Source organism: Nuphar pumila, chromosome 4 (genome assembly GCF_984573655.1).
Source record: "Nuphar pumila chromosome 4, dmNupPumi1.hap1.1, whole genome shotgun sequence".
Classification (NCBI taxonomy): Eukaryota; Viridiplantae; Streptophyta; class Magnoliopsida; order Nymphaeales; family Nymphaeaceae; genus Nuphar; species Nuphar pumila.
The window spans coordinates 137,866,193-137,938,281 of record NC_143252.1 but is presented as its reverse complement, the minus strand read 5'-3'; the positions used below and the strand labels follow the sequence as shown (position 1 = coordinate 137,938,281).

General features: G+C 36.1%; 2 protein-coding genes and 1 pseudogene across 3 annotated transcripts; 2 read left to right on the top strand and 1 right to left on the bottom strand.

Annotated features, from left to right (window-relative positions):
* The first annotated feature begins 6,558 nt into the window (after window positions 1-6,558).
* Window positions 6,559-11,062, top strand: LOC149841240 (transcription factor bHLH94 pseudogene; annotated as a pseudogene).
* A 19,284-nt stretch (window positions 11,063-30,346) lies between these two features.
* LOC149841239 (putative glucan 1,3-beta-glucosidase A) lies at window positions 30,347-66,040 on the top strand. Its single transcript, XM_090003711.1, has 12 exons — window positions 30,347-30,680; window positions 30,811-31,025; window positions 31,156-31,271; window positions 31,367-31,486; window positions 39,803-39,985; window positions 40,101-40,259; window positions 40,917-41,086; window positions 41,255-41,410; window positions 53,732-54,084; window positions 54,849-55,028; window positions 55,567-55,739; window positions 65,884-66,040. The coding sequence occupies exons 2-11, from the start codon at window positions 30,950-30,952 to the stop codon at window positions 55,680-55,682; spliced, it is 1,629 nt and encodes a 542-aa protein (XP_089859837.1). The 5' UTR covers window positions 30,347-30,680; window positions 30,811-30,949; the 3' UTR covers window positions 55,683-55,739; window positions 65,884-66,040.
* On the bottom strand, window positions 55,795-70,241 carry LOC149841238 (uncharacterized). 2 transcript variants are annotated; one of them, XM_090004722.1, is made up of 9 exons: window positions 70,014-70,241; window positions 69,433-69,549; window positions 68,474-68,700; window positions 68,144-68,355; window positions 67,954-68,056; window positions 67,456-67,826; window positions 66,234-66,747; window positions 56,289-57,044; window positions 55,912-55,960 (listed from the first exon to the last, which is right to left on the bottom strand). In XM_090004722.1, the coding sequence occupies exons 1-9, from the start codon at window positions 70,162-70,164 to the stop codon at window positions 55,952-55,954; spliced, it is 2,460 nt and encodes an 819-aa protein (XP_089860848.1). In that variant the 5' UTR covers window positions 70,165-70,241; the 3' UTR covers window positions 55,912-55,951. The 2 variants fall into 2 exon arrangements, with proteins under 2 accessions (XP_089860847.1, XP_089860848.1); XM_090004721.1 differs by having other exon boundaries at window positions 55,795-57,044.
* Window positions 70,242-72,089: the final 1,848 nt, after the last annotated feature.

Genomic DNA, 72,089 nt, shown 5'->3' with positions numbered 1-72,089 from the left:
GTGAGAAGCCTTAAGATTGTGTGAAATTAAAAGTATGGCTCTCGATTGTCAATCCTAGCTCTTAGGAGGGCATCTGTGGGTGGTTTCTTCTCAAAAAATCACCAAAATTTATGGCACACTTGATTTATTTAGATCTAATATCTTAGAGCAAAAACTGACCTAATTTGGATTATGTCTAACATATTCTATTTACTATTTTTATATGCTAATGTTGACTCTGGCATGTTGTTCTAGGCTATATTTTAAATCATCCCTATCTTTATTCACCATCTTAAAAATTAAATCTCAGTATGTTAGATATAATAATACATCTCAATATAGTAAATAGACCATGTTAAACACTTTTATACGTGGTTAAATGCTACTTGTAATCCACACAAATAATAAAGTGTACCACAATATGATATGTTGTTAAAAAACTTTAATACTTCTTCTTATACACACACACACACACACACACACACACACACACACACATATATATATATATATATATATATATATATATATATATATATATATATATATATATATATATATATATATATATATATATATATGGGTTTATCTACAATTAAACTAATTATATTAAAATTAGATGCATTCAATTGATTGAAATGACAAAGGTGCCCTAAAAAAATGGCATTTTTTTAAATGTATAATTTTTTTTAGGCAAGATGAGTTGTTTTAATTTAAAGATGAACAAAAAGTCAAACACTTTGTTGAAAAAGAATAAAAAATTATACTTTGCAAGTTTGTGTTTGAAAAGTATCAACTACTTTTGACCTAAAAAAGTGAGCATGTATTTTAAAAAACACCATTACTTTTAAGAGTGTTTTAATCATAACGATGTAATTAAATGTTGTTAATATTAAATAAAATATATATATAGGATAACTATTGGCTACTAATGATGATAAGGAAATAACGAGTAGAAATTACTTTTTTCTTCAAAAATTACTAATTTTGTGTAGATCAATGGTTACGGATGTGATCTACATGTTTTGTTTAGTAAGAAAATTGTTTCAAATCATGTGATTATGACAAGTAATAAGGTTTTTTAAATGGTTCAAAAATCAATGGCCTACAATGTGTCAAAATTTCATAACTCAAAATATCACATTTTTACATTTAAAATGCATGATCCAACGCTTGATCCTTAGCAAACAAACCATGTTGAACACATCTATGTGGTTAGATTGAGTTGTTATCTTGCACCTATGATTTCTAATTCATTAGTTTCTTACCTTCATTAGTAGCAAATATTTTAACATATATACATAATCACTAGAATATGAGAACTAATGTGTGAACCACTATTTTCATGGACTTTGTTCTTTTCTCTTGAATCTAACCATACATATATGATCTACATACTTGGATTTATAAGAACCATGACTTGAATCATTTGATTTTGATGCATAAATGTGTTTTTTTAAGGTTTTAAAATCAATGGCTCATAATCATCATAAACATTCAAGCATTAAAAAATCACATTTTTTCATCAAAAATACATGATCCAATGGTTGATTCCTAGCAAATTCACCGTGCCAAGCACATCCACATGGTTGGATTTCCAAAAAAAAGTGATGAAAATACCTACATTTCTAATTCTCATATACTAGTTCTTATATTCTAGTTAATATATATATATATATATGTGTGTGTGTGTGTGTGTGTGTGTGTGTGTGTGTGTGTGTGTGGAAGGGGGACCTTCCAACCAAAAGAAGGTCCAAAATCTATAATTGTTGATAATCGATGATGTTCTTTTTCTAACGATCGAGTTTTTCATTGATCGAATTTTACATATTAGCTTGTTATCATTCATTTATTATGCGACATATAAAAAAAATCAAATTTTTATATATTAAATATTACAGATGTGACTTACATGGTTTGTTTAGAAGTAAATTTGTTTTGAATCATGTGATTATTAAGTGATTAGGTATTTAAAGGGATCAAAATCAAAGGCCGACAATGTGCTAAAATGTCATAACTCAAAAGATCATATTTTGACATTGGAAAAGCACAATTCAAGGCTTGATCCCTAGCAAATAAACCATGTTGAACACATTTATGTGGTTAGATTGAGTTGATACAACTTCCATTTATGATTTTTAGCTCACTAGTATTATTCCTTCATTAATAGCCAATATTTACCCTATATATGGGTTAATCTAACATTAAACTAGTTGTGTTTAACATTAGATAAATTTAATTTTATTAAAATAACTAAAATATACTTAAAAAAAGATATTTTTTAAAATGCATGATTATTTTTTTATGTTAAAAAGATAATTATTTGATATATTCATAAAGTTACTTTCTTGTAAAAGGTGGTTAACTTTTCAAATCTTTTCAAATTCAAAAGACCTGTAATGCTTAAAAAAGTAACCATATATTTTCAAAAAACTCCATCTTTTAAGGTTATTTTAGATATTTTATTAAAGTTGAATCCATCTAATATATGTTTAATTAACCATGTATATAGAGAAAGTGAGTGGTAGCTGGATCCATAGGTGCTCAAACCAAAAGCACACAATGCATGTTCATCCTGCGCGAGCGCATGATAGGCAGTCAGCGCGCAAAAAAAAGCTTTTAAAGTGCCTAAAAACAATCTTCATAATACCGGGTGCATCTCTCGCTCAGCATTTATCAGTGCTTCAAAAGTGCCGCTAAAAGCATTTTTTGAGCTGTTCAGAAAATCAGAATCTACCTAACAGGTTAGTAATTGATTCGGACTCTATCCTCGTGAGTTAAAATTGCAGCTAGGGTTCCTCACCCATCCACTTGAACTAAAACAGTGCTGAAGCAAAGCATGAAATGCGCATGGTTCGTACGGTCGAAGGGTAGAGTTCTTACCTCACGTAAACACACTAATCACCACCACCATCATCATCATCATCATCATCATCATCATCATCATGGGTGCAGACTCTGCACAACGTTACATCGTTACTTTTACTTCCTTATTTTTTATTTGAGAGCCGGGTGAATATATTTATATGACGTGAGCTGTCCAACTAAATTGCATGTCGCTACGTTCTGCATGTTTGACCGAAGAATGAAAGCTCCCGTACTTCTTTTAAAATAAAAAACAGAAAAAAAAAGAAGAAAGCTTCTGTACGAGAGCCCCACTCAGAATTAATAAAAACTGAGTGAAAGAGAGATGACCATCCTTGTACATGCATGGAGAGAAGGATGTCCATCATCATCATATATCCATAACATACAAGAGAGAGTTGTACTACCATCATACATGTTTTTTGAGAGATGATGGTCATCATATTTACCATGGGGAGAGAGAGAGGGGGGGGAGAGAGATTTTGATGATGAATATTTAAATCATGTCCAAGGGCCAAGCTAGATCTAAAGGGAATATCTTGGGACTTTTCTTGCATGGGTGGGAGTGGGGCAGATTAAATCTCTTCTTCCCCCACCACACTGTGACTGTCCCCTCCCTTCCTCACTCCACAATCTTCATATAATTCCCCCGATTCTGAGTCCAGTGTCCCCTTCTGCTGAGGTGGGCCCCGTTGCCCCCCCCCTTCCCTCCCAACCCCATGTGACCACCACCAACCTTTACCAACAGCCCGGTTTCTTCTCTCAGTGGTTTTCGGCGCAGCGGTTTTGGTCATTGGGGGCCACAGAATCTGACACGTGGAAACCCTTAATGGGTCCCACCGCAGGTGCCATTCCAAGAAGAAAAAGACAAAGACCTACATCACAGAAGTTGGGGGCACCAGACATGCAAATTGTTGGTTTATTTTGTTTTTTCCCCACAAAAAAAAAAAACTAAAAACTAGGAAAATAAGGAAATCGTTTGTCAGCTTCTGTGACTCGGAATCTCGACCCCGCACAAACAACGTACATCGAGCATTTTCTAGATCTACGATGAGTGTTATGAAAGATTTTGGAACACAGAAGATTTTGAATAATGGTTTGTATTTTTCTTTCAAAAAAATATGTTGGTTACTTGGTTTTGTTTATTGAGATTTTTATTTTTTATTGAAATAGAATGAAAACGAAAATAGTTTGCGTTTTTTCTTTCAAACAGAAAACAATGGTTCTTGTTCACTAACATTTTTATTGAATATAGATTGAAAAAATGAACACAGAGTGACCATTTTTATTGACCATCAGCCTTTTTTTATCAGGTATGAATTTGTTGCAATTCGACCTTCTTTGCCAAGAATGTGAACAAAAAGGGTAAAGATGTTGGGTGCTTTGTTCTATAAATAAAGAATATGCTAAAAGTGGTTTAGTTCCATATGAGAGAGAGAGAGAGTTGAGATCTTTTTGTTGGACTGATTGATCACATGATCAGATGATGAATTTCAACCTCCATTTTTTCAGAAATTCAACCCTTTTGGGGCTCTCCATGGATCACCATCTTCAATTATTGGAATGCCAATCACGTTAAAAGGCTCATTATGCACTTCTGTGAACTCTTTTTGACACGTACATTAGGCTTCCGAAGGCTGCAGCACAGCTCGGCATCCCAAGCACCACGGCCTAAAAGCCTGTGGTGTCAATTCCACTACGCTATTCGTCACCTAGAAATGTGGGTTCCATGTTAGCCTATTGGGCGCTGCTCATCGATCGACGTCCCACTGTTACTGTTTATTAATTTATTTCTGCTGATGCTTTTCTTTTCATTAAAGGGAAAACCAAACCCATTTAGACTTCATCCAGTGAAGAGAAAAAAATTACTCATGAAACCACCGTAGATTTGCTACGAAACCAGTGCACCTTGAGTCACTTTCACCAGATATATTGTGATAACGTTAAGACAGAAAATCTCAATCAAGCCTTAGATTTGCTCACCTCACAATTATATTGTGGTTCAGCTTTATGATTTCTGTATGAGAAATTATGGTGGGAAGAGACAACTTGGTGACTGAAGGAGACCCACCCCCTCTGCTTCTCTGCTAAAAATGTACCAACACTTTCTTTTATATATATGTGTGTGTGTGCGTGTGCGCTAAATGGGGTTGTCTGTTCTTGGGGTGTTTTTTTTCAGTTTCGACCCCATAAATGTGTTATGTGTTGAGCATGGTGGAATCCATACCTGGATCATGTGTTTTCAATGAAAAAATGATATTTAGAGCCTAAAAATTTTACAAAGATTTTGGACCGTTAATTTTTAGAACATTATTAAAACCCACCCCTGTGTCGGTTTAATAGCAGATCCCTTTAAAATCAAGTACATAGATTGCATCTGTAAGGTTAGAATTTAAAAATAAAATAAAAGACTTTAAAAACTCATTTAGCATATTTTATTTAACACGTACCCATTACTATATATATATGTGTGTGTGTGTGTGTGTGTGTGTGTGACATGGATACGGTTGTTGATAGAAAAACACATTTTTTATAAATTTCAATATAACTATTGTATAAGAAGAGCCAAAATAGATTATCTATGTGAAATAGTATATAGTTCCACCTTAACATCTTGTACCATGAAAAACGACAGGTCACGCCCATGTTCGATGGCAGGAATAAGGCATGATTCATGCAGAAACCAGAAAACCTCATCTTGAGACTGTTCATCTGACTTTTTTTTTTTAAACATCGTTTATTATTATGATTTGAGCCCAAATCAATTAATTGATCCCCAATTGTTGGGGGTGATTTCAAATCAGGCAATAGGGAAGACTACACTAGATATCCTGGCCAATAGGCTTAGATCCTTTGTCTCAACATTTTCCTTAGGCCAACTATCACATAACCTACAAAGAATTAGCCCAACAACCTTTTTCCCTTGTTTGTTTTGTTTACATGCAATGTGCAATGACTCGAAAAAATTCTAAGAATGTCTGTAGCTATATAATATACCTTTCATGCATAGTCCATGCACATGAAATGATGCAATATAAAAAAATTGTTAAGGTGGGGAAGTCTGAAGAAAGGTGGAAGGGGAGAGAAGTCTAAATGGAGAGGGCCATTAAATGTTTATGATTGCAGGGCACAGATTGTGCAAAAGAAGGGTCACATGGATTCCCCTGTTAATCTGGGTCTACATTGGGAAGGCAGGGTGTCAGCCTTTAGGGTCCTTTCTGCATTGGGCCTTACGTTCTTTTTACACTAGTCGGTCCTTGTCATCTAATGGTGTGATGCAGAGGGAAGACCTCATCTTCCTCTTTCCTTGTGCGTCCTTTTTCCCTCTCCCCCACGTCAACCAGAAAAACATGGCCTTTCGTTTTCTCTCTGCCTTCCCACGTGCAGCTCTCTCTCTAGTTTAATCACTTGTTCTAATCTCTCTATAGTTTAACCACTTCCCCTGTTATAATCTCTCTCTCTTCTTTTATATGTTGGGGGGAGACACCATTCTTTGGAGAAAGAAGATGGAGTTCTGATATACAGAGGGCAACCCTTAAAAAAAAGTGGTTTTCAAGAGGCGGGGTGTGGTGTTTCTGTAAAAGAAACGTTGACATTTTCACTTTGGTGGACTCGGTTTAGATAGTGAATGGATTGAAAAAAGTTGGAAGGAAAGAGGGGATTGTAGGTTGTTGCTAAGCTCAGTCTGTGGGGGGTTGAAGGAGAGAAAAGAGGATGGCACTTGAGGCGGTTGGCTTCCCCCATGACATTTTCAACTACGGGTGCAAGGATCTGTACTCACTAGCAGCGTCTTTTAACGCCGATTTTGGTGCAGCCGAGGATGGAGGGTTCGGCTCCCTCTTCTTCAATAGGAAAGAAGAAGAGGTGCTCATGAATAATGCCCATGTTGGTCTTCATAATTGGGACCCCTCCCCTTCTTCTGTTGTCTGCTGTGAGAATCAATCTCCCTCGGAGAATTGTGTTGTTGGGGTGGCTTCTGCTGCAGCTGGGCAGCAGGAGGCTGCAGGAAATGTGGGGAGGAGGAAAAGGAGGAGGTCTAAGGGTTGCAAGAACAAGGAGGAGGTGGAGAACCAGAGGATGACTCACATTGCTGTGGAACGGAACCGCCGCAAGCAGATGAATGAGTATCTTGCTGTCTTACGCTCTCTGATGCCCCCGTCTTACGTTCAAAGGGTCTGTTATTTACTGTTCTTATGATTCCATTTTTTTTTTGAAAGAAACTGTTATGATTCACTAATGTATATAGCTTTATAATATATGTAGCTAAGTTTGTGTTGGTTGTTTTGAGTAATATATATACACCATTATTATGAGATTATGTATATACACCATGTTTATATATCTTAGTAAAACCAGAATTTGTTGGGTTTTTTAAGACACTAAATTGCAGTTGCTTTAATAGAAGTATTGGAAGGTGAGAATACTTGTTCCGAATCAAGGGGGGCCACCCAAGTTGAGTTTAGCAAAGAAAAGCAACTTCTGAATGTGACTTGTGAACAGAACTTGAAAACTCTACCCTTTGAATGGTAATGAACATTGGTAGACTGGGGTTTCACTGGCGTATGTAGTACCAGTGAAGTCTCTTGATGTACAAGATTCGTGATTACTATTATCGTGAATGAATGTACTAGTGGAGTCGAAGTCTTAGCCAAGCTCCAGTATTCAAGAAAAGTATATAAAAAAAAAAGAGTTGGTCTAAAGCTCACTTAATTACCAAAAATTGTAATGACCAAAATTTCATTCTAAATAGTCTTAGTTTTCAATATAGAATGTGTTTATTCATTGAAAAATCTCCTTTCTAGTTCTTGATGATTGATGATTATTTTCTATTTTTATGTGTGTTTGATAGGGGGACCAGGCATCCATAGTTGGGGGAGCAATTAATTTTGTGAAGGAATTGGAGCAACTCTTGCAGACTTTGGAAGCTCAAAGGAGGATCAAGCAGCATGTGGGGAGTGGGGTTTCACCTCCCTTTGGTGATTTCCCTCAATACGACTCCCCCACTATGCCTGGTTCTATCCTAGCCAATGAGACAAGCGAGCAGGTGGATGAGAATAGGTCGGCAGTTGCAGATGTGGAGGTGACTCTGGTAGAGAGCCATGCCAATTTGAAGATACTGTCTAGAAGGCGACCTCGTCAACTGCTTAAGTTGGTTGCTGGTTTTCAAAGTCTGCAGCTCACTATCCTTCACCTCAATGTGACCACCATTGATGAGATGGTCCTCTACTCTGTTAGTGCCAAAGTAAGAGCCCCCTTACCCTCTGCATCTTTTATCTCTGTGTGCCTTGAAAAAAAAAATCCCTTTATGTGTGTTTAGGGCAGGGAAACAAGATGAGCCACTCGTTGCTCGATCAGCTCCTAAACAGCTCATTCAAATTCGTGAAATAGGCTTGACAAGCTTGAGCATGAACAACCAATGTGCATCTAGGCTCGGCTCGTATAGGCTCCTTTATTAGTAAATATATTTTACATGATAGAATAAGGTTGGTTGAAGTGTTTGGCCTGAAAGCAACAAGTTTAGAGTTTAAATCCTCTGGCTTACAAGTTTGAACCAATTATTCATTTTGTAAATGAGCTCGTTTGAGCTTGACTTCAAAGGGTTTTAGGGTCCAAATTTTATTGTTTTCAACTTTTAAAAAATGTTTTTCTTGTAAATGATATTGCTGGTGCTCGTCTCATTTAGCTTGTTGAGCTTTTTATGAGATCAAGCTGGGCTCGGCTAGACACAAGAAATGAGCCGAGCTTGAATACCCTCTGTTCGGTTCTTTGGGCTCTTTCACCATCTCTAGTGCGTGCGTGTATTACAGATATGGGTTTGGTGCAGTGGGATGGGGGCCTAGACTATTTGACAGGTAGTTTAGGTTCAAATCCTATGAGCGTCGCCCTGTGTAAGTCGCTTGACTACTCCCTGGGGTTGACGGGTAAGCCCTCCGAGTTTAACTCCGACATGGACAGCGACTGACACAACGCGGCTAGGTCTCTGCCCCTGGGGCGGTTTCCCCAAGTAAAAAAACTATGGTTCTCTTCAGTACGGGTCTCCTCCTGTAAAAGCGTTTCTTATGATGCTTCTTATATTCTAAAAGAGTCATATGGTCTTTGAAAGTTCATGGCAGGCTATCGTCATTGCATTTTTATTGAGCTTCGAGATCCAAAAAATAAAAAAAATAAAAAAAGGTATATAACACACCAACTGGCCGAGTTGGATGTCTTTTACTTTTTAAAATATATATCAAGAGGGCTTATCAAAAAATATATATCATGAGTCTCTTCTGTTTTTTATGTCAGATCCCTTAAATCGAGGTAGGGTCTCTATTACGTACTTTGGATACTACAGCTTGAAAACAATGGTTTAACCCATCACCGACTGAACGTTGCCTGACTTTCAGTTGGTAAAACCCTTGAGGTTCTTCCTGATCACCGAGAATTACACCCAGCTTCCACAATGCAGTAACCTGTGGGTTTCGAACTTGTGGCATCCTGTCAACTTGGTGACATTCATAGAATCATGTGTTTGTGACATGTAAGCAAGTTTTTCAACTGCTCACTAAGTACTAATTTTTGTTTTTTAAGGAAACAAAGTACTAAGAAGTTGCATAAAGTACTAAAATTTCAAAACTCAAAAAATTATACTTTTACATAGAAAAAACCATGATTCAAGGTTCACTCCTTAGCAATCAAACCGTGTCGAGTGCATCTATGTGGTCTGAGAAGATACAACTTGACCTATCATTTCCAATTTAATAGTTCTTTGCCTTTATTTATATATATATATATATAGAGAGAGAGAGAGAGAGAGAGAGAGTTAAATTCTGAGTGGACACGTGATCTATGTACTTGATTTTATAGGGATCAGCTCTTGAAGTGTTGGATTCCAACACATGGGTAGGTTTTTATAAGGTTCAAAAAATAAAAGGTCCAAAATCTTTGTAAAATTTTTGAGGCTCCAAAAATCATTTTTGTCATGGAAAACACATGATCCCGGTTTGGATTCTTCGTGAATCGATCATACCCAACAAATTTATAGGGTCAGAACCGCGAACAAAACATCAGAAAGGCGGAAAAACCTATTTAGCACGTATCAATTTCGCACCTACCCATCTCTCTCTCTCTCTCTCTCTCTCTCTCTCTATCTATATATATATATATATATATATATATATATATATATATATATATATATATAGTCACCTTGTCTGAGTTTTTTTTCTACCCTCTTGTTTGGGTAACTAGAAAGGTCATTAGTCTTTTCTTTCCCCAGTTGACGAGCTCACATCTTACCTATGCCACAAACACAAACACGAATCAGATGCAAATTGGGATTTTTGTTTTTGCAAAATGGGGCATGAGGAAGCAAATGTTTTAATATTTAAATTAATTAAAGATACTGTTTGATATTTTAATATAGAAAAAGGGATTTGTATCATTGAAAATATGATTGCAAACTATTAAAACATTATTAAAAATACACATACATGGCATAATCTGTTACGTGCTGTGCTCACGTGTCATGTTGCATCCAGTGGACATGAGACCCTAAATTGTGTGTCCCCGTGACATAACATATTGTTGATATTAGTGAGGTGGATATAAGATGTAAGACAAAATTATCCATGGTTTTTGTGTACCCTAGTTGGTGATCGAGTGTTAAAAAGTAGAATGAAGCATGATTCAAAATTCATTTTTGTAAGCGATTGTAAAAGAGAGCGAGAACCGGGAAACAAACGTGAAGAAAACAAGGGAGAAACAAAGGGTAACCAGTGGAAAGTGAAGGGAGAAATAAATGAAAAGCGAAAAAATAAATAATAACGTGAAAAACACAAAAATAAGGGAGAAGCGAGAAAGAAACAAGAGGGAAGTGAGTTAAAATCTAAAGGAAAATAAGTGAAAAATGAAAAGGATGCAAAAGGGAAGCGTGCTTCCCCCAAATGAAAAGTGAGTTTTTCTCTTACGGGAAAGCATGCTTTGAAAGCACCCTTCTCATCTTAGGGAGGCTCTTTGGGTAAGTATGCATCAAAAGCAGCATGATTGTGTGTGTGTGTGAGAGAGAGAGAGAGAAAGAGAGAGAGATCTTGGTTGTATTGATAATTTATCTTTTTTTTTTCTTGATTGATGATATGTAAAGGTGGAAGAAGAGTGCCAGGTTGCATCCGTCGATGAAATAGCCACAGCCGTGCACCAAATCATGGGGAGGATCTATGCAGAGTCGGGTCTAGCATAAAGTGAAGCTGTTTCTCTTTTCTTTTTCTTTTTTTGCACAAAAAGAATCTAAAGTGGGCCCTTTATTCTTCAGCTAGATGGCCATCTCCTTTCACTCTTTTTAGACTCCTAGAATAACCAGCCATTTTGTGGTTTCCTTGTAAAACGCTTTGTACAATACATTAATACCATAATATTCCACTGTTGTACTGCACACTCACTTCCACTGGTACTACTGTTCATGAGCCACAGGTATGATGAATGTGAAGAATGGAAATCATGGCGTTTTTTGAATTATTCAAATACATGAAAGTATGTTTGTACCACAGGTTGGTGCCATTATTGTGTAAAGAGATGAACAGTTGGAATGGGTACAAAAATTTTGTCGCCAGGAATCCAAAGTACAGACAACATGATATTTTATTTGTTGCTTTCTTCTGGCATTTATATAGAAATGATCTTGAACCAAAAGAAGGAAAGGTATAACACTTTAGTAGGTGACAGTGGTCACTAGAATACAAATGATAGTTCCTTGATAGGCGCCTCTAGTCACGTTTGATGACAATTTGAGATAACTGGTTTTAGAGTAACCTTGGAATAAATTAAGATTTGATCATCTTAATCAATGGATTGTGGGGCCCTTTCTAAAGCTCCCCCCACTCAGCTGCTGGGAAGCCTGCCTACCCATCCCCTCTCTAACATCTGGAGAAAGGGTGTTTGGGGGCATTTCTGTGCTCCAATCGGCTAGTATGAACAAGAATAACCTGGACGATCTTGCAGCTGCCTTAAATCGGTAGACAGTTTTGCATATTTCTAACCAGCAGAAGGCCCTCTCCAAACTCCCATTTTGGTTCTCATGGGACTTTTTTCCCCTCTCTAATGTCTTTTTCTGATTGTATCTCGGATGGGGCTCTAACCATTCCTATGATAGCTACCTTCATCAGATCTAAAGAAAAGGAAAGTAAGAAAAGAAAAGAATACGCACAAGTTAATGTGGTTCGGTTTCAAACTCAGAACTTACGTCCACAGTTTCTCAATCTTTTTCACTCAACTTTCATTTAGCATGTAAGGTGCTTTTATACAAGGCCTTTGGACCATATGTTGATCCTTGGAAGGATTTGTTTGAACAACCTTCTTCATTATTGTTTATTCTTTCCTTTACAATTTTGTTAAGATAATATCCAGATTTTTCATTATTCCTTATTATTTCCTTTACAACTTTGTTAAGACAATCTTTAGTAGAATTATAGCATTTCAGCTCATGATGATTATTGTTGATATCATTTGGAGTCGGTTTCTCATTTCCTTCATACGACTCTACCTCTTTACGCTCCCTTAAACCGAGTCGAGTGCATAGTGGTGTGAGTTTTGAAAAACGCTTTTTAAAATAATATTTTTAATCAAAATCACTTTTAAAGGGATAGACATATGATAGATCCTAGAATTAAGTGGTGGGCACTGAAAGAAGCTAAACAAGGAATGTTTGTAGAGCGGATAGTTAAGGAAGTTGATTGATGTCTCGAGGAGGATTCATAATCTATGTGGAATAAGATAACGGGTGGCATGAGAAAGGTGGCTAAGGAGGTATTGCGTGAGTCTAAAGGCAGTGCATCGCTAGGTAAGGATACATCGTGGTGGAACGAGGATGTCAAATTAGCTATTAAGGTTAAAAGAGAGTGTTATAGAAATCTAAGTAAAAATCGTGATAATGAGAATTTAGAGAAGTATATGATAGCAAAGAAGGAAGCTAAAAAAGTAGTTCAGAACGCGAGGGATAAGGTATATAAGGAGGTTTATGACAAGTTGGATACCAAAGAGGGTGAGAAAGATATTTATAGGCTTGCAAAGATGAGAGATAGGAAATTGAGGGATCTGGGTATGGTTAGATGTATCAAAGATGAAACACAAAGGGTTTTAGTCAAAGATGAGGAGATTAAGGAGAGATGGAAAGATTATTTTGATAAGCTATTTAATGAAAGTCATGCTCAGGATCTTGGAGACTTTTCAATTCCTTTTCATGAGATGAATTGTGAATTCATGCGCAAGATTCAAAAGAAAGAAATTGCAGAGGCTTTGAAGAAAATGAAATAAAAAAGGGCAGTTGGCCCAGATGGTATACCTATCGAGGCTTGGAAATGCTTGGGAGAGAAAGGTTTAGAATGGTTGACAAATCTTTTAACAAGATTTGGCGGACAAATAAGATGCCTAACGAGTGGAGGAAGAGTACTTTGGTGCCTTTATATAAGAATAAGAGTGATATACAAGATTGCACAAACTATCGTGGTATAAAACTCATGAGTCATACTATGAAACTTTGGGAGAAGGTGATTGAGTCTAGGTTGAGAAAGATTGTCATGATATCGGAGAATCAATTTGGTTTTATTCCTGGAAGATCAACTATGGAAGCTATACATCTTCTTAGATAACTTATTGAGAGAAATAGAGAGAGGAACAAAGCTTTGCATATGGTTTTTATTGATTTGGAGAAGGCTTACGATAGAGTACCTAGGGACGTTCTCTGGTGGACAATGATGAAGAAAGGTGTTTCTCTCAAGTACATTAGTATAATTAAAGATATGTATGAAGGAGTAGTAACCAATGTCCGCACTTGTGGAGGGGTGACAACCAATTTTCCTATAACGGTTGGGTTACATCAAGGATCTGCTTTAAGCCCTTTCCTATTTGCTATAGTGATGGATGAGCTTACGAGATCAATTCAAGAAAATGTGTCGTGGTGTATGTTGTTTGCTGATGATATTGTTTTGATTGATGAGTCTAGAGCTGGGGTTAATGCTAAGTTAGAATTATGGAGACAGACATTGGAAGTAAGAGGTTTTAAGTTGAGTAAGAGTAAGACAGAATACATGGAATGTTGATTTAGTAAGCAACGAAGTAGTGATGGGAGTGTAGTGAAGCTTGGTGAGCACGAAATACCGGTGGATGATTGTTTCAAATATTTGGGATCTATCATTCAAAAGTATGGAGAAATTGTTAGAGATATAAATCATAGGATAAAGGTTGGGTGGATGAAATGGAAGAGTGCAACTGGAGTGTTGTGCAATCGTAGAATGTCATTGCGGTTGAAGGAAAAGTTTTATAGGATGACTATTAGGCCCGCTTTACTATATAGTACGGAATGTTGGGCTGCCAAGAGACATCATATTCAAAAAATGAGTGTAGCTGAGATGCGTATGCTGAGATGGATTTGTGGAAATACAATAAAAGATAAGATTCGGAACGAGGAGATACGTAAGAAGGTAGGCGTTGCACCCATTGAAAATAAGATGAAAGAGAATCGTTTACGGTGGTTTGGACATATTCGACGAAGGCCTAATGATGCTCCAGTTAGAAGGATGGAGAAATGGGAAAATATATTAGTTAAAAGAGGTCGGGGTAGGCCTAGGAAGACATGGATGGAGGTAATAAGAAAGGATATGAATGCTTTGAACCTCACCGAGGACATGGCATTGGATAGAAATGAATGGAGGAGAAGGATTCATGTGGAAGACCCATAATGATTTTCTTTGTTGGTTCATATCGCTGACCCCAATTGTTTTGGGATAAAGGCGTAGTTGTTGTTGTTGTTGTTGTTGTTGTTGTTGTTGTTGTTGTTGTTGTTGTTGTTGTTGTTGTTGTTGTTGTTGTTGTTGTTGTTGTTGTATTTTTAATCAAAATCAAGTGAAAGCCAGACACAAAAAATATAAAAAACCGGCTCGCACGACTGGTGAAGTCTGGGCACAATCTACACTACTTTTTATTGCCTTAAAGAATAAAAAAATTAATTAACTAAAATAACTAAGAGAGTGCTGCCCTATGCAGAGGGTTTAAACAAATAAATAACGGCTTTATTACAACCAAATGAATTAAATTGAATAAAAAAATAAAAACCTAATCTTAAAAAGAAAAGCAAGTCTTCAGTGCTTGAGTTCTTGTGTCCCCTTCTTGTATGGTTTGATAAATCAGTGGGAGAGTTTTGTCCTGAGAGCTCCCTGAGAGCACTTTTAAGGGCTTGAAGAGACCTTAGAGGGTACTTTGAGGGCGTGAAAAGGGGCTCACCACACGTTTCAACGATCCCTGCAAAACACAATAACAAAAAAAAAAGCAGTACGATAAAAACTAACAAGAATTTACTAAATAATGATAAAAAAATTCAACTAAACAATATTTGAATTAACTAAACAAAACAAAACATGAACTAACTATTTCAAGAAATCAACTTGTAACAACCTACACTAAAAGACAAAATAGTAAAACTACCTAACTAACAAGAATTCACTAAAGCAAATGTAACAAGCTAAACTTAACTAATTCAAGAAATCAAGAGTTCAAGAAACAAAAGAGAACTAAAGCAATCAAGAATATAATCAGTTGAACATAATAACTAATTGATTACACTAATAATAATAAGTAAATCACATGAACAAGAGCTAAAAAAATTGGCTAATGATGTCCTATGCTAATCGGCTAATTTGCCTCAGGTAAATCTAATGCTAATTTCAAGATGGAAATAAAATTAAGCTAAATTAACTTAATGTGAATCACACAACTATGTTGGACCTAATACCCATTAACTCTAATACTATGCAGTAAAAAAAAATATTCTAACCTATGATCAAGAAAACACAAGTTACCAAAAAAAAACACTCGGCTATGTTAGTATTAACCCCCAACCTATCTAACAAATTCTAAATGACTAACATATTGACATATTTCTAACTAATCAGATTGAAGACATTAAATTCAATCACTATCAACTACCATTAACAATTTAGCAACTTGGTCGACTAATAACGATATGCAAAAAAAACACACACAGCCAATAACGACGTGACCCAAAAGAAAACGGCTGATCAAAGAAAAGAATGTGCTGAAACTGAATACTCTAGGCTATGCATACAATATTGAACTAAGCTACTTATTAATAAAATTTAGAACTTGTCGTGAATTAATGCAGCAATTAAAAATGGCTTGCTACTACCTAATCGACTACCAAATAATTCAATAAAAGTGATAATCGGTGAAATTAAATTGCTATCTCTAACCTAACTAATAACTATCAAATTCATGAAATAAATAACTCTTATCTAATGTGCTGACTGGCGTGAGTCTAATTCTATCTAACTAATTAACAACTGTTAACATGATTTAAAACAAAAAAGATGCCTTATTAAGAATAGGGTGAACTGATGAAAACGATAATCCAAAAAAAAATGATAATGATAAAAGAAAATGACTAATTCTAATATAATCTATGAAACTGCAATTTTCTGGAAATAAAGTAAAACAAAACTAACTATTTATTGACAAAAGAAATTACCTAACTTCAATCTAAACTATTCTAACAAAGAACGATAATGCAATAATAATAAAAAAATATCGGCTAGTAAAGAAAAACATTATTCATTTGATCTAAAGAACATTGAAATAAATGAAACATGAAACATGTTATTCTAGGCTAGATCTAACCTAAACCTAATCAAGAACTAATCAAGAAACACAAAAATATATGAAACCCTATTCTAAAACTAACGATCTACCTACAAAACACGCTTATTCAATACTTAAATCAAGAAACGGCTAATACTATCAAAACGACATATTTTTTTTCTTTTCTTTTATTTTTCCAGATGCAAAACATAAAATAAACTAGACGACATATGCATATGTTATGAACAACTAAAACTATATGCTATGCAATGCTTAATGCAATGTAAAATCTAAATCTACGGTGAAAAAGAGAGAGAAAAAAGATCACCTCGCGGATCACTTCCAATGGAAGGGTTGAGAAGAGAAAGTGGTCAATCTAGCTGCATACACGCTGCCCCGATGAAGAGGAAGAAGTTGTCATTGACGAAAGGGATCAAAGCTAGAAGAAAAGGGGGAAGAAAAAGAGGAGAACAAGGAGAAAAAGAAATTGGCAAGAGAGCGAGAGAGAGCAAGGAAGAGAGAGAAGAGGGAGGCAAGAAGCAAGGGGTGTGTTTTTCAATCTGGAAAAATGTGTTCTCAACCCTCAACATAAACTATTTATATTAACTAGTTAGGTTAAACATATTTTTCAATATTTTCAAGAAAAGGTCTTTTGAAAAACATGTTTCCTAAAACACACATCCCTAAACTAATTAAAACTTTTACTTAAACCTTTCTAAACTAATTCAAACATTAATTAAAAATTCCTAAACTAAATAAAACATTGAAAAATGCAGAGCAAGCTTTGAAAAACATAATTTTTTGATAAATTCAATTTCAATGTGGTTTCTCAAAACTAACGATAAAAATAGGTTTTTAAAGCGATTTTAACATGGATCATGCATAAAATAAGATGAATAAAATGTGAATATATATGCATGATCACATAGGCTGAGTTTGTTTTGAAGTTTATGGAATTGAGTTTTCCCAAGAGCCTTGGTGAAAACATTGGCTATTTGCTTGTCTGATATGATGAACTTAATTACCAATTGTCCTTTTGCCACTCGTTCTCGAACATAATAAAAATCAATCTGAATGTGTTTTGTTCGGTTATGAAAAACCGTATTTCTTGACATGTGAAACACACTAGCATTAACACAATAGAGAGTAGGAGTCTTCATTATTTGAATCCCCAAGTCTTTAAGAAGACTTTGAATCCAAGTGAGCTCTGCTGCAGTGGAAGCCATAACTTGGTACTCTGCTTCAGCACTTGATCGTGCAACAAATTTCTATTTCTTTGCACTCCATGAGATGCAATTAGCTCCCAAAAAGTACAAAAGCCAGATGTAGAGCATCTAGTGGTTTTACATTCTGCCTAGTCTAAATCTGAAAAAGCATACACTTTTAAAGGACTTTGAGAGTAAATATGAAAACCATAATGTATGGATCCTTTAATATATCGTAAAATTCTCTTCATAGCTTGATATTGTGAATCAAGTGGCTTATGCATAAACTGACTAACATAGTTCACAGGAAATGAAATTTCAGGGCACGTCAAGGTTAGATGTTGCAAAGATCCAACGATTTTCCGAAATAGAGTAGGGTCCAAAAATTCCTTTTTTGTTTATCAAGAGGCATTTTAACACTCATTGGTGTATTTGAAGGCTTGCAATCAAGCATTTTAGCTTTATCAAGAGTATCTTTGGCATACTTAGTTTGAGAGAGAATGATACCATTTGATTCCCAACAGACTTCAATTCCTAGAAAATATTTGAGCCTGCCCAAATCTTTGACTGATTTTTTTTTTTTAATCATTTACAAAAGTTTCCAATTGCTTTTGAGAATTTCCTGTGAGAACCATGTCATCCACATATACTAAAAGTATTATGATTGCATCATGCTTGTGACAAATGAATAGGAACAAATCTGTCGTGCTTTCAGAGAATCCATAGTTAAAAAGGAATCCTTTTAATTGAGCAAACAAAGCCCTAGAAGCTTGTTTTAGGTTGTGTAAAGCTCGATTTAATTTACAAACAAAATTAGGATTTGTATTATCTTCATACCCAGAAGGCTGTCACATATAAACTTCTTCTTGTAATTTTTCATGAAAAAAGACATTTTTTATGTCAAGTTGTTTAATTGTCCATCCCTTGATGATGGCTATCTCAAGAACAATCCAAATACTAGCTGGTCTTATAACTGGAGAAAAGATTTCATGGAAGTCAATACCTTCGACTTGAGAAAATCCACAAGCGACCAATCTCGCTTTTAATCTGTCCAGAGTTTTGTCTGAATTGATTTTGGTTTTGAAAACCCATTTAGAGCCGACTATGTTCATGTTAGATGCATAGGGAACTAATTCTCAGGTATTGTTGGCCCATAAATCTTGCATCTCATCATCCATAGCTCTCTTCCATCCAGAATGAGAGAGAGCTTCTTTAATATTAAGAGGTTCCTTAGGTATAGCTTCATAAATGGAATGCAAATTAGCATATTTAGGATTAGGCTTAGATATACCTGTCATAGATCGAGTGATTATGGTTCGACCAATAGTATCGAGATCTGTTGGATCTTCCTATTGCAAGGAAGACCTTGTATCAAGGTCCTCTTCTCTTCTTGTTGTTTCATAACAGGTGTCATGTGTATGATCAAAATCCTCATGGTCAGTATCAACATCCTCTTCTCTTGTTGTTTCATCACAGGTGTCATGTGTATGATCGAAATCCTCATGGTCATTTCTTTGATCATCCGAAATAGTAACAACTTGATCCTCTTGCTGTTCTTGGGGCTCATGAGAGTCGACTTGCTGGATATTTTCAGAATGCCAAGTTTCTTCAAAAAAATCAAGATTCTTAGGATGGTTGAAATCTGATTCATCTTGAGCCGTCTTCTTGTGAAGGTTCCTGTTACAATCTGCCCAATCCTCGAAAGAACAAAAATTTGTTTGGAGTTCATCATGGACATATAATTTTGCTGGACTAGAATAAGGAAAGTGACCCTCATCAAAGACAACATGCCGAACAATATATATTCTTCTTGTACTTGGATGCATGCATATATATCCTTTATGATATGCACTATATTCAACAAAAACACAAGGCAGAAATTTAGGATCGAACTTATTTTTGGCATACTCCCATAAATAAGGAAAACATCTACATCCAAAAGTACGTAACATAGAATAATTTGGATGTTTCCCACAGAGTTTGTAGTATGGGAAGTCCATATTAATGGAAACAGATGGCAGATGGTTTATCAAAAAGACGGATGCACTAAAGGATTCAAACCAGAATTTCTTTGGAAGTTGAGCATGAAAAAACATGGTTAATCCCAATTCCATAATATTTTGACACTTTCTTTCAGCAAGTCCATTTTGTTCCTTTGTGTGAGGAGAAGAAAATTGTTGTTTGATTCCAAGGCTAGTAAGATAATTTGAGAAAGCATGACTGGTGTATTCAGTTCCTCCATCTGATTGAATTTTTTTTATCCTTTTGTCAAATTGGCATTCAACAAATTTGAGAAAGTGAACAAAACACTTACAATAATCAGATTTCTTCTCCAAACGATATACCCAAGTAAAACAACTGAAATCATCGATGAATACGATGTAATATTTATAATGTCGATGTGAAGTAATGGGGGAGGGTCCCCATAGATCAGAATGAATCTTTTCAAAAGGAGTAGTTGTTTTACTATTAGAAGATAAAAAAGGAAGGCAACACGATTTTCCTAACTGACAACTGCTACAAACAAAATCTTCAACCTTAGAAGAAGGAACAAAAATTAAATTATTCTTTTGTAAATGTCGAACAATGCCAATGTGAAGGTGCCCCAATCGTTGATGCCATTCTCTTGACAAAACTTGCTGATGCCGATTTGAGAATAGTGTCGATTCTTTTTTGCTTGAATCACCTAGAATATATAAACCATCCTTTCTAGTCCTCTGCGTGATTATCATGCCCGTCTTCCTATCCTTTATAAAGCAATGACCAGCAACAAATTCAAAAATATAAGGTAAGTCTCGAGTTAGTTGACTTACAGAAATAAGGTCCTTTTTCAATTGGGGAACATATAAAACATTTGATAAAGGAATTTCAAACTTCTTATAAGAAATAGAGCTATCTCCAATATGCGATATAGGCAAAACTCTACCATTGCCTACCATGATAAAATCATGACCATAATAATTTTTTAAAATGTTCAGCTTACCTGCATTCCGAGTCATATGAGCTGATGCTCCAATATTGGCAAACCACTCGGCATCTTGTCCTTCCTCAATGTTGAATGCAGCCAAAGCCTTTTGAGTTTCTTTGGCTTGAAAAGAATGGTTAAATCATTCAAAACATTTTAAGGCTGAATGATATTTCTTACCATAAATTTGACAGATAATAGGTTCCTTTTGTTTTTGTTAATCATCGCGCTTGGAGCCTTGACTAGAAGACTGAGTATTGGGGGTAAAGTTCCTTTGAAAGAAGCCCCGACCATGTCTATTGTAACCACGGCCTCCGCGCCCTCGTCTCCCCTGTCCACGTTGATTAAACATAGCCATATATGGCTGGGATGAAAACTTGGTACGTGCATCAAAGCTTTGAAGAAGAGGGACAACATCTCTATACGGAGGCACAAGAGGTTTGAACATGCTGGTCACGAAGGACTCATAACCATCTCCAAGGCCTTGAAGAAGCCAAAATACTTTGGCTTGATCATCCACAGGTTTTCCAATAGCCGATAAATCATCACATAAATTTTTTAAATTTCTTATATAATCAGCAAAAAGATCTTCACCTTTCTTTAGGGAAGCCATAAGTTGCATAAGATGAAATTCTTGCTCTTGAGATTCCTGAGCAAACACATCCAAGAGAGCATTCCAAATATCTCTAGATGTATCTAATCCAACAACCAAGCCTAAAACACTTTAAAAAAGAGTACACATGATCCAACCTTTTAGGAGGTGATCTGATTTTCTCCGTGATGTGAACATCAAATTGATCACAACTTTTGAGTCGGCATCTGATTAAGAGCTTTCTTTGATAAATTCTTCTGGAGGATTGATTTTGTCAGTAATGAAGCCTTGAAGATCTTGGCTTTCAATAAGCGCCAAAATCTGAGTTTTCCAGAGAAGAAAATTCTCTTGATTGAGCTTGAAGGAAACAAAATTTGAGACATTAATGGATGCAGAATATGGATATCATGTAGCTGAAGAGATCATCATCAGGTCGGTTGCTTAGATACCATAAAGAAAAGGGAAGTAAGAAAAGAAAAGAATACGCACAAGTTAATGTGGTTCAGTTCCAAACTCAGAACCTACATCCATAGTTTCTCAATCTTTTTCACTCAACTTTCATTCAGCACTTAAGGTGCTTTTATACAAGGCCTTTGGACCATATGTTGATCCTTAGAATGATTCGTTTGAACAACCTTCCTCATTATTGTTTATTCTTTCCTTTATAATTTTGTTAAGATAATATCTAGATTTCTCATTATTCCTTATTCTTTCTTTTACAACTTTGTTAAGACAATCTCCAACAGAATTATCGCATTCCAGCTCATGATGATTATTGTTGCTATCATTTGGAGTCAGTTTCTCATTTCCTTCATAAGACTCTATCACTTTAATATCTTTGAGAAGGGAGGCTTTGGTCAGTTTTGGGTTGTCTGCTACGACATGCTTGCCTGACTTCATGGATCTTAAGTATATATGGCGATGATGATGGTTGAATTTGCATCACATCTCTGAAAGAAGACTACTTGTAAAGGATGCTTCATCATCTTCGGCTTGGTCTGGTGACTGGCTATGCTAGAGGTGTTCAACACTCAACTTCAGGTACTGGTGTTTTTGCTTCAGATGGATCGATGCAGGAACAATCCCAACCTCATAGTTTTGGGACGTCGATCTTCCCTCCCTAGGAAGGAGGTGAAGAAGGTAGAGATAGTTGTGGCTCCCCAAATTTTGAAAACCAAAAAGATTGGTTTATTCAAAAAAATATTTGGATTCAAAAACACAAATTTGAATTTGAAATTAGAGAGTTATGGGGTTTGCTCTTAAGTTGTGTGTCTTTCCTCATCCATTGAGCAGAGAAAAGCTCGAAATCTTCAATGTTCAGGCTTTATCTTGGAAGTAGTCATACTTTGTATAAAGATCTTTAAAAAATGTGAGATACCATAAACACTCCAAAATCACAAAAACATGATAAATATGATATTTGTGAAACAAAATCATTCTTTTATAATAAAATAAATAAAATTAAAAATATAAAAAAATAAAATCTCACCTTGAGCATAGGTATCCCTTTCCTATAATGATAGCGAGCAACATGAGACTCTATTTAGGCGTGGGTTCTGAAAGACTAAGTGTGATGGGAGATCTAGACCTATAGTAGGCTAAGGTGAGCTCAGCAATGCGAGACTCACGTGGACAGAGTCTTTGTGTTGGGCTCTACAATGCTAGATCATGTGTTAGGTGCAACAAAGTTTTTCTACTTAAGTTCTAGATGTTGAACTAGAGACTCTACGTCTCTATTTATAGATTTTGAGATGAGTATGAATCTTAATATCTTAGATTTGAGATCTAAAGATCTAGATTCAACTTTTCATGACATGGTGATATCCTATTGGTTGAGAATTTTAAGGTTTCTTTTTTATTGGTTCTTAATTTCTAGGTTAAATCGTATTGGTTGGAGTTACTTATCTTATATGGTAAGCAACCTAAAACTGACCAAATTCAAATCTAAGGTAAGAGCAATCCTTAACGGCATGTTTGAAAGTGAGAAAGATGTAGAAAAAGATATACAAAATAAAAAAATTGTATGATTTTTCTAACCCTTTCAAACGAGAGAAAAGTTCTTTTTGAGAGAGTTTTTCTAAAAAGTCTACTTTCTATAGAAAATATTCCTCTATGGAAGAGGTGAAGGAATGATTCCTACCAAGTGAAGATGATGAGGTCCACTCTCCACCACCCATCACACCATCACCACCATCATCTATCTCACCACTACCACCATCCATCATCACTCACCTATAAAAAAACCATCATCCCCACAATGATTTTTCACTATCCATCACCATCATTCATCTCACCACCCACCATCACTCACCTCATGAAAAATGGTATCGGAGAAGCTCCACCATCCACTACCTACCACCACGATGATTTTTGATGATTTTTCACCAGCATCATCTATCTCACTACCACCCACCATCACCCATTTTCCAAAAAAATGTCTTTCCCACCATCACTCTTATCCCAAAAAATGGCACCAGAGAAGCTCCACCACTAACCCAAGATGATTTTTCACCATCACCCACCTCCCAGAAAACTGCGCTGCAGAAGCTCCTCCACCACTCCCTCCTCCTCTCTCTCTCTCTCATCTTTTTAAGAATTTCCATTTTATTTTTCTCATGCCACCTAAACAAATGACAAATTTTATTATAGAAAAATTATCATATCAAAACTTCTCATCTGCAATTTTTTTCCTATGAGAGTTTTTCTTGCTTTTAAATGTGCTTTAAGAGATTAGAAAGACTTATATCTAAGAGTAGTAGAAAGTTTCTAGGTTGCTTTTAGAGTTTTTAAGAAGATAAGAATTTAAGGGTGTAGACGTGACTTCTAGAAGTTTCTTAAAATTGGATATAAAAATTTTGAATCTTCATGTTTCAAATCGAGTCATACTTCATATCCATTATGACAAACAAACTTGTTTTGGTCATAACTTTCTATTAAGGTATCAGAATGAGACAATTTAATTCATTGTAAAGATAATGTCCTCAACTTTAACTTGTTTTTTAAGTAGAAACTAAATTTGATCATTTCAATGGTCAAAAATTTACTCAATGGAGACCTATTTGAAAAATAAGATTTTTACTAAACAAGTTACATTGTTTTGGTCATAACTTTTAACTCTGATACTAGAATATCCTGATTTTTATTTTGTTTAAAAGTGAAGATCCTCTAGTTGAATTAATATTTTGGACAAAAACCTTAAAGATGTCATTTTAAAGGTAAAAAATAAAGTCAAATTTAAATAACTCTAAAATGAGCTAAAAAAGTAGATGTTTGGCATACGACTCATGACATGAAATGAATCAGTCAAAATTGAGTGTCTATAATAGTGAAGTGTGTCACCTTCGATTGGTAGTCATTGTTTCTCTATCATGCTAACGAGTGCAAACCATCCTTCAAGGTGGGCCAATTTTGGGTGGACACTTCTTCTCGGGAAGCTTTGCCATGGTCTTTCGGCTCCTTTTCAAAATCTCAACATGGTCAATTGGAAATTATTTCATCTAGGGGTATCATTCCTTCGAAACCCCTTGTGTTCCTATTGAGTTGTCTGCTTAATTTGCCATCCCGCAAACATCTAAAGGAATCATCACATTGCCTCTTTTTAACCTTGTTCGGCCTATTGGGGAACTTTCTAGCAGTGTTGTTGATGTGATCATTGAATGCATAATCATCTTTTCACCTCTTGAGGTGGACACAATGCCTATGCCTCTTCCCTTTGTTTCTCAAAAGTCTTCCCTCCAATTGGTAGTCGTTGGCCCCTCATTTTTGGTGTTGCAATCATCACCCCACCTGATAATTGTTATCATCATCTGATGACATTGTTTGTGGTCCTTTCACCTTTTGTGATGGGATTATTCTCAATAGTTGTGCAATCTTTGCACATCTCCTCAAGTGCCCCCTTGTGTTTTCCTACTTCCCCACTCAGGTGGGCCCCTTCCCTTATCGCCTTTATTCTAGGTTTGGTTGCTAGGGGTACTGACCCGATCCACCTATTTTCTTGTTCCACACCTGTTGTCCCCATAACCAATAGCATGCTTGGGCGTCCCCCTTCTGGGGCATTGCGACCCTATCCTCCTTCCAACCTCCCTCATTGTGTCGAGCAAGAACCTGACCCTGCCGACCTACCTTCTAATCTTGTACTCAGCCCTTCCTTCGATTAGTCCCCACCCTCACCCCTGACTCGTGGTTTCCTACCTATCATCTCCTCTCCTTCTCCCTCCACCGTTGGTGAATCTTGGATCTCAACTCGAGGATTTCACCCCCATCACCCCATTCATGTGGATCCCACCTTGCTTGCTGAAAGAATTCTTTGGCTATGCCTATGAAGGAAGTGCTTGAGAGGCTTGGTTGTCGATTGACTTCCACTCAAGCCAATAAAATAAGTGAGAAGCTCAAGGCTCGACTCTTATTAATGCCCACCTCCCTATGCTCACTCAAAAAGATCGCTAGGACAACCAGCACAATAGTGCCTCTTAGATACTCAAAGAGGCAAACCAAATATGATTACTAACTTCAATTATGAAGTTGACATGTACAAATATTTAGAGCTTGAACAGTCCATAGAAACAACTATTCCTGGCGAACTCGATCAGACAATCCTCCTCTGAATATTGTTGGGATCGTTGGATTGAAGCTTCAAGATGTGGATTTGCAGTTCGTGAACCACGTGTGATGAGACTCAGGTGGTTTTCACTTCTCCTTGACCAAATGACGTTCATGTGGTATTTTTATCATGTGGAAGAATTGATTATTGGTGAACATTCTCTCCATTGGACGCTATCATGTGGCGGTCCAGTTTTCTTTGAACTCTTCAGCCCCCACTCCATTATTGTTATTGTTGTTTATGGTCCAATTTTCTTGAAAAAGAGGGAAAAAAAAAACAAGATTTGGATATGAGGTGGATCAAATATATGAAAATCTAAAAAAACACACACACAAAAGCTACTAACCTCGCAACGCCAAATCCTAGAAACTTGGATCTTCGAGTTAAACGAATAGTGCCACCATGATTTCCATTATGTGGATCCCCGTTGGATTTTTGAAAAGAATAAAAAAATACAAGGTTTCTACAAAAAAACTTTTTTTTAAATAGATCCAAAATTAGATCTAAACTTTGGATGAATGTGGGGGATGTTCTTTAAGGTCGCTTGCCTTTCCTTTTCTGTTGATCAGAGATCAGTCAAGCCAGAAACTTCATATCTTCATTTTTGGGGTGATAGCATTGTGAAACTCATACTTCATATGCAATCCTAAAAAAAGATGATCTTGGTAGTGGAAACCACAAAGACTTTGAAAAAACATGAAAATAAAGTAATATATGAAACATTAGAGATATCAAAACTTAGAAAAACACATAAAATAAATAAAATAAAAAAATAAAAAAAATCAAATCTTACCTTGTGTTTAGGTAGTCCTTTCTACGTTGACGAGCACGGAAGCACAGACGGCACTTCGACCTGATGCAGATTTTAAAATAGGTGTGAGATAGGGGATCTGGGTTTTAAACTAAGCTCGATGTGTGCTTCAACTAGGCAAGGTCGGCTAAGCTAAGTTCTATAAAGATTTCAGTAAAGTAAAGGTACTAGGAGAGACAAAGACTAGATTTAAAATAGGGGGTGACCCTCTTATTTATATTTTTCTAGTGGATCTGAATATGTTTTCTGCGTATCCAGAATTTAAAGACAATAAATGGTTACTATTGAATGAGTTTGAAATAAAAATATTGTTTTTCTCATAAATGAACTTCGAAAGTGATCTCTACCAAGGTCGACAAGACCTAGTGTCGATTTGAGTGTTTTATTTCAATTTTTTGTAAATTGATTTTCAACTTGAGAACCAAATTCAAATTTATTAAATTTACATTACATACATATCAATTTACCCTAAATTCGTATGAAATCTTATTCGACTTTATTTTGTTGAAATTTACCAGTTATTTTATTAAATTCTATCTTTTTCATAAATTTGACTCTGAATGTGAATTTCACTGAAGTCAACTGAATCAACTTTAACTTTTCGTATGTTGTTTCTTATAACTCATCTTAGGCTAATTTATATTTTTACACTTTTTTCTTGTAAATTTTATTATTAATATTATTTTGTTTATTAAAATTACCCTAAGGAATCACATGTATTACTTCTGAATTCAATTTAAAATTCTAAATTTAATTTCAACAAAAAATATAATTTATTGTATATTTCAAACTTGAATTAACATTCAATTAAGTCTTAATTTAGATTCAAATCAACTCAAATCTAATTATAATATTCAAAACAAATTTATTAAATCTGAATTCAAATTCAAATCCGATTAAAAATCGAAACCCTGATTCAAAATAAATTCTCCACTGAAAATTTATTTTGAATCCTAATAAATATTTGAATTATATATTAATTTTTATCTTAATCTCAAATAATATTTTAGCTTTAATTCAATGTTATTTCTCATAAAATATCAAAAAATTACAGGTTTTACAAGTCAGGTGGGATATCTGACACATGTATTTAGATTTTAGTTGGGTCGTGTATCTGATGTAATCCTCTCAATTTGCCAACCCTAGTTATTATCATGTTTACTATACAAGAAGTCATCATGTTCAGAGCCAAACATACCAAATAGTTGTATCCATGTGATATATGTAAAATGTAGATAATTAGTTAGAAGAGCACTTGTGGTCTAAAAGTACACTATAAGCCATAATGACTAGAAAACGAAATGAATTGAGAAGCGGAGGAGGGAAAGCGAGTGTTAAAAATTAGTATGAAGCGAGAAGCAAGATACAGTTGTGATGTGATTATACATGCACATAAAAAATGAAAAGGAAACACATAGGCACATGAGGCGTAAGCAGAAGCAAATAAAAAATAATATAATCATAACTATAAATAATATAAAACCAACATAAATGTTTGTTATAAGAAAATTAAGTTTTTTTAGATATGAAAATTGTAGATGGCAAGGGAGAAGTGAATATAAAGTGATAAGAAGCGAGAAAGAAATGCTAAAGAAATAAGTTGATTGGAGAAACAAGGAAGAAGCAGGCTTCCTACTAAAGGGAATCGAGTTTCTCATATTTCAAAAATAGGTTTCTCAAAGTTTTTCCCCTTTTTAAGGAAGCAAGGAAATTCCGGCTTCCAAAGGGAGCTTCTCCATGTACCAAGAAGCTTCTAGTAACTATGTTATAAACTTTATTCATATATGGTACATCATAATATACCAAGCCCTTGCACTTGACTTTCGAGTACGATGCCCATAATCCTGTGGATCGAGTTCATCATAACCCTTTATAATTGATGATGACTATTATTGATATTATACAAGGCCACAACTATGAAGTCTTAGATCCAGTGATTGCTAGCTTCTTAAATCCCATAAGACTTTCCCACAAGCGCTCTGCTCATTTGGTAGGGGAACTCGTGGAAATCACGAAGCTAAGGACGTTGAGAGTTTGGAACCCATGAATGTGTCCCTTGCCGCAAGACCTAAGCTAGGTGTACTCCTTAGAGCCTGTTAGATGGCACATCCCGTACAACACACAAGACACCGTGTTCATCAAACACTGGACGTGGCAGACACGCCGAATACATCATCAAACAGGAATGGGAAACACTTAAAAAAAAATAGGCAGAGGTAATACGCCTGACACCCTCATTTCCCCCCTTTGCGTGTTATGTTATATATTCTTTAAGCTGTTTTTCTGAATCTTTTTGAAAAATGATCCATGAAAGTGTGTCTTTTATATGCTCTAACTTTTTCCTTCTTTCCATCTCTCTTTGTTAAAAAGGTAAGGGAAATAAAAAAACACGAAATCGGGACGTTGCAGGTTCAATGCCGAATGGTATAGTTGTATAACTGGTAGCTTGCCTTTCAAAAAAGAAAAAAAGGCCAAAGAGCCAAGAACAATATATATCAGTGCAATCTGCAATCATTACCACCCACCAAATCGTTGTCCATGACTCCATAATGATCATGGAACCAAGAAGCTTGAAATCATGATTTTCTTTTATTTAAAAATATTTTAACTTGAAATCTTGATTTTCTTTTATTTAAAAATATTTTAACACGATGAAAAAACTGAAAATAACAGCAACTTATAAAGACACATCAAAGAGATTAAAAAAAGGCCTTAGCCTGTTATATATAAAACAAAATGTTGAACAAGGCAGCTATAGCGGCTTATTTCCAACATGCTTATATATATATATATATCGACGAAGAAAGCTGGGGTTTGGTAAACCCCTACGGGTTATACAACCATAACATTGAGATTCGAACTTGCAACTTCCCAGCACAAGGTGACGTGAATTAACTGTTCCTGCCAGACAAGCAGAGCCCCATTGGTCAAACATATATATATATATATATATATATACATTTTCTACAATTGATTAGTTGAGATCTCACAATGCAAGTAATTTGAACATAATCTAACCTGGTAAGTAGATGTTTTTAACATAATTAATTAATGAGAATTGACCTTTTGACAGTACTTTTTCAATGAAAAACATGATTTTTTTTAGTTAAGAAAAATTCTGTGCGACTGTCTATTTTTTGTGTCGTAAAAAACTTGTATACACTAGATTCTGGCAATTTAAAAGCCGAATCCTTCTAAATAAACTAGCTAGATCACAAAAACAAAAAGAGGGTTTTGCTAAGTTTCATCACTCAATTGCCCTACTCCAAACTGTGACATGCGTCGCTTGACAGAAACCAAGTCCAATCGGGTACAACCAATGCTGTCGGTGTCGGAATCGGTCCTGTATCGTTTGGCCAACAATTCAGGTGAATGGCCGGAATCGGCCAAAAAATAATTAAAAAATATTAAGTGTCAATCAGAAAGTGATACGTGTTAAAATTATTAAAATAATATTAAAATTTTTTATTTTACAGGTCAGTATGGTATCGTACCGACAACACTAGTACAACAATAAGGCATCTAGTGCACGATGGATCATGCTGTTATGGCATACACACAAAGTGTGTGAATAAAACAACAGTCATCAAAATCAATTATGGAAACTAATTACTTAGACAGAATTTCTGAAGCCAATTCAACTTGTTTGGTCGATATTCTTTGTGCGCAACTCGTAACAAGATCGGATAAAGCAACAATGGAAAAGGGATACACAGATCATAAGGGCCACAACGCTGAGCCGTTGATTCTTCAAGGACGTCACTCTCACGTCCTGTCTCGTCTATAGCTTCACAGTTTCTCCATAATCCTTAGTGCCAAGATCGATAATGTAGGTGACCCATGCGATAAGGCTGCCGCTTGCTCCCTTTCTCCCGCTTCCCCACTTGGAGATCCGAGCTTTTGAGTCACTTTGTTTGCTTCTTCTGCACATTTTGGTGCCTACCCAAGTTGACATTTTCACTGTTCTTTCAACCCATCGTTAAGATCGGACGCTTTACATCCGCACTGGATTAAATACTTGTATTGTGCCTTCAATCAAGGTATTATCTCTTCTTTTTCTCTTTTTGCAAGAAGGAAAACATATGGTTATCATTATTTTAATCCAGGATACATTCAATCTTAAGGAAAGCATATTGTTGAAATATATATTTATTTGCCCACTTGGAAAAGCCAAAGTTTGGGATAGAAAAATCCGTTGTATGGAATTGGACGGATGGAAGAAAAAACCACCAATTGGGTTCTTTGAGATCGTTTGGTGACGTCGGTTTCCATTATACTTGGTTGCCCACTTCGAATTTTCAACAGCGGAATGCAACTTATCAGTACCAATTTCGTATCTCTAGTTCTGCTATCTTTGGTATTGATTTATGGAGGAAAATGCTCAGGTAAATCTTTTTTTTTTTTTTTTTGTAATAGTAGTATTTGGGGTTTCTTGTTGAATGATGTTTTGTATCTAATTCTAGCTAGATGATGGATGTGGTGGTCCTTGACTTTGTTTTTGTTATTGTCTTCTAGTGGGGCAATTGAATGGTGTCCCTAAAGTTAGAGGTGTGAATTTGGGTGGATGGTTGGTTGTGGAAGGATGGATAGAACCATCACTTTTTGATGGCATTCCCAATGGTGATATGCTTGTAAGTGTTCCTTCCCTTTGTTTGGTTTCTAATCCTCGATCCCATTTCGCATTTCTCGTAATTCTGTTACAAGTTTTTGTTGGGTTGTAATGTAGGATGGAACCGAAGTTCAGTTAAAATCTGTAATGCTGCAGAAGTATGTGAGTGCCGAGAATGGTGGCGGTTCCAATGTCACGGTTGATAGAGATTATGCATCTTCATGGGAAACGTTTAAGGTGAACTTTATTATGGTCCCCTGTTTATACATTTTGGCCATTGTTGGTGCTCCATCGCTCAAATGCTTACTAAAGTAGTTACTGGAACTTCTATTCATGAATTTGGTTTTGGGAACAATGCAATTGCCAGTGTTTGGACAAATGTTGTATAAAGTGAAATTTTGATTGTTCTTGGCATCAAACAAGAGAGGAAAATAATATTTCAGTTCTTGGCCATACTATGCGAGTTCAGGCTTTCCTTGAAATTCAAATAATGGCACAACAATGTTGCACTGTTCAATAACTGCTAGATGCTCCTTGAAAAGTATGATAATGATTAAGCCCCTTTCACTTTCTTTTAGTTATAAGTTGAACATAAACCAAGGTGAACTACATCATATCATCCTCGTTGCTTGCTTTTGTGACTATCTTTCTCATGATTCTCTCTTGTTGTCCAGACGTTCATGTTCCCCAATTTAAGTGCCAACTTCTTTCTTCAAAGCGAGATGCTTCCAGAAGCTTGCTTCAGTACTATTGCCTTATCACAACATTGGTGATGCAATTTCCATTAGTGCAATGGTTAGTCTGGGAAAGTGATTTCTTGTTGATGGTTGCCCTCATGGGCATTCCTTTTAGAGAGATATAGCAAAATTCACCAAAACTACAGAAGGTTTAATGGTGATGGCGGCACATTTAGGTGTTGCATCTAGAAAATGTGCCCAAGTATAGTGAACTGGGATTCAAAGTCAAGAGCCCTCAGTTATGATAGTGTGACCTAACCGTCCAGCTCTCATTGGATCCGCACAGTGGCCCACTTCCTTTAACAGTACAAAATATGAAACAGGAAGTATAGATAATTATGAACCAAATGGATATTTACAAATGCTGGTTTGATTATGTGTTGCCATTAACAACTTCCCCAAAAATGTTTGACCCCAAAAGTTTCGAACTCCTAATTGACAACATGTGTTGAATGTCATCATCAGGATATACTTAAAGTATATTTATCAGACACACTTTTAAAAGGTGCAAAATTTGTTTTAGCAATTGATGTCTTTCTTTTATAGTAACTTAAAAGCCCCTAGCAATGCTATAAAGCACCATTCTCAAATTTCAACACTGTTAGGTATAAAAACTGTTATGCAAACCACATGATAAAGAGAAAGAACAAGAGAAGAGGTTTGCAACTCAGGCCTACCTCCACAGGCAAAGGAGGAGCAAGAAATCTACTAGCAAACACGAGGAAATACAGAGGTGACAGAACTCTCAAAACCCTAATCTCCAATACACCCAAAAACTCTTATGCTCAACTAGCAAAGGAGGCAGCTATAAATATCACAGAGTGTATAACACCCTGGCCGATACAAAGGGAAAAAATTACAAAACTAGACAGGTCTATACCATGGAGGCGGAGACCGCTCACCCCTAGATGGATTTGTGGTGGGCTATGGTCTCGGGCCTAATGGCCCAATTGTTAAAATATATGGATAATATATATATATATATATATATATATATATATATATATATATATATATATATATATATATATATATGTGTGTGTGTGTGTGTGTGTGTGTGTGTGTGTGTGTGTGTGTGTTTACACATACATTTTATGCAATTGTAATATATATACCTATACATATACATATTTCATATATATATATGTATAGTTATATATTTGTCTTTTGTAATACCCACTAGGGGCAATTTAGTCTTTTTGCTCATATGTAAATAGACATGTCCACTAGGGTCCATGGACATTTTTGGATTTCATTAATTTTTACACCTTTTTCTTTTCTTAAATTGACCAAGAGCATAAGAGTCACTCCCTTAGAGTCATTGGGACCCCCAACGGTCACAAATATGATTGTTGGGGAGCTCCCAACGACTCTATGGGAGCTCCCCTTGGTCCCCATCAGTTGTATAAATAAGGGTTAAAACCCCCTTTATTCTTAATGCTTTTTCAAGCATTTTTCAAGATATCGTTTCTTATATTTTAGTTATCTTCTCACTTTATGTGTGTTTGGTGATTGCCCTTTGTGGCCTATTGGATCTTGTTCATTAGTGACATCTTGTTTGTGTTTTTGTGCCTTGTTTGTAGTCACTTTATGACATTGTTTTTGGCACTTGTATTTCATTACATGGTATCAGAGCCCCTAGGTATTTGAAGTTTTGAACACTCTTGAGACTCCTTTATTTTGTATTTAAGTGGGTTAAGTTTCACACTCTTGTTCCTCTTCAACTCTTCCGCAATGGCCGATAAAGATGCAAAGATTGATCTCTCATTCAAATTGAATAGGGCTAACTATAGAATGTGGGCGGTTACTATGAAAAACAACCTCAAAGGCAAAAAACTTTGGGGATACGTATGTCACACCATTCCGGAACTACAATTAAAGCTCACTAAGAAGGAAATGAAAAAAAAAAGCCTTGGACGATGAAGAAAAATCCAAGGCCATTCAAGAATATCAATCTAAAGTTGAAGATTGGGAAAGTGAGCATGCCAAAATATTGGCATGGTTCATGAACAATGTTGATCTCAAAATTTGTGCTAACCTAGCTAAATTTAAGAAGGCAAATTAAGCATGGTTCTTCATGAAAAGTATGTATACTCAAAAGGACCTTGCTAGGCATTTCTTTTTGTAAGAAAATATAAGTGGAACCAAGGACATATGAGTATTAGAGATTATTATAGTACTTTATCCCCTCTATGTGATGAGTTTGCTCTCCTTGAACTGCAATGGAAATGAAGTACTATTGCCATGATGCAAGAACAAATGGAGAGATTTTTTCAATTCATTCATGGGTTTCGACCCGAATTTGAGCAACTAATAAGATCCCTTCTTAATAGGGCTTCTACTCCTCTTAGTGAAATTCTTGCTGATATATGCTAAGAAGAAACTCGCTTAGCTCTTAGAAAAGATATTTGTGAAGTTCATGCGGTATCTAAACTGAAAAATAATATGAGGACATATAAACCACCTTATTTTTGGAAATATAACTATAACAATGTTGGAGGAAGAAAAATTGTTTGTCATCATTGTAATAAACCGAGACATCTTAAACCCGATTGTCTAAACTTAAAAGGAAGGTGGACAACCTAAGCAATTCAAGTGAAGAACCAAAAAGGAATGGTGACATCAAAGACCCCATTGCTCAACTTACGGAAGTTCAAGAACTTATGAGAAACAACTCTTCCACACCTTCTACTTTCAGTATTGCGGTTTTATCAACTCTCGGCATGTCTTTTAGGATTCTTGATTAGGGTGCTTTCTTCCATATGAGACCAAATGCATATCTTCTATCCAAACGAAGCCTTAATTCTTTTAAATCATTTGTTTTTACATCAATGGTACGTCCTTAGATATTAAAGGAATAGGAAACCTTGAAAAAAAATTAAGAAAAGACAAATAATTTCATGTTCCAAAAATTAGAATTATTCCAAAACTCAATTTAAATCTTTTTTCGGTTTCTCAAATAATCGATTTTGGTTGTAGTGTCTCTTTTTCACCTACAAATTGCTATATGCAAGATCTTCGATCCAAGAAGCGGATTGGGTAAGGCCATAGAAGAGGAGACTTATATTATATAAATTTTTTGTCTTTGCCATCTAAATTATTTTGTAATCATGTTCAATCTAAATATATTATTACTTGGCACAAAAAGCTTGGTCATCCTAGTGTTTCTAAGTTGTATCATTTTCCTTTCTTAAAAAAAATTGTAATGAAAAGGAATTTACATGCAATGATTGTATTATTGAAAAAATGTATTATCTTCCTTTTTAACATAGCAACTTCATTTCTAAAAGACCTTTTGAGTTGGTGCATTCAGATATATGGAGACCAATACCCGTCATGTCTGAAGGAGGATATTCATATTATGTTGTTTTTATTGATGGTTTCACTAGATACACTTGGGTTTACTTTCTTAAACACAAATACAATATTTTTTATTTTATTTTTAAAGAATTTTATATTCTTATTCAAAATCAATTTCAAAATAATATAGCTATCTTTAGATTCAATTCTATAGGAGAATACATGTCAAATGAATTCCAAAATTATCTTAAACAAAATGACATTATTCATCAAAGATCTTATCCCAAAACTCCCCAACAAAATGGCATTGCCGAAAGAAAGCATAGGCATCTTATTGAAACCACAAGAACTCTTCTTATTTATAAAAATGTTTCAAAGATTTTTTGGACCAAAGTTGCTCTTTCTGCAATATATCGATGCCATCCTCATCTTTAAAAAAAAAAATCCTTTGAAAAATTATTCAAAATATCTTTGGATTTCAAAAGATTAAGAAATTTTGGTTGCAAATGCTTTGTTCTTTTTCAAGGACAAGATAAACTTTCACTATAAGCTCTTGAATGCGCTTTTATTGGCTATGGTGAAAATCAAAAGGGTTATAGGTGTTATAATATTAAAAATAACAAACTTTATATTTTAAGAAATATGACTTTTCTTGAGGACCAAAATGGATTTGAACATTAAAAACCTAAAGAAAAATGTTGATTATTTTTTCCTATTTAAATTATTACCTATAAATTTGTTTAAAAATTCTAATGATACTATTTATGATAATGAAATTGTTTATGATAACAATTCTCATCAAAATAATGATTCCCCTAATGAGAATCCTAATGATATCTATGTGTATACCCAGTGTGAGGAAAATGAGCATCAAAATGCTTTTGACATATATTCACAAAATCTTTCCTTAGATGACCAAGTAGAGGAATCTCTACCTAGATGATCCTCTAGGAGTAGTAGACCTCTTCAAAAATTTGTGTCATATGATTCATTTTCCCCAAATTATAGGCCTTGTCTAATGACGATCCATTCCTATCATTAGCCTTCTAACTTTGAAGAAGCTAAGCAACATTCGCATTAGGTAGATGCTATGAAACTAGAATTAGCACTCAACAACGCTAACACTTGAAAAATTGTAAGTCTTTCTTTGAAAAAAAAGACTATTGGGTGTAGATGGGTTTATAAAGTAAAAACTAAAAGTGATGGGTCATTAGAAAGGTATAAAACTAGGTTAGTTGATAAGAGGATATGCGCAAAAATATGAAATTGATTATGATAAAACTTTTGCTCTGATTTTTAGGACGACTAGTGTAAAAACTTTAATAGCCTTAGCATCTATTAAATAATGACCTATCTACCAATTAGATGTAAAAATGCTTTTTTAAATAGGGATTTTTGTGAAGAAGTCTATATGGATTCTTCGTCGGGTCTTGATATAGATAAAGGAAAAACTCTTAAGCTTAATAAAGCTTTTTATTGTCTTAAACAAGCTCTAAAAGCTTTGTATGACCACTTTAGTAAAGTTCTTGACAATGGATTTACTTCTTGTTATTACTGATATTGCTCTTTTTGTTACATAACTATTTTGTTGTTATATGTTGATGATATGATTATCATTGGGAATGATACCAGGGTTATTGAGTATATTAAAAATGTTCTTAAAAATAACTTTGATATGTTTGACCTTGGATTTCTAAGGTATTTTTTAGGGATTAAAGTTTCATATTCTCCTAGAGGATATATTCTTTCTCAAATAAAGATTACATCAGCTATTATTGTCACGTCTAGCTTAACTGACGAAAATAAGGTTGAGACTCCAGAAGTAATCAATGTTAAGAGAAGAGCCAATGATAGAACTCCTTTAGAAGATCTCACTCTTTATCGTCAATTGATTGGGTCACTAACATATTTGTCTATTACCAAGCCAGATATTGCTCATGTTGTTCACAGTGTAAGCCAATTTTAAAATACCCCTACTACTATTCACCTAACTGTTGTCATGCGAATTATCAAATATCTGAAGGAAACAATAACAAAAGGACTATTCTTATCCTCTTCTTCATCTCTCAATTTAATTGCTTATACCGACTCTGATTGGGGTGGTGACTCCAATGATCATATTTCTATTACAGGTTATTGTGCTTTTCTTGAAGAATCATTAAGTTTTTGAAGATGTAAGAAATAACAAATGGTGTCTTTGTCTTCCACAGAAGCCGAGTATAGGACGATGACCACAACTATCACTGAACTTGTCTAGTTAAGAAGTCTGTTTAAAGATATGGAAGTCATCATCTCATCTAAATTGTCAATAACCATACCTTTCATGAATGAACAAAGCGCATCGAGATGGACTGTCACTATGTTCGAGATAAATTTTTGCAAGGCACCATTCAACTGCCATGTGTCACTTCAGAGTACTAGCTTGCAGATTTTTTTACCAAAGCTTTGCCATTCCCTTGGTTCTACTTTCTCCTAAGCAAATTCTTTGTGATCTCACAGTCAGTTTGAGGGAGGTTGTTAAAATATATGGATAATATATATATATATATATATATATATATATATATGTGTGTGTGTGTGTGTGTGTGTGTGTGTGTGTGTGTGTGTGTGTTTACACATATACATTTTATGCATTTGTAATATATATCTATACATATACATATTTCATATATATATATATATATATATATATATATATATATATATCTTTTGTAATGCCCACTAGGGGTAATTTAGTCTTTTTGTTCATATGTAAATAGACATGTCCACTAGAGACATTTTTGGATTTATTTAGTTTCTTACTCCTTTTCTTTTGTTAAATTGACCAAGGACATAAGAGTCACTCCCTTAGAGTCGTTGTGACCCTCCCCAACAACCATAATTATGATCGTTGGGGAGCTCCCAATGACTCTATGGGAGCTCCCTTTGGTCCCCATGAGTTGTATAAATATGGGTTAAAACCCCCTCATTCTTAATGCTTTTTCAAGCATTTTTCAATATATTGTTTCTTATATTTTAGTTCTCTTCTCACTTTATGTGTGTTTGGTGATTGCCCTTTGTGGGCTATTGTATCTTGTTCATTAGTGACATCTTGTTTGTGTGTTTGTGCCTTGTTTGTAGTCACTTTGTGACATTGTTTTTGACACTTGTATTTCATTACACCAATCCCTCTGCTACCACCACAAACCCCATTGAAATTTCCCATTGTATGGCTACCAAAATATTTTTAGACCGGGTCATGGATCGGAGTGGGTCCAGAATTCAAGACACCCACAAAAAATACCTTAGTGAATCTGTCTTAAATTGCAAATTGATGTGTTGAGATGAGCCTATTCATGTGTTATCCACTCCACAAATAGAAATCAATTTTCTGAAAGACCCTAGCTTTCTTGCTTTGATGTGACACCAAGATCTTTTTCATGGCCTATGTTGATGGGATATATGTATGATCTCATCGATTATGCAATGCCTGTGGTAGCAATTGTCTTTTAATTAATTACCACAAAAACTAGAACATGTTAATGCTTAATGTATAAGACATTAATAATATGAATAAATGTAATTGTATAAGTTAGATGCTTGGGTATGTATTATGTGTTCATGTCTCTCTCACAAAATCTTCGATACTGCAGCATCCATGTGTGCACCCATACCCATGAGACATGGTCCATGTGTGTCCATGCCTATATGTGTTCATGAAAGTCATAGAAAACATAGAGCAGTTTAGGAGCTTGTTTGACAAACTGAGGTGATCTGAGATCCTGAGATCTGAAGAGGAGAGGGAGATAGAGAGAGTATGTAAAATGTGAATGATTCACGTATCTCTGGTTTAACCTTCCACCATGAATCTGGGGTTTCTTGAGGATGTCCAGAAAATTTGAGGATCTGGCATGGGCCCCAAATAAGATCAGATCTGAGATATCCAAACAACTCCGAAGCGTCTTGCACTGCCAGATGCAATGCATGTCCAATACAAGTGTAGGAAGAACAGGGAGTTTGTGTCTGACATAGGTGACATGCATGTAAATTATAGAAATAAACTTTATATCCAGTGGGAAATCCAATTCATTCCATTCATGAAATCTAAAATATCAAAGTTTGCATGCACTTAAATTTTTATTTTATTTTCTCCAATTAAAACAATGAAATCACTGTTCTAAATTCCAGTGGCATACCACAGTGGTTATCCGCAGTTTGTCTATAAAAGAGAAACAATGGACCACTGTGCATATTTAAAGCACAGGTCTGAATCTTTCAATTATCTTGTGTTCATTGGTTCCACTTTATTAAACTCAATTCACTTCACAGTTCAATTTGCTTAATTTTTGATCAATACTCTTTTCCATTATATGTTGTCTAAGTCAATTCCTTATCACCATTCTTCAACTTCATTTGACATTAGTGAGTCTTTTCATCTGTTATGTTCTAATCAAATTGATTACTCTCTCGAGGTTTTTTAAAATGATAGAAAGAATAAAGTCTCAATATATGTTTTCATCTTGGTAAATTGTGCTAGTTGTGGAGGATATCTGAAGAAATCTTTCAACTTCGAACACTTGGAGGGCAGTTTCTGACATCAGATAATCAAGGATCTTTTGTCTCAGCAACAGCTGAATCACCAACAATGGCAGGAACCTTTCTAATTGAAAGATACCAGAACATGGTCCATATTAAGCTGCCTAGTGGGATTTATTTGCAGGTACTTGTATTTCATGCAATTCTTTTAGAGACATGCGATCTATTTCAGTGATTCCATGATGTAATAAACATCATGTGATGGATCAAAGTATTCTTTCTGTCTCTGTTTTTTCAAGGCTAGGTCAGTATATCAGCTGACAACAGATTATCAAGGAGTACCAGGGTGGGATGGCAATGCTGCAACATTTGAGATGATAATTGTTGCAAATAATTTGCATGGAGATTATCAACTTGCTAATAGCTATGGGCCTGACAAAGCTAAAGCCGTTCTAAAGGTAACTGCCAAAGTTTTTCCATGAAGGACGGGGAAACCACCCTCGGGATTAGAGACCTAGTCGCTCTGGCTAAGCCTGCCCTACTTGTGGTCGCTGTCCTGACGGTGTAAACCTGTGGCGCACCTGTTGCCCCCAGGGAGTCGCCAAGCTTCGGCTGAGCAAGGGCTTATCCCTTGCCCTCGTTAATGCAAATGGATGACGCTCATGGGAGTGGAACCCTGACCACCCGCCTAGTGGCTAAGGCCCCCTCCACTATGCCAAACCCCTTGGGGCTAGCAACTGCCATAGTTGCAGACAGTCCTTGATGTGCTTCTGCTTCTCGACTCTAGTAAAGGTGGCCTGTGTTTTTTGGATACAAAAGTTGTATCTAGATCCCATCTAAATTGGCATTTATTTGGAGAAAAAGTAACAATAATTCATCAACTTTTTAAAAGTATCAAGCAGTGTCCCATAATAAAAATATAAATTGATAGATAAAAATAGATACAAGATTATTCATTTGGAAACCTTTCACCGGATGTTGATAAGTGAATTACGTGTCTTAACAGTGAACTGCTCTGATTAATTCCGTAAAAAGAAAATTGACCATAACCTTTTTCAGCATCCTTTATTCAAATTTCATCTTATACCATGGTTCTTCATTTTCAAAACCTGCAGAAACATCGTGACAGCTTTGTTACACAGGAGGATTTCAGATTTCTGTCTCAAAATGGTATAAATACTGTCAGAATTCCTGTTGGATGGTGGATAACACAAGATCCTAACCCTCCAGCTCCTTTTGTTGGTGGGTCATTGGCAGCTCTTGACAATGCCTTCTCATGGGCACAGTAGGTCTTGTTTCCACCTTTCCCTCAACTAAGATTTGCTAATAATTTTATCTTTATTTTATTTTCTATTCTGGAGAAAAGTACTGCATTTTATTGCATAATTCTTTATAGGCATCCTTATTTATGCAGGGTATTGATCATTGAATATTTTGGAAATCTTGGATGCAGGGCCTTTGGAGTGAAGTGCATAATTGACCTTCATGCAGCACCTGGTTCCCAGAATGGGATGGAACATAGTGCTAGTAGAGATGGTTCTTCAGATTGGGCTAGTAACCCTTCATATATCTCACAGACTCTGGTTGTTATTGATTTTTTGTCTTCAAGGTATGGTTAGATAAGCATATATAGATGAATCCACAAGGATCTCTGATCTGTTGAAAATATCATTGTGTTATCATGAGATAAATGATTTGAAAGGCATTTTACCGTGATAGTTGAAAATTTCATCAAATTCTAGTATATGACGTTATGATAAAAAACAATTATATCGATTTTGCTTGTCGTGTAGAGGTAATGCAGTTTTGTAAAATCAAAGGAATTGTAAAGCCAAAAGTGTTAAAATATGTAATCTCATAGACAGCTCATATCTCATATGTAATCTCATAGACAGCTCATGTAATCCCTTGTAATGTTTTTCTTTCTTTTAGTTAGTTTAGTTCTAGTTTAAACCCAACTAGAACTCACTTAAAACCCAATTTTAGGACACCTTAGGCTTCACCTGTTCGACTAGTCAAAAAGGCCTTTTTGACCAAGTCAAAAAGGTGCAGCTCCAAGGGAGCCGTTGGGAGTCCAATGACTCCCTTGAGGCTCCTCTCCCCTTCTTCTATAAATATGGGGTTGTTTCCCCTTGTAAAGCAATTCTTTGTTCTTTGTTCTTTGTTCTTTGTTCTTGTGGGAGTTCTCTCCCAAGTTTATGAAATCTTGTTCTTTCATTTTATGTATACCTTTTTTGGGTATTGTGTATGAGTGTGAGCTCTTTTGTATGAATGCCTTTGTTTCGTAAATCCTCTTTGTGAGTGTTGAAGAAACAATCCTTGTTAGGGATTGCTACATTCTTTTATCATATCAAAGCAAGGTTGATAGAAGCAATCAGTCTGGAGTTCTTCTTGTGCATTGGGAAGCGTGTCGTTCGTGTTTTTCTCAAAGGAAAGAAGCCTCTTTGAAAGGCTAGTTGTGTGGAGCCTTGGAAGCTTGGAAGACTAGATATTTTTTCTTCTTGTGGTGGTGTATTTCTCTCTTTTTCTTTCCTTCTTCTCCCCTTCTTCCTTTCTTAAGCTTGTAAAATGGATGACAATGATAATGTCACCATTAAGCCCATAAAACTCAATGATTCTAACTATGTAACATGAGCTTCTATCATGAAGCACCTCATTTGGGGAAAGGGGCTATGAGGATTAGTGGATGAAACCGATGAAGAACCTAAACTAATTCTCACTAAAGAAGAAGGAAAAGAAATATCTCTTTCGGAGGTAGAAAAAGTTAAAGCCGTTTTCACTTATGAGAAAAAGTGGAAAGAATGGAGAATGGGTCATGCCAAAATTATGTCTTGGCTCATTTCTAGTGTGGATATAAAGAAGTGTTCAAGTCTTGCGAAGTTTGAACACGCTAATGATGCTTGAGACTATCTCAAGAGAATGTATTCTCTTAAAGATGTTGCCCATATATGTAATCTTCAAGAAAATGTTCGCAATATGGTTCAAGGAGATAAAAGTATTAGAGAATACTATAATAGCTTGTCCGAGCTATGGGAAGCATTGGCTCTCTTTGAACCAAAGTGGCATTGTCCACAAGATATAGAGCTTCGCCAAAATCAAATAAATGCGGAGCATTTTTTTCAATTTATTAATGACTTAAGACCGGAATTTGAGACAACCAAGTCCGCTCTTTTTCATCGAGGGAAGGTTCCCTCTATTGAGGACACAATTGAAGAATTGAGTATGGAAGAAAACCGACTGAAGAAAATAATCTCAAAAAATGATGATGACTCAGTTTTAGTTGTTTCAAGACCAGGGAATCATGTTCGTCCATATAAACCTCCACATTTTGGAAGAACATATAATGAGAAATACGGAAGTAAGGTGGAAAGAAAAGAAGTAATTTGTTATTATTGTCGTGAACTTGGGCACGTCAAGACGTACTGCCCAAAGTTAAAGAAGCCTTATGAAAAGAAGGTTGCTACTGTTGAAGCCCAGCAAGCGACAAAAGAAACATCTACTGGAAGCATGTCATTATCTCAGCTAGTGGAGGCACTTCAACCACTTCTTAAAGGAGTTTTCTCATCTGCTGGAGCTGCGGTCTCTTCAGTAAGTATCTCTAATCCAGGTAAACCTCTTTGGCTTCTTGATTCTGGTGCATCTTTTCATATGACCCCTAACATAGAATTATTGTCTCAATATCATAACTCAAGTGGTTCAAACGTTTTGACTGCCGACGACACTTCTCTTGAGATTAAGGGAATAGGATGTTTTGAAAATTCTTCTCAAAACTCAAACAAATTTCGTGTTCCAAAAATCAGATATATACCCAAACTTAATTTAAACCTTTTATCCGTATCTCAGTTAACTGATCATGGGTGTAATGTTTCCTTCTCCTCTCGTGATTGTCGAGTACAGGATCACCAGTCAGGAAAGCTGATTGGGGAAGGCCATAGAGAATGAGGCTTGTACTACATAGATTTTTTAGATTTTCCCAAGAACACACTGTGTTGCAATGTTCAAAAGTTGGATTTGGATCTTTTGCACAAAAGATTTGGATATCCTTAAATATCCAAGATTCAACACTTTCCGAACATGGAAAATTTTTTTAATTTTGAAACTTTTACATGTGAAAATTGTATTCTTGGAAAAATGAAAAGATTACCTTTTCCAGAAAGAACTTTTGTTTCTACACACTACTTAAGTTGATTCATTCTGATGTCTGGGGTCCTGCACCAATTATATCAAAAGGTGGGTTTGTTTATTATGTTATCTTTGTAGATGACTTTACACGACACACTTGGATTTATTTTCTTAAACATAAATCCGAAGTCTTCTCGCATTTTAAAATCTTTCATAATATGGTCAAAAATCAATTTAAAGAGGACATTTCAATATTTCGTACTGATTCAGGGGGAGAATTCCTATCAAAGGAATTCAAAGATTATTTAAATCAATATGAAGTTATACATCAAAAGTCATGTCCCTATACTCCTCAACAAAATGGCCTAGTTGAAAGAAGCATAGGCACATTATTGAAACAACAAGAACCCTCTTCATATCACATCAAGTACCAAAAAAATTCTGGGCTGAAGCAGCCTTAACTGTTGTTTATCTCATCAATAGGATGCCCTCTTCGTCGTTAAACAATATTTCTCCAATCGAAAAGCTTCTTAAACAAATTCCTGATTACTCCAGGTTAAGGGTATTCAGGTGCAAATGTTTTGAATTCTCAGATAAAAATGAGAAGCTTTCCTCTCGATCTATTCCTTGTGTCTTCTTAGGATATGCAAGTCATCAAAAGGGTTATAGATGTTTTGACTTTAGAGATAACAGATTATATGTCTCAAGAAACATATCCTTCTTAGAAAATGAAAGTCCATTTAAAACCAAAACATCTGTAGAAACAGATGAGTATTCCTTTCTATTTGATTTAGTCTCAAAGAATGAAGAATGTAACATTGAGCAAGATGATCAAAGTGATATTTCTCCTATTGAACCAATTAGTGATAACCAAGAGTTTATTCAATATTCTAGACGAGGAAACTCAGAAAGACCATGTGCCCTTGAAAGATACTCTGTAGAATCAGAACCCAAGATGTCAACAAGAAAATCTACTAGGATCTTAAAAATTCCTGAGAAATTTGTGTCATATAAATCTTTTTCGCCAAAATTTCAAGCCTTTATAGCCTTAATTCACTCCTACGAAGAACCTTTCAGTTATGTTATAGCCAAAACTCAACCGGAATGGGTAAAAGTCATGCAAGTGGAATTAGAAGCCTTAGAAAAGGCAAACACTTGGACTATACAAGAACTTCCGCCTAACAAGAAACCTATTGATTGTCGATGGGTTTACAAAGTAAAGACTAAAAGCGATGACAGTCTTGGGCGGTTTAAGGCTAAATTAGTTGCCAAAGGCTACGCTCAAGAATATGGAACAGATTATGAGGAAACCTTTGCTCCAGTAGCTAGAATGACCACAGTTAGAATCGTAATTGCCCTTGCCTCTATAAAGCAATGGTCCATATATCAAATGGATGTTAAGAATGCATTCCTAAATTATAGTTTAACTGAAGAAGTATACATGGATCCACCACCAGGAATTGATATTCCTAAAGGAAAAACTCTTCGTCTAAATAAAGCCTTATATGGACTTAAACAAGCTCTGAAGGCTTGGTATGATAAATTTAGCAAGGTGATGCTTGATTTTGGTTTTCAATCTTGTCTTACTGACACTGCTTTGTTTGTTAAGAATTCTAATGCAGGTATCATTATCCTCCTTCTCTACATCGACGACATGATCATCACTGGCAGTGACAAATAGGGAGTGTGCAATATTAAAAAATTTCTCAAAACTCACTTTGAAATGAGTGATTTGGGCTTCTTAAAGTACTTTCTTGGTATAGAAGTTGCTTGTTCTTCTAGAGGATATTTGCTTACACAATCTAAGTTTGCTTGGGATATTGTTATCAGGTCATACATTTCAGATGAAAGACATGTGGACACTCCAGAAGTTGTAAATGTCAAGATGAAGAGTGATGATGGAAAACCTCTTGAAAACCCAACTCCGTATAGACAACTCATCGGGGCTTTGTCATACATTTTCATTACAAGACCTGACATTGCACATGTTGTCCATACAATCAGTCAATTTCAACATGCTCCAACCTCTGTCCATATGGGAGCAGTTTTGCGAATTATCAAATACATTAAAAAATTTATATCTCGGGGTCTATTTTTGTCTGCTTTTTCTAATCTCAAGCTTCTTGCTTATACTGATGCAGATTGGGGAGATGATCCGAATGATCGACATTCAACAACAGGTTTTTGTGTCTTCTTGGGAGAATCGTTGATCTCATGGAGATGTAAGAAGCAACAGAAAATATCCCTTTTATCAACAGAGGCTGAATACAGAGCAATGGCTACTACAACTATAGAAGTAGTCTGGCTTCGATGACTACTTTTCGACATGAGAGTTCAAAGTTCAGAAGCATCCGACATGTGTTGTGACAACAAGAGCTCTATCTACATTGCAAGCAATCGGACGTTCCACGAACGTACCAAGCATATAGAAATGGATTGTCATTATGTTCGGGAGGAATTCTTGCGCGACACCATCAATCTTCCCTATGTTGCTTCAGAATACCAGTTGGCTGATTTCTTCACCAAGCCTCTTGCTGCTCTTAGATTTCACTTTCTCTTAGGCAAACTTTCGGTTATCCAACCGTAAGTTTGAGGGAGGTGTTAAAATATGTAATCTCATAGACAGCTCATATCTCGTATGTAATCTCATAGACAGCTCATGTAATCCCTTGTAATGTTTTTCTTTCTTTTAGTTAGTTTAGTTCTAGTTTAAACCCAACTAGAACTCACTTAAAACCCAACTTTAGGACACCATTAGGCTTCACCTTTTTGACTAGTCAAAAAGGCCTTTTTGACCAAGTCAAAAAGGTGCAGCTCTAAGGGAGCGGTTGGGCTCCCAACAGCTCTAATAGAGCCGTTGGGAGTCCAATGAATCCCTTGAGGCTCCTCTCCCCTTCTTCTATAAATATGGGGTTGTTTCCCCTTGTAAAGCAATTCTTTGTTCTTGTGGGAGTTCTCTCCCAAGTTTATGAAATCTTGTTTTTCATTTTATGTATACCCTTTTTTGGGTATTGTGTATGAGTGTGAGCTCTTTTGTGTGAATGCCTTTGTTTTGTAAATCCTCTTTGTGAGTGTTGAAGAAACAATCCTTGTTAGGGATTGCTACATTCTTTCAAAAAGAAGTTAAACGATGAACAACATAAACAAACAAAGGAAATGAAAGTTGGGAAATCTGGATAGAAAAAAAATTGATAGTGAAAATGTTCTCAAGGGTGGGGAGAAATAAGAGTAATATCATGACACAGTTCGTATGAGTTTAGACCTAGTATTTATTAGATCAAAACCAGTAAATTTAAAGTTGTTCTAATCCAGTTTGCCTTCCACCTGGTTTTGGAAGTGAACATGCTATGTAGAATTGAGTTAAACTGGACACACATCAGAAGATGAAGAAATGTTCCAAGCATTGAACATCCTAAACATCATGTCTGCCTACTGCAATAAATTCCTGATTTTGATTTGCATTTGTTGATCTTCCTAGAATCATGTCAGTTGCTATATTTTATATTAGAGGCTTTGGAAATGAACCTCTTGCATGGAAGAGCTGAGTTATTCTATCCATATGGCAGAAAAGGAATTAAAAAAGTGCATCATTGTATTCTTATATACCTACAATTTTAGTCATCTGCTACCTCGTTAAAACTAGGTGGTATAAACCAGAGTTACCGGAAGCGCCTAGGTAAAAGGGGAAGCGTGAAACGTCGCGCTTCCAAAACGTGCGGGAAAGCGCCACTTTTAAATGGGAAGCGCGCTTCCCTTTAATGGGAAGTACGTTCCCATCACGCTTCCCCCATGCTTCCCCAATTTTTTTTCATTTTTTTGTATTTTTTATTTTTTATTTTTATTTTTTTCGCTTCCCCCTCGCTTCCGGTTCGCTTCCTAGGTCGCTTCCGAGACGATTCCCGACTCGCTCCTAAGTGGTTCCACGCTTCCCGCTTCCTAAAATTTTGAAAGTGCCTCGCTTCCCGCTTTCTCAACTGGCAACCATGGTATAAACAATCTCATGTTTCTTTACTACATTATGTTGATTTTGATTTATAGATGATCTTTCTAGAATAACATTAACTGCTAGCTCTTGGTTACATGAGTTTGAGACAAAACTAGATGTACCATTATCCTTCGATTACTTATCTGCAATTCATTATTTCTTCCATGTCCTCCATCATAAATAGATTTTGTTATTGTTATGAAGCCTCAATAAATCTTTGAAAAAGTTGGTTCATGCAGAATATTGCCTTGACAGGCAAGTATGAAGTTCTATAGCGATGGGGAAACCGGAAAAGCTTGCCTGTAGATGATAGGAATAATTTTTAGTTGCTGGAATGTATTATTGAGGAATGTGCTATGATGTATTACTAGTGTGGGTAATACCCGTTCACGTATTTTCATGTAAATAGAGGGGTATTTTTGTACGTTATCATTTATTTGTGCTTAGTCAACGTAAGAGGGCCATTTTAGTCCAGAATTGTCATAGCTTTAGGAGAAGGGGGTCGACCCTTATATGTTGTATCATTGGTTCTCATTTTCTAATGAATGAAGCCTTTGTAATGAAAATACAAAAAGAGTACAAGTGGGTGCCCCTTATGGGCATACAAGAACATAGGAACATATACAATAAAGACCACTTATGGGTTAATACAAGAGCACAACCACACAAGCCACTTAGGAGCTAAAACACAAGTAAAAAATATAGGAATATTATTAAGAGAATGCATGTGAACAAGCTTAACATACAAGAGGGGTTACACCCCCTATTTATACACAAAAGGAAGCAAAGAAGAGCCATTGTGAAGTGATCCCAACAACTCTATTCCAAGGGCATTATAAGGACTATAATGTCCTTGAGGAAAAGAATAAAATATATTAAAAAGGAAAACCCTAAAGTGCCTCTAGGAACACCACTACTAATTGCGTAATGTGTAATGACCAAAATACCCCTAATGGGTTTCACTTATTACATAAATATATATATATATATATATATATATATATATATATATATATACATATTAATGTATATATATATATACATATTAATATATATATATATATGTACATAGTCAAACAATATATATATATATATATACTTTAACATTTAACAACCCCCTCAAACTTACAATGACTCACTACGTTTGAAATTATAAAAAAAGAAACCCATTACATAAAATGTCTCCATAGACTTCATCAAGTTATTTCATTTGATGGTTCTTTGGAAGGTGCTCAATCATATCCTCCATTACACAGAGGATCTTCAATATCATCAATTCTTGAAAACCTGTAAATAGAGCTAAATATATCATAAGAAGATTTCAAAGGCTAACTATATTAGTTATATATTATAGAGAGAGGATGACCAAGCACACAAACATACAATATATAATTTTTTTTAATAAGTCAATTTAATAATTTTTAAAATTATTTAAAATAAAAAATAATTTTAAAAAATCATTAACTTCAAACACGGTAGTCATTAATCACTTCAATTATTCATGAAAATCATGCACACATATATCTATCACAAAAAACACATTAATGCATAATAGGCATGTATTTTCAATATTATCAATACCATGAAAAAATAACACACAAAGGAGTATAAATAACAAATCATTTTTACACAACGGAAGATAAAAAATGATTTCAATCACTCAATAAATATTTAGGAAAGGTCAAATACACATAGATCAATTTCATTATTACATTTTAGAAGCAATATTAACAACACAACTAATGCATATATGAATGAATCATGCAAAAGTTTAAAATCAACAAAAAAATTACTTATAGACTATGTCACATGGGTGCGGGTGCGGGTGCGACACGGCTGCAGCGCAATTTCAAAATTTTTGGACACGGGGACTCGGCTATATATATATATATATATATATATATATATATATATATATATATATATATATATATATATATATATATATAACAATAATTCTAGTAAACAATTAAAATTAAGTAGCCAAAACTATATAAGATAAAAGGATATTATCATTGTACAGATATAATTTAAATTGACTTGTAATAGTAAACTTCAAGTCTGCAGTAAATTAAGTAGCCAAAACTATGACCTTAATTTTTTCGAAAGTTTCAATTTGGCACTCCCATTTCTTTATGGTAGTTCTTAAGCTAGCTTTTCTAATACTTGTGAAACTAGTATTTTTTTAAACTGGAAAAGCATTTATTTAGCTACCTCAAATGGTTGGGTTACCTTTTATCGTGTTTTATACATATTTTTACATAAGTTGTGAAACAGTCACACAGACTGTGCACACAGTCTGTGCAATGCAGTCTGTGACTGTGCAGACTGTGCACAGTCACACAGACTGTGCACAGTCACAGACTGTGTGCAGTGACTGTGCAGTTGCAGTTGCACAGTCTGTGACTGTGCAACTGCATTGCACAGTCTGGTTATATATTAAAAAAAAAGATATATAAAAAATGTTTTTTTGTCTTAAAAATGGACATTTTTGGACTCGGTCAAAGTTGACCGAGTCCAAAATGTGGACGGACTCGGCCTTGACTCGTTGACCGAGTCTGACTCGGCGTTGACCGAGTCCGGGCCGAGTCCGAAGCCGCACCCGTGTCCGCACCCGTGTCGGGGCGTGTCGACTCGGGTGCGGCACCTCCCTAGCCGAGTCCGTGTGACATAGCTTATAGACTAATTTTAAGAAATCTTTTCAAGAGATAATAATAAAAAACTTTTAAGAACACATGCTTAGAAAACTAACTAATGAAACAAATGATATCTCAAAGAAATGCCACAAAGGCTACAATAAGATATTAATATGATAGTGGTCACTTATGGACCAAGGGAAAACCCACAATGAAAAAACACACTAACAACTCACAAGATAAAAATAATATAGCTTTCATTAACAAATGCTTAGAAAGCATTAATTAAACTTATGCAAAACACACAAGATAATCAATCATGGAACATATTTAAAATATTTCTTGATCATGAAACTAAATCATATTTAATGCAAAACGCATGAAAATATTTCAATAACCATTTCTCATAAGAGATAATGAGTTTAGAAAAATTACGGAGAGATTTAAAAATTCCATATAATACAATGAATGATATTAGCAAATCTTAACATTAGTTTGACCACCACAAGCAATCACCTTACTAGACCTCCAAATCTTAAAAATCAAGTGTATCAGCTATTAGAACAAGAGCATAACCGTAATGCCACTAAAGGGCTAAAAAACACACAAAAAGTGTAAATAACCAGCAACATCTCTTATCTAAATATAATGATACTTAAAAACAAGTGTATCAACAACTAGATCAAGAGTACAATGGGTGCACATAACTCACCACATTGTAGAACAATATCTTTTGTTTATAAACAAGTGTATCAGTGACTAGAATAAGAGTATAATATCAATGACACTTATGGGCAAAACAAACACACAAAAGTATGAATAAACATCTCTTGTCTACATATAATGACACTCAAAATGAATGCATCAGATACTAGTACAAGAGTATAATCTCAATGCCACTTATGGGCTAAACAAACACACAAAAGTGTGAATAAACATCTTTTGTCTAGATATAATAACACTAAAAAATACGTGTATCAACTATTAGAACAAGAGTAAAATCTCAATGTCACTTATGGGCTAAACAAACACGCAAAAGTATGAATAAACATCTCTTGTTTACATGTAATGAGTAATGAAAACAAACTAATGCCATTAAGAAGAATAAAAATATCAATCTTTTGAAACTCCATGGTTTCATAATACAAGAAAAACAAGATATCAAGCATCCAATACTGTAAAAATGGCCAAACAAATGAGTGGTAAAATACACTCATAGAAACTGAGGTCCATCACCTTCCAGTTAGTCATATACCTATATTGACAAGACAACATAAGGTGCACACACAACTTACCCCAACGACCAACTTAGATTTTCAACAACAATGAGTTTAGAGGCCTATCAACCATCAATCAGACCCAAGGTAAATGACAACACGTCACTCATACACTTGAGAATCTAGATTGATAAGATGACTTGATGAGCACACAACTCACCTCAACGACTAACTCTCACCCAATAACAACAAAGCCAAAAACAAATGATGCATTATATAAAATTCAGTGATGGACAATTCAAAATGTCATAAAAAGGCAATACATACTCACGAAAAATAATTTCCAAAAAGTGAGTTCATATATAAGAACCAATTTGAAAAAGCAATGTTTCAAATCAAATCCAATAAAGGTAGATGAAAATATAGTGCAATCATATGTACAACAAGATATAAATTGATGCAATCATATGTATGGTCAATACAATCAAGTCTACTTTGAGACAACAAAGACATACACCATTAAAGAGGGCTAAAACATATATAGAGATTCTCAAAGAACAAATAAATCACCATATATTTAGAGATTCAATAGCATACATAACTATTATCAATCATGAACCCACACATGTCACACAATAAATTTTATCAGAAGGCAACAAATATAAGCTTTCTAAGGAGCATGTAATAAATACCATAATGCACAAGAATCTTCTAAAGGTTAAAAAAGTGAACAAACACACACACTTCAAACAAGAGGCAAAAACAAACCCACAAACAAGGCATAAGTACAATAGCCACTTAGGGCTTAGAGGAACAGTCACAATATGAAATATATAATCTTTATTTACTAACAAATGGATAAAATGCATAATACGTTCAAAATTATTTTATGCATGCATGATGCCAAATCATGATTATTCAATCCATGCTTTAATAGTTTTTTTGTAGTCTAAGAGAACTTTTTCTCTCGTTTTGTCTTTAAGAGTTTTCTCTTTGATTTCACCATCTTCCCCACAAATAGATTATGTGAGAATAGGTTGAGGTTCCAATATGAAGCCATCAACATAGTGCCACAAGTCTTTGCCAACTAAGATTTTTTTCATAACGGTGGCCTACATATTATAGTTTTCCCATCAAATTTGATGGGAACAACCATAACTACTTTTTCGACCGTTATACCAAGAAAAGAAAGAGTATAGGAAGATAAAAGATAGAGAGAAAAGAAGATAAGAGGAAGGCAAGAAATGTGTTGAAGAAGTTTGATGGCATGCTTTCTGAGGTAAAGAACCAACAAACTAAAGCCTCACCAATCTTCCTCTTAATCTTCACTTATAAGATACAACCCAAGTGGGTGCCTCTTATGGGCATATAAGAACACAAGAACATACACAATCAAGACCACTTATGGGTCAATACAAGAGCACAACCACAAAAGCCACTTAGAGGCTAAAACACAAGTAAAAAATATAGGAATATTATTAAGAGAATGCTTGTGAACAAACTTAACATACAAGAGGGGTTACACCCCCTATTTATACACAAAAAGAAGCAAAGAAGAGCTACTGGGAAGTGCTCCCAATAGCTAGGAATATAGCTGTTGGGAGCACTCCCAACAGCTCTATTCCAAGGGCATTATAAGGACTATAATGCCCTTGAGGAAAAGAATAAAATACATTGAAAATGAAAACCCTAAAGTGCCCTCTAGGAACACCACTAATTACATAATATATAATGACCAAAATACCCCTAACGGGTTTCACTTATTACATAAAGAAATATATATATATACTTTAACATTTAACAGCCTTTCCCCTGTGTGGGCTTCTCTCATTCTCTTCTTCTTCAAGCTTTGATATGTATGACTAATCTATAGCATCAACGTGCAATACTTATTAAAGTATCATTGTGAGTTATTTAGTTTTATCAACAATTGAATATGCTAAGTCTACTAACATATCTACTTTTTTCAGGTATGCTAGCCATCCTGCTCTGTTGGGCATTGAACTTCTCAATGAACCCTCTGCATCTTCAGTTCCACTTGATGTCTTAGTTTCATACTACACAAAAGGCTATCACATTGTGCGGAACTATTCTTCTACTGCATATGTTATACTCTGTGAGAGAATTGGCAAAGCTGATCCACTTGAGCTTTATCAGGCTAATGTTGGTTTTTCAAAAATTGTGGTTGATTTGCACTTCTACAATCTCTTTGATAACTTTTTTAGCAATATGAGTGCTGAGGATAATATTCGATACATATACCAGAGCAGACAAACTCAACTGCAAGCATTAAACAGCACAAATGGTCCTCTCGTCTTTATCGGTAATGTACTCTAGGTTAACTTGGCAACAGTACAATGTTTTCCTGATGTGTAGGAGAAACTATAGAAAGCACCCTTGATTTTTAGAGTCAACTATTCAAGGACTCGTGGAAACTATTTGCAAGGAAAACAGTACCTCGATTTTTCTTTTAATATTTGGGTGATAGAAATCACCCTTAAAAATGAAAACACTGTTGAGTTTTCTAACAGTAAATAACAATCAGCTCTGTATCGTGTCAAATAATCTCAACAGTTCTGTTTTATGTTAAAAAAGTTGAACATTCAGAAATGTATGTGATATTCCTTTCCTTTTTTTTAAGCAAAATGACATTATATATCCATAACCATTACTCCCCATACACTTTTCTGTGACGAGTTTGACATTCAAGCAATGAATTTAAAAGTCAACAGTGCATACGTTTTGAAATGACAAAGGGGTAACATGGTGGCATAACTAGACTGTTGCATCAGGTTGATTTCATCTATTTGTTTCAAAATTTATAGCCCACATAGTAGCTACCTATAAGATTGCTTCATGGTTATTAAAGCCTAGCAAGCTTAGATCCATGCCCTTCATCAGCCTTCTGCATGAGTATCTTTAGTAGATGTCAAAGCTGTGTTTTTAATCCTGTGAAATGAAATAGCATTTCAGTATCTGCTTTCCTGTTGCTCTTGTTCCTGAACATTATCTCGCTAAGGGAAGCTTATTTTCATTTTGCATCATCTTGAAGATATGAACAATAACAAACTCGTTCTGTTTCTTCAGGGGAGTGGGTGAATGAGTGGAATGTAATTAACGGTTCGAAGGAGCAATACCAAGACTATGGAAGAGCTCAATTGCAGATATATGATACAGCTTCATTTGGATGGTCATATTGGACTCTCAAGAATGCAAGAATGCACTGGGACTTTGAGTGGAACATCAAAAACCGTTACCTTGAAATTGGTACAATCTTAGGGTGGCATCTTATTATTTGCTCAGTTTAGAACTTTTAGATATACTTTCTTTTGATTTTGAATGTTTGTCCTGTACTTTCTTTTGATTGCCCATATTCGTTGACTATATTATATCTAATCAAAAGTGTAGACACGCCAACCATCTTGATTTCCAAGAATGGAGCATATTATCCCCATGGTCCAACTCCAACCCTTGTAATTCAAGAAAACAAAAGATTGGCTATTAAATATACCTGAAAACTGTTGCTTGTTTTGCTTCACGTTGGCAAAGTTGGTCTTGAAAATGAAGCTTATTGTTATCTTTTGTTGTGAAAATTAATGGTACGCATATTGTGGGACCATGCCGTACTATCTATCAAGTAATTGTATCCATTTGAATCAATCAGCCAATCTTGAAATGTGGACATTCAGTTATAGCAATTTTAGATAAAAGACGGGTGAATCTATTTAATTTGTTGTCACTTATTACCTCAGGAATTCTGGTCTTATTCTTATATACTTGGTCCTTTCTTGAATACCTCCTGCAGGATCTTGCTCAAGGAAAAACCTCGGTGTGATACCATTCCTAGTCACATTCTCTTGCCTTTGTTTGCTCATTCAGCATGAATTGCCAGGGGAGAGCATCAGAAATGGCATTTTGTAACAGTCAGAAACAAAAGGAATTTTGGCTCAGCAATGATGAAGCTGCCACGCATGCTATGTAAGAAAAATTTCAAGAGCTTTCATTTTCTGATGATGATTCGAAATTGAGGATCTTGGAAAAATTATACAATGTGGATAAATAAATTTTTTTCCAAATTGTACCTCTTATCTGTGTTGCAAATATGCAAAAGAACCAATCCACTGCAAAATATCTTGTACACCAATTAAGCTACAACCATTTCTTAAACACCAGAATGTACGCCCTTTTTACTAACTGTCCTAAGAAAAAATAAAAGACAAAAATAAGGACAAGAAAACCAAAATATGACAAGGGAAGGGCGGTAAAGCCCATCACCTTTTGTAGAGGAGTAAATGGAATTGCAATCCCAATGGCAGAAACTAAAACAGTTGATAAAATAACAGGCCATGATGCTGTTTCTTGTACAAAAGGAATTTTCTCAGTTCTGATCAGGTGGATGACAAGCGTCTGCATAAGAACGCCCTCAACAAACCACCCAGAATGAAAAAATTTCATCATGGGAAGGGTGTCCGCTTCATAGTACCAACATAGGAAAAGAAAGGTGCCAATATCACAAACAGAACTTACAGGTCCATTCCATATGATAAATGACAACATGCCCTTGGGCGACCATCTGTGAGGTTTGGTCACATACTCTTCATCCATCTTATCCCATGGTATCATGATCTGGCCCACAGTGTACAGGAGAGTCTGGGTCAAAAGCTGTGTCGGAGTCAGCGGTTCAAATGGCAACCACAAGGTAGCGATGAGTAGTGATACAACACTACCAATGTTTGCTACCACAGCCATTTTTATATACTTCACTGTATTTCCATGAGTGGCCCTCCCACGTTCAACTCCTGCAACAAGCACATTGAGGTCCTTCTCAAGCAGAATTATGTCTGCAATATCCTTAGCAACTGGTGCTCCAGAGTCAACTGAGATCCCCACATCAGCAGCTTCCAATGCTAAGGAGTCATTTATTCCATCTCCTAAAAACCCAACAATGTGATTCCCTGATGTCTTAAGAGACTGGACGACACGGAGCTTTTGTGTTGGTGTGAGTCGGGCAAGAACAGTTACTTTCTTAACAGTGTCATCGAAGGTCTCCTGGTCAAGCGGTTCGAGATCAGGCCCCGTGATGACATTGGAGGTGCGGATGCCAACTTCTTTGCAGACATGGATTGCAAGGGGGAGAGAATCGCCAGTTAATACTTTTGCCTTTACACCTTTCTCTGCCAGGCGCCAAAGAGCTTGTTTAACTGTATCTTTAGGTGGATCATAGAAGCACAGAAAACCCAGGAAGACCATGTTTGATTCATGTGCATCAATATTGCTATTTCCCTGTGGAAGGAGATACAGAAGAGACTGAGCGCACCAGAGCAAGTGATCATTCTAATATCAAACCAACAACAAAAACATGAACCCTGAAAAAGATGTCCTAGTTCTTTCGGAAACTTAAATTGACAGAAACAGTATGTTCATGCATAATTTGAAACACGATGGTTCATTATTCTACTCATTTATTCTCAACTTGGAACCCAACTGGCCCAACCCAGTTACTGGGCCAGTTAACTTTTCTTTTATATGAAAGAATAAGTACGTTCTATAGATATAAATGTATGTGTGCAATAGCAGAATATCTTTGACAAAAAATAACAATTAAGTTGCACTTAGTGCTGTAACTAGTATCTCACTGTCAAAATAATTACAGAATGTAGATAATCATATTTATAAATGTCTAAACTGATATATCAAGCATCACAATTAACTAATAGCTACCGTGCATCACAGTTAACTAATTACCCAGTTCTACAATCAACTACCATTATATGAGACATGCTTGTGATATTGTTTTGTTTGTAAATTCATTAGAATATCTATAAGAATTTAAAAAATGAGAAAAGCCTATAACTGTACCTTGAGGTAGGTTAACACAAGAATGAGTTCATGCACCACGGAAGAAGTTCCATGTCTATCATTACAATTCTTATGTGTGACATCAATCATATGTATGTTAAAAGAAAAATATATGAAGGTATACATATGTGGATAGGGTCAGCCAACCGGGTTGATCCAGTAAGAGGGGCGATGCAATTGTCCTGAACAAGTCTTGAGGCGGTTTTTAAATTATATGCACGTCTTGGGTAGCTTAAAGTTGTGAATTTGATGTCCTGATTGTCAGAAATATCAGAAATATCAGCCTGCAGGTGTTAGAGATGAGGTAAAGAAAGAGAAGAGAGAGAAGAGTAGTCGGCGGCAATAGGGTTTTCCATTTTTCTTAACATTTATAAGTGGTACAGTACAGGGCATAACTTTACACAGGTAATAAGAACTAATTACAAACATGCCACCGCTGTATCTCGAGGTGGATCGGGTCGGATCCATGATCCAAACTAACAGCCTCCCTCAAGTTGAGTATGGTCTTTGATCATGCTCAACTTGTCTTTGAGTGCCCAAAACTGATGAGTGGATAATCCCTTGGTAAAAATGTCAGCAACTTGCATATCTGACCTAACATATGCAGGTTCAATTTCTTTTTCTTCCACCTTTTGTCTAACAAAGTGTTGATCGATTTCGATATGCTTCGTGCGACAATGAAGAATGGGATTGAAGGCAATATTAATAGCACTTTGATTATCACAAAGAAGCATAGAGGACGAGATTGGTTCTTGTAATTCTTGCAGTAGATGTCTCACCCACGTAACATCGGCTGTTCCTGCTGCCATTGCACGATACTCGGCTTCAGTACTAGATCGCGCCACTGCCTTTTGCTTCTTGCTACTCCATGTTACAACATTATTGCCGATAAGGATGCAATACCCTGAAACTGATCTGCGCTCATCAGGATCACCAGCCCAGTCCGCATCTGTGTAGGTGAATAGTCGATGTCCTGACGTATAAGCTGTGTCTTTGTTATACATCAAACCATCTCCAATCGTACCCTTTAAATACCGAAGGATTCTTTTTACCGCTTCCATATGTGCATCTGTAGGAGCATGCATAAACTGAGAGGCCTGATTGATAGAGTATGCTATGTCAGGCCTAGTGAATGTTAAGTATTGTAACATCCCTACAACTCGACGATACAAAGTTGGATCATGATAAGTAGTGCCTTCTTTAGCACTTAACTTATGATTTAGAAGACAAGGTGTGCTAATTGGTTTACAATTCTCCATCCCTGTAGCGAGTAGAATATCAATAGTGTACTTATGTTGGCTCAATGTAATAGTCTCATGTCGACTATCAACTTCCACACCCAAAAAATATCTCAAGGAACCCAAGTCTTTCATCTTGAATTTAGCCATCAGCATAGACTTAACCCAAGATATGTGATCCTCATCACTCCCGGTAATAATGATATCATCAACATATATAAGCACCCAAACAATAGCTGAACCACTTTTGAAGATGAACAATGAATGGTCTAGAACACTTTTATTGAACCCATGACGATGGATCTCTGTGGAAAAACTTTCAAACCAAGATCGAGAAGCTTGTTTTAATCCATAAAGAGAGCGTCGAAGTTTACATACCCAATTTGATGAATCATGCATGCTATATCCATGTGGCTGCTCCATGTAAACTTCTTCCTTTAGTTCACCATGCAGAAAAGCATTTTTAACATCAAGTTGACTGAGTGACCATCCATGTTGTAATGCCAACGCAATGACAATCCTGACTGTGCCCAGTTTTACTACTGGGCTGAACGTTTCATCGTAGTCCTGCCCATATTGCTGTGTGAAGCCTCGTGCAACCAGACGAGCTATGTCACACGGACTCGGCTAGGGAGGTGCCGCACCCGAGTCGACACGCCCCGACACGGGTGCGGACACGGGTGCGGCTTCGGACTCGGCCCGGACTCGGTCAACGCTGAGTCGGACTCGGTCAACGAGTCAAGGCCGAGTCCGTCCACATTTTGGACTCGGTCAACTTTGACCGAGTCCAAAAATGTCCATTTTTAAGACAAAAAAAATATTTTTTATATATCTTTTTTTTTAATATATAACCAGACTGTGCAATGCAGTTGCACAGTCACAGACTGTGCAACTGCAACTGCACAATCACTGCACACAGTCACTGCACACAGTCTGTGTGACTGTGCACAGTCTGCACAGTCACAGACTGCATTGCACAGACTGTGTGCACAGACTGTGTGCACAGTCTGTGTGACTGTTTCACAACTTATGTAAAAATATGTATAAAACACGATAAAAGGTAACCCAACCATTTGAGGTAGCTAAATAAATGCTTTTCCAGTTTAAAAAAATACTAGTTTCACAAGTATTAGAAAAGCTAGCTTAAAAACTACCATAAAGAAATGGGAGTGCCAAATTGAAACTTTCGAAAAAATTAAGGTCATAGTTTTGGCTACTTAATTTACTGCAGACTTGAAGTTTACTATTACAAGTCAATTTAAATTATATTTGTACAATGATAATATCCTTTTATCTTATATAGTTTTGGCTACTTAATTTTAATTGTTTACTAGAATTATTGTTATATATATATATATATATATATATATATATATATATATATATATATATATATATATAGCCGAGTCCCCGTGTCCAAAAATTTTGAAATTGCGCCGCACCCGTGTCGCACCCGCACCCATGTGACATAGCAGACGAGCCTTATAGCGCTCAACACTGCCATTCGGTTTGTGCTTGATCTTGTACACCCATTTGGATCCTACAACATTCTTGTTATCTGGCCTTGGCACAATTTCCCATGTGTTGCATTCATGCAATGCTTCCATTTCCTCATTCATCGCCTCTACCCAGGCACGAGAATTTACAGCATCATGAAAAGAGGAAGGTTCTGTTTCTTTGGACACTCTGGTTAGAAATGTTTGAAAATCCAAAGAGAAATTGTTATAACTTACCCAGTGATCTATAGGATGTCTAACCCGAGTGGAATGTCGTAGAGGAGTCTCAGCATTGACTGGGTGAGTTCTACGAGAATAAACAAGACCAGAAAAGCGTGAGGATGTTGTTGTAGGAGGAATGTCTTCCATATGTGGTTCCACATCAAAAGTATAGGGTTCATTGTCTGTCAATAAAGATGAATCCTCATGAGGCAACGAGTCATATAAAAGTGAGTCACTGAGCCAAGGATCATAACTGTCATGTGTATCTGTGGAAGATGAACCCAGAGTGTCAAAATTTTTATCATAAAAAACAACATTTCTGGATACCCGAATTTTGCCTGTATGAGGATCATAACACCTGTATCCCTTATAGTCATCTGCATACCCAAGAAACTTGCACTGTATAGCTCTGTCTTGAAACTTATTCCTCAATGAATGATCAATATGAACATAACATACACAACCAAAAGGATGTAGTTCTTCATATGATGGATGACAATTATAAAGAACAAAATACGGAGAATTATCTTCAAGGATGGTCATGGGCAACCTGTTGATAACGTAAACAGCTGTGTGGAAAGCCTCGGTCCAAAGGGAAAAATAAATGCCCACAGTATGCATCATGCTCAAGGTTGTTTCAACAATATGCTTGTGCTTTCTCTCAGCAACTCCATTTTGTTGAGGGGTATGAGGGCAAAAAATGTTACGTGTAATGTCATGCTCCTTCAAATATTCACTAAAATCATGGGATATGTATTCTCCCCCCCATCACACTGGAAATATACAACATTGGTATTGAATTGGTTTTGGACTAGTGCATGAAACTGTTTGAACAACTTGAAAACTTCATGTTTGTTTTTCATGAAGTAAATCCAACTAAAACGAGTGTAGGAATCAAGAAAGAGTACATAGTATCGAGATCCAGAAAGAGAGGCAGTGGGCGCAGGACCCCAAACATCTGAGCATATAATCTCAAAAGGCTTTGTTGCTCTTTTATTGATACTATGAAAAGGAAGTACATGACTTTTGCATAAATGACAACTTGGACATTTTGACTCTAAACTGACTGCGGGTATTAGACCTTTAGCAGACAACTTGTCAAGAAAAACTTGACTACAATGACCCAAACGAAGATGCCATAAGTTTGGCTTATTAAGTTTCAAGACTCTAGATGAAGAACTATGATCTGTGGATCGACTCAAAAATGTTGGAAAAGAAGGAGCTGAAGAAGCCACGGCTACGGAAGACGACGTCTTCAAAGGCATATGAGATTCTTCAAAGACGTACATGTTCCCGCGCCGTTCACCTTTAGCGAGCGTCTTCTTGGTGTGAAGATCCTTAAGATAAACAGAAGAAGGAGTAAATTCAACGGAAGAATTTGATTCATCAACTAATTTAGACACAGATAGAATATTCTTTTGAATAGCAGGTGTGAGTAAGACATTTGACAAGGGTAATTGAGATTCAGGCAAAGAAAGGGAGACATTTCCAGTGTGAGAGATGGGGTGGTGAGATCCATCTCCTATGACTATAGTGCCATTTCCAGTGTAAGGAGTTAAGTGAGAAAATTTACCTGCATCAGAAGTAACGTGTGCTGCTGCCCCTGAATCAATATACCATATACCTTCCTTATTTTGGCACAAATTCATCTGATTGAAAGTAGTCATAAGGATATTTTGTACGTCCTGTGGAAGAACCTGTCCCTGAGGAGTACGGGCAAACTGATGAGTTGCCTTCTGCCCTGGCCTGCTATCTGGCCTCCCTGATTTGTTCCGGTTCTGAGGATTGTACCAGCAGTTTGCTTTAACATGTCCCCGTTTGTTGCATAGAAAACAAGTAGGAACACGTCCTCCTCGTGGTACACTGTTTGAACCAATACCTCCTCCACCTGGTGTAGGCAGTAATCCTCCTTTGTTCATAGGTGTTCCATTGTGGCGAGGGGGAGTAAATGAAACTCCTGTTTGAATAGGCGTATGTGTCATCATCACAGGATGAGCATCCTCTGACGCGTGTTCCTGATTTAAACTGACCTCATATTGCAAAAGCTTAGATTGAAGATCATCAAAACATGGAAGGACTGAGACAACCTGAAGTGTCATGCAAAACATGCGATATTCAGGTCCAAGACTACCTAATACCTGTTGTACCATATCCTTATCTGATACAGGACTTCCAATGGCAGCTAACTGATCTGTAATCACTCTGACATCCCCCATGAACTCTGTAATGGATTTGTTTTCTTTTCGCATGGATTGGAATTTCCACTTGAGTTGCAAAGCCCGAGATTCGGAAACCTGAGAAAAAGAATGAGCTAGTCCATTCCATAACTCGGCAGCGGATTGGTCATCAGAGATAGTTTGTAAAACACGATCAGAAAGTGTGGAGGTTATGTAAGCAACTAATGTCTGATCCCGTTGTACCCATATGTCATAAGCTGGATTGGTGCTTCGAAGTTGACTCACCTTCCCATCTTCACCTGTTATTTCCTGCATGATATGTGTAGGTGGGGCGGGTGATCGCCCATCTAGATGCCCATAAAGACCATGACTACGAATAAAAGGCACAATTTGGCGTTTCCAAAGCAAATAGTTATCATGTGATAACTTGTGGGTCATGAGGTGAGTAAGAAAACTAGGGTTCAATTTGAAATCCATAGATTTTATGAAGAATGAGAGAACAAACTGTATTTAACAGTGTATTAAGAGAAGAAGAACAACAATACTGTGTGATGAAAATGATATCAGCAACACATTGCACAGAAATATAGTGACGTGTAACCCAGAAAATAATCTTCACACACACACGTTATTCAAAAAAAAAATTTGCAATGCTGTGTAACGTGTGAACCAGGAATAGCAATGTTGTGTGCATAGAGAAATAGCAATGTTGTGTGCACAGAGAAATAGCAATGATGTGTAACGTGTGAGCCAGAAAAAGAATTGGAAAAGAAAAGTAATCGAAATAGAAATAAGGATGCGCAAAACTGGGATGCGTGAAATCAGATTAGGAAAAGGAGAAACTGGAGAAATCTGATTAAGGAAAAGAAACAGAGAAATAGGGATACGTGAAACTGGGATGATGCGTGAAATCAGATTAAAAAGAAATCTGGAGAAATCTAATTTGAGAAAAAAAAAATAGAGAAAAGATCAGAAGATCAGAAATAGATTTAAGGAAAAAGGGATAGAGAAAGCCTACGTCCTTTCACGCACTGGTCCTTATAGGCCTTCCAGATGATCGATTTCCGCGCCTGTGCTTTGATACCATGTCAGAAATATCAGAAATATCAGCCTGCAGGTGTTAGAGATGAGGTAAAGAAAGAGAAGAGAGAGAAGAGTAGTCGGCGGCAATAGGGTTTTCCCTTTTTCTTAACATTTATAAGTGGTACAGTACAGGGCATAACTTTACACAGGTAATAAGAACTAATTACAAACATGCCACCGCTGTATCTCGAGGTGGATCGGGTCGGATCCATGATCCAAACTAACACTGATGAGACTTATCAGAATATTGGTTTGTTTGCTTAGATGTTGCACAAAGCAAAACTGAAAGCAAGAGACTGGTGACACACACACACACATCAAATAGGTATATTAGAAAACTGTAATCTATGCTTTACCTGTTCTCATTTTTCCTTATGCAAACACATCAAATATGCAGAGGAACCACCAGAAGACCTGTCATTGGTGCTTAATGGCTCCTTCTTCTTCCAACAACAACAACAACAACAACTACGCCTTCATCCCAAAACAATTGGGGTCGGCGATATGAACCAACAAAGAAAATCATTCTGGGTCTTCCACATGAATCCTTCTCCTCCAATCATTTTTATCCAATGCCATGTCCTAGGTGAGGTTCAAAGCATTCATATCCTTTCCTATCATCTCCATCCAAGTCTTCCTAGGCCTACCCCGACCTCTTTTAACTAATATATTTTCCCATTTCTCCATCCTTCTAACTGGAGCATCATTAGGCCTTCGCCTAATATGTCCAAACCACCGTAAACGATTCTCTCTCATCTTATTTTCAATGGGTGCAACGCCTACCTTCTTACGTATCTCCTTGTTCTGAATCTTATCTTTTATTGTATTTCCACACATCCATCTAAGCATATGCATCTCAGCTACACTCATTTTTTGAATATGGGCTCCTTCTTCCATTCTTATTATTTTAAATTTTGTAAGAGTGGGAGGAAATTTCCCTTTTTGGTTGGTATAATGCTAAACATAGGGGTATCCAATGTTTATCCTCATATTCATAGATCCCGTCACCTGATAATTCAGTAAGCAGTTATCTGATGATTTCAAATGAACAAGCTAGTTCTGAGAAAAGAAGAGTTTCTTTCACCAATGGAATGGTTTTCAGCTAGAAATTTTCCAATGATTCAGAATTGAATAATACTCCTGACCGAACCTTGAGAAAAGAAGCTTTGTACTTTTTTATAATCACTTCTGATCAAAAGTGATTATGATCAATTTTTGATCAAAAGTGATAACAACATTTTCTTGGCATTTCTTGCTAACTTAAAGATCTTGGACATTATTTTTCTTTAAAGGATTAAAACCACCAACTAACCTGCCCTCTGTGTGTGTGTGACACATAGCTTTCAATTGCTAATATAGCCTGAATATGTTGGATTCCAACTCCATGGATATGATTCTGACACTAAGTTCACTAAAGTACTTTGATATCAAGATGGTGCTGATTGTTGGAGATCGATAAAACTGTGAGAAATGCTCAAAATGGAATGCCTGGATCACAATAACAAGTTGTCTGATGTCACTGCTTAATAGACATTTGAGAATAACTGCAAAAAACCGTTGCCACAAAGATCAGATCCGTGTCTGTCAACTGCATGAAATCAAGTGACTATATCAACTAGTGCATCTTTGGAGCCAGAACTATTTATTGTCATGAAGTACACATCTGGGTTGTTTATGACACTAGCTATAATATTATTCAAAGATTTTGAACTTCAGAAATTAGGATTGCAAGGATGTAGGAAATAGGAATTAAGATGAACAAGTTATGCTTATGTTTCCAATGTCATCTTGAGGATGTAAAATTGGAGCTGATTTTGTGGATGAATTGGAGACAAAACAACAATTGCTGGTTCTCAGATCTATTAGCTCAGAACTCTGAGTTTAGCAACCATGGAGATCCCAAATCCACACCTTTCAAAAGTCTACCATTGCAAGAGGTGTTTCTGCTTTGGATCTTATAGGTGGTAATATTTTGTTGTGAGAGGAAAACAGCATGGAATTTATAAAGTATCTCCTGTTTTGACTTCCCTCTTATTGTTCTACACAGGTGCTGATGATAAGTTCCACAAAAGGCACAGCTGCTCGGATAGATTGATATATGGAGTGATGAATTATAGTATCAGAGATAGCTTTAGCAGATGAAGACATGGATATAATGCTCATATGTAATCACAGGATATTGTTATCTAGTAAGTTCAATCACATATGTTGATGTCATAATTATGCGATTCACTGTTACTTTTTCAGCACAAGAATGTAAATGGAGATCAATGTAGAGTGCATGGCGACGATAACAAACAGCATATCATACAAAAGATCAAGTGGTAGTCCACCTATGAGTCATGCATAATGATAAAGTTGTTGACATATAAACATCAGATAGGGATGAAATCTTACCGATCTTAAGCTTTTTATTGCTATCCCAAGAACTCTTAATCCTTCATTACCCAGCCCTTCACTCATATGTAGGATTCTTTGACACTCCATTGGATCGAGTGCAGTTGTCATGCCACTATCAATATGCTCAATAAAAGTACAAACACTTAATAATTCATCAAGGGCCCCCTTTGTTATCATGAGCCGTTTAACTTGTAGTTGTAAACCTAGAACATCAATGGAAAGTGTATTTCTCTCCTTTGCCTCTAATATAACAGATGCTCTTCGCCGTGCAAAATCAAATGGGATTTCATTTATCTTTGTCCACTTTGATGATTCAAACCTGTATCCTCCTGTGTAAGCATATGCCAAAATGGCCTCATCTATAGGGTTCTTCTGTACTGTCTTGAAGTAGGAACTGAGGAATGCAAAATGCAAAATCCTTTCCCTAGATACTCCCCAACCATCTATATGGTCACACAGTATAGCACGGTCCACTGTCAGAGTTCCAGTCTTATCCATGCATAGGATATCCCTGAGAACAAAGAACATCTATAAGAGGATATAATATACTTCAAAGAACTACAAATCCAATCAAATGGAATACAAACTAACATTTTTAGGATAAGAGAAAAAGTTCCGGTTTTTTAAAATTGATATTTGGCACTAGTGTTTCTTAGGGAATGGTCAATCATACTCCAAGCAAGCATTTCTTAGATTATCCAGCATCACATGGTGGAACCTTTTTCATGATAGAACGCAGAATGTTAATTTCAAGGAGCTGAAAATAGTTGTAACACCAGGAGTGCAATTACTGAATTCAATAATTTTTTTCCATTTTTTCATAAAAAAAAAATAATTTAAATGAAGTGATTACATTTTGTGGTCAAACTTAAAAACTGAGCAGCCAGTGAAGACAAAACAGACTGAGAATTCACGAGATTGACAGAATTAATGATGGTCAATCTTATAAACTGAGCAGCCAGTGAAGACAAAACAGACTGAGAATTCACGAGATTGACAGAATTAATGATGGTCAATCTTATAAACTGAGCAGCCAGTGATGACAAAACAGACTGAGCATTCATGAGATTGATAGAATTAATGATTGGAGTGGTAATGCCATGGAAGGATTGACCATATTGGGATCATGATATGAACATCCAGTAACATCAATATCATGGAAAGCAGTGGAGAAGTAATGTGAACAACAATAGTGTAGAAAAGAAAATCTGAAACTTACATGGCTCCCATGTTTTGGATTGCGACTGTGCTTTTGACTATGCACCTGTCTTTAGCCATGGCAACGGCTCCTTTGGCTAGATTTGTATTCACAATAAGAGGAAGCATCTGCGGTGTAAGCCCAACAGCAACGGAGATACCAAATATGATACTCTCACTTATCTTATGTGATGAGTAATAATCCACACACACCTCAATAGGGACTACAACCAGCATAAAGCAAACAAGTGCATAAGAGACATGTCGCACACCCTTCTCAAAGGCATCTGGTGTTTTCCATTTCCCCAGTGTGGAAAATATGGTACTTATATATGTTTTAGATCCAGTGGAAATAACTAACCCAGTCCCGGAGCCAGAAGCAACACTTGTTCCCTGTTAGACAAACAGGGATAGAAATAAACATACAAATAATATGAATATGGATATATTCTGAGCTGATAAAAAACACAGAAAACTTGAATGTTTACAATTCAGTAAGTAAACTATATAAGAAATTTACCATGAGGCAGATGTTCCTCAACTCTAGTAGAGGAGTGGTTAGACCTTCCTTGATATCTGCTATTTTTTCCATTGTACCAGACTCTCCCGTAAGTGATGACTGACTGGAAAGAATCAAGCAGGTTATCAGATGATAAGCAATTGCATGCTAATTAAGACAAAGAAACACCTGACACATATGCTCATCGAACCTTACAACAAGGTCCTTGGATGTTAACAACCGAACATCGGCTGAGAAAAGATCTCCCTCACTGAAATGGATAATGTCACCAGGAACTACATCTCTCTGATCTATTTGAACTATTAATTCTGTCTGAACAACTCTTCCAGCACATCTCTGAACTTTAACGGGTGTTTTTAAGAGTTCCGAAAGCTCCATGCAAGCCTTTAAACTGCTGAACTCCTGACATGCAATTTTTTTCCATGAATGACTTCCATAGGAAATGGTAGGTACATTGTAGCCAAATCGATGTTGAATTACCAGCAAGAATGAAACTTCTCAGATAAGAACCTAAGAATACCTGGGAAAACCGAACACCAACACTGATGAAGATCAGCACAAGCATAATTATCCCATCTCCATTATCAGCCGCTATGAATGACAAAGCTGCCAAAACTAATAGAATAACATTGAAAGGATGAAAGAATGCACGACAGAGGAGCTGCCACCAACTTGCAAAGGTATAATCAAACACAATATTTGGGCCATTTTCTTTCAATCGCCTTGCAGCTTCTTTGAAGCTCAAACCTGTCATTCAGCAAGAATAAGAAAATCATGGTTGAAGCTCAGGCATGTGACACAGAAACAATGAGCAAAAGATAACAATTCCTTTCGAGGACAGAATATCTATTTTCCACATTACTTCAAGATTGGGACGAAATTTTATCAACTGAACATCACCCAACCAAGGCAAAGATTTTACTTATCTATTTTGAATTGCCACAACGATTCCATAATCATAAAGCAAACTTCCTTGAACACTAAAATCAAAGTTTCTGGCTTAAGAGCACCTGCGTTTTTTCTGTTTTCCTCTATCATTAGATTTTGTCTGCTGTTTTAGTGTTACTTTACCACTGATTCATTCATGTTTATGAGCAAAAACCAAACACGCTGCATGTTCAAGTCCCAAAGGGTTTGGTGCAGTGGAGGGGGCCTTGGCCACGATCAGGGTTTCAGCCCCTTGCATTATTGAGGGCAAGGGATAAGCCCTTGCTCAGCCGAAGCTTGGCGACTCCTTGCGGCCAAGGAGTGCGTGTGTCATGGGTTTATACCGTTACGACAGCGGCCGTAAATACGGTAGGCTACCCCTAGGGTGGTTTCCCGGTCCTTCGTGGAAAAAAACACGCCGAATGTTCAGGACAGGATGTAATCCTCTGTCAAGATTCACACACGCTCATATAAAAAATCATTCCTCAATCTTAATCTTCAATGCCATAATCAAACTAAAAGAAAAAAAAAAGGAAAAGAACATGATCACACCTCTTTCTGTTGAACTGACATACTCAAAAGCCAACTCTCTCTCAGTGAGAGATAGAGTCCTCAACCAAGCGTGCACCTTCTCTTCCTCTTCCGGTCCGCCCCCAATCACGGACTTATCTACACCATCCAAAAACACATTTCACCGCACAAAAATCCAAAACCAACCTCACAAAACTTGGCTCTGTTTGGAATCCTGTATTTAGTGCTGAGATGCCAAATCCTGGATTTTTCAAGTTTAGGATTTAAAAGCTACTGGATTTATCAAGTTTAGGATTTAAAAGCTACTGGATTTATCAAATCTTTCGTCTGTTAGGGAGACAATTTTAAGATTTTAAGTGCATTGAAACATATTCTTCCCAAGTACAGCTGTCAAACTGTTACATAAAAGCACCCAAGAAGTAAGAAACAGGTCACTCTAGATTTGGCAAATACAAGTGCACCCAAACGGCTGATGGTGGTGAACCAACTCCAACACCACCATCTACAGGTTTCCAAACAGAGGCTAAAAGAAAGAAAAAAACAAGAAAATTGTTCCAGCCCATCAACCAAAACAGCAAAAATGCAAGCATTCAATCACTCACTTCCACCTCCAGGAAGAAGGCTCCCCAAGAAGCCCACGACGGCGTCTTTGACACCACGCCTCGATTTTGCAGAACGTGGCGGTTCAACGAGGCTCTCCTCAATGGGGCTAGCCGTTCCGTTGAGTCCAAACCATCCGGTGACGCCCTTCATCTCCAATTGTTGAGAGGATGTGAGAGGCTCCGGCGCATGCTGCCGACTTCCAAAGAAGGAAATCGAAGGAGGGGAAGTACAAAAGGAGTGGAAATGGGACGATGGTGTGGTGATAAATGAATGAGAAAGGGAGAGATGAGGAGCACAGTTGGGTGATCAACTACCATGCTTGCTTCCCTTGGACCGGTAGTTGCCAAACTTCCCCCACCGCCCTCTCCTTTAGCTTATAGACGTTTTCTTTTTGAGAAAATTGCATTTGGGTGGACCACTTTTTGAGGTTATTCCAAAAACAGTTTCTGAATTTTCTGATACGGGCTTCACATTTCTTGGAAACTGCCAGAGACCTATCGTTAAGGGCTGGCAAACGGCATGAACCCACCTCATTCGGCTAACCCAAAACTGGTTCGGATCCGCACAGTGAGCTTGCCAAGTGGAGCTACGAGCAGCTTGTAAAGCATATGTGAACCGATCATGAACAAGAGGTTTGCGGCTCGGCTTGGTTTATGTAGGCTCACTAGTATTTTTTTTTTTATATTTATACGGAGAAACTTGCGCACAGGGAATCGCCATGCTTTGGCTTGCACAAGGGATGAGGCCCATGGAATTTGAACCTAAACCATGCTTTGGCTTAAGCTAGTACTTAAAAAATAAACTTTTATTTTTAGAAAACAATCCAGCCCAGGACCAGCTCATAAAGCTCATTATTAACAAGCTCGGGCTGAACACAGTTTTATAACAATGTTGTTAAAATTGATCTGATTGGGCCTGAATAGGCCGATTCACGTGTCATTTCAATTTATTTTTTTAATATTTTTAATGGGTTAAAAAATGTTTAATATTGGTTTTTAATGATACGTGTCATTTGATAGTAAAAAAGTTGTCAATTTAAAAACGATTTAATTTGACTGTTAGATTTTTTGTAAGAAACCGATACACCTAGTGAACCGATTTAGTTTAACAGCATTGGTTTGTGATGAGCTCACAAGCCCAAGCATTTAGATATCAAAAAAATTCTGAAACATCAGTTTAGATGACGAACATTAAGCTAAGGTTCTATTTGAAAGTTTTTAATAAACTTGTGGCCCATGCATGTTAGTAACTTGAGAACAAGGAGTCACTTTTTTTTTATATTATGTGCAAAAGTTTGGTCCGTAATTAAAATTTTTTTCTTCTTTTTAATGTTTTTGTCCTTCAATTAAAAAGTGGGAGGATCAGGTGCAATGTGATTGTGCTGCTGAGAATACTCTCAAATAAAGGTGGTGTGCAAAGGGCCAGAGCCACGTTGAGGCTAGGGTGGGTACGTGCCCACCCTGGCCCAAAAATCTCCCCACAGGAGGTATAGGGTCTGGGTGGGCACCATCCAGGCCCAACCCCCCCTGCCTTGATGGGTCTGACCCCAACCCCACCTCTCTCTGGCATGCTTGCACCTTGCATCTGGCTGTTCACCGTGGCCTCTCTTGAATGACAGTACTCCACTGTTGGCATTTTTCTTCTTTCTTCTTTTTCATCTTCATAGTCATCATCATCTTTTTGTGTGTTTTTTTTTAAATAGCATTTAGATTTTGATTTTGGTTTCTCAAATAAGATGAATGCTTGATTAGGTATTTCTGTGTTTTTTCTTTTCAATCAACATTAAACATGATTTCACATGCTTGGTTTTAGTTAAAAAATTAGAATTTAGGGTTTTTTTGCAATTAGCAAATATATGAATGACGTTTACTAGGATTTGAGATTTAGGTTTTAGATTTACTTTTTTTAAATAGCATAAATATTTAATTAGATTTTAGAGTTTTTTTTTTATGTTTTTTCAATTGTCATTTAGGTTTTTTAATGAGATTAATATTCAATTGGTTGTTTATATATATTTAATTGATTCTACATGCTCGATTTCAGTTAGAATTTTAGGGTTTGTTTTAATTAGCCTA

Excerpts from the sequence above, each read along its gene's own strand:
- LOC149841238 (XM_090004721.1), bottom strand. The coding sequence starts at position 70,164 with ATGAAGGGCGTCACCGGATGGTTTGGACTCAACGGAACGGCTAGCCCC. Across the intron at positions 68,057-68,143 it reads TCCAAGGACCTTGTTGTAAG|TCAGTCATCACTTACGGGAG; the intron begins GTTCGATGAGCA and ends GATTCTTTCCAG. Across the intron at positions 57,045-66,233 it reads CAATAAAAAGCTTAAGATCG|GGAAATAGCAATATTGATGC; the intron begins GTAAGATTTCAT and ends CTCCTTCCACAG.
- LOC149841239 (XM_090003711.1), top strand. The coding sequence starts at position 30,950 with ATGCAACTTATCAGTACCAATTTCGTATCTCTAGTTCTGCTATCTTTG. Across the intron at positions 40,260-40,916 it reads AAGCTAAAGCCGTTCTAAAG|AAACATCGTGACAGCTTTGT; the intron begins GTAACTGCCAAA and ends CAAAACCTGCAG. Across the intron at positions 54,085-54,848 it reads TGGTCCTCTCGTCTTTATCG|GGGAGTGGGTGAATGAGTGG; the intron begins GTAATGTACTCT and ends CTGTTTCTTCAG.